At 42.9% G+C, this 72,089-nt stretch overlaps 1 protein-coding gene and 1 pseudogene across 1 annotated transcript; both read right to left on the reverse strand.

The window, feature by feature from the left end:
* Positions 1 to 637: 637 nt before the first annotated feature.
* LOC125359797 lies at positions 638 to 34,265 on the reverse strand (annotated as a pseudogene).
* A 16,595-nt stretch (positions 34,266 to 50,860) lies between these two features.
* LOC125359693 (zinc finger protein 883-like) lies at positions 50,861 to 67,433 on the reverse strand. Its single transcript, XM_048357541.1, has 5 exons — positions 67,367 to 67,433; positions 62,899 to 63,035; positions 56,480 to 56,606; positions 56,147 to 56,239; positions 50,861 to 52,467 (listed from the first exon to the last, which is right to left on the reverse strand). Exons 2-5 carry the CDS (start codon positions 62,911 to 62,913, stop codon positions 50,912 to 50,914), a joined length of 1,791 nt encoding a protein of 596 aa, XP_048213498.1. The 5' UTR covers positions 62,914 to 63,035; positions 67,367 to 67,433; the 3' UTR covers positions 50,861 to 50,911.
* Between the last annotated feature and the right edge of the window lie 4,656 nt (positions 67,434 to 72,089).

Here is a 72,089-nt window from a genome sequence, read left to right on the forward strand (position 1 = left end):
AACAACTTCCTACATCCAACCCCAGTCTGTAAAGTGGTATTGGGCTACAGCTCCAACTACAGCCAACATCTAACAGGTTTCCTCTCCTAAATAAAACCTGTGCTGACCAGTGAGGCCACCCTTCAACTCCTCTACCTCTCCATGCCTTTGTTGTTGGTGGTGGTGGTCATGGGACTTGGACTCAGTCCCTGAGCTTGTTCCATCAAGGATAGTGCTTTGCTACTTTGAGTCACAGCTCCACCTCTCCTGTTTTCTGGTGATTAATTGAAGATGAGAGTTTCACAGACTTTCCTGCCCCAGCTAGCTTTGAACCCTATCTTCAGCTAGAATTACAGGCGTAAGCCACAGGATCCCGACTCTAGCTAGGTGCCTTTTTCAGTCTACCATCTACAGAGTTAGATGTGAGTGAATCTTCCCGTCTGCCCTGTTAGCTTTGCCTGGGATGTCTGTAGCACAGATGGTGTCCCTCAGGTCTCAGGCCAGCTTGAGAGGGTGGGGCCTGGATTCTGCCCCCAATCAGAGGCTTAGCCGGGGGCTCGCCGAGGTCCCTGCGTTTAAACATCCCGGCCTGTCGGAGCGCATTCCTTTTCCACCCCATCTCAGTGCTGAGGCCCGCGTGGCTCTGTCACACTTTCTGTCACCCCATGACTTCCGAGTGCAGAAAGGCATGGGGACATCTCGAAAGTTGGAAACGGTGAGCATGCGCGGGGGCCGGGCTGGCAGGGGCCGGCCACTGGCGCCTCGGTGGGTTCCGAGGGGTGCGGCCCCGGTCCCGGCTGGCGCCGCTCTTCCTTGCCCCGCAGGGACCCCTCCGGCCGCGATCTGGAGCCCTGGCCGGCGCGGCCTCGCGTGGGGTCTGCTGTGCGTCCAGACGCCGAGCGCCTAGGCCGACAGCGGCCCCGGGATGTGGGCCCGGCCCGGTGGCCAGGAGCCATCTGGGCAGCTCCGCGTCCCCCAGGCTGCGGTGAGCCCCGGCGGCCGCCCGGAATCGGCCCTCGGGTGCGGGATTCACGGTCCCGGGATGGGTCCCATCACTGCTGCTCCCGCGGACCGCGTGTTTTAAAAAAGAATTCCGAGCTCGGTTTAGGTCTGGGGAATTCGGCAAAGGCGCGGGATGCACAGTGTTTACTGCGCTATTTACTTTTCAAGAGAAGGGAACCAGCTAGGAGGAGATGTGTGCCTTTAAAAATCCAGCCCCACTGAGGTCCAGCCAAGCAGACGCTGTGCACAGCTAAATAAGACTCCTAGGGGCTGGGAATATGGCCTAGTGGTAGAGTGCTTGCCATGTATACATGAAGCTCTGGGTTCGATTCCTCAGCACCACATATATAGCAAAAGCCTGAAGTGGTGCTGTGGCTCAAATGGTAGTGTGCTGAGCCTTGAGCAAAAAGAAGCCAGGGACAGTGTGCTCAAGCCCTGAGTTCAAGCCCCAGGACTGGCAAAAAAAAAAAAAAAAAATCCTGATTGAGTGCTGGTGACTATTGTCGTGGGTTCTAGGCCCCACCTGGGTGTCTGGTATACAACATGTGTATGTTGTTATGGGGTTCGAGAGAAGGGATTTGTGGTGGTGTGATTCCCTGACCTGTGGTTACCTCAGCCTCCAAAGACCTGCTGACATCCTTGGAATGCCAAGGGCTCTAGGAGGGAAATCTCCTCTAAGAGCACTTTTGTGTCTAATGGTGAGCCAGACCATCTGGTCATGATAAATTCCTGATAGAAGAAGTCCTGGGAAGATTGCTGCTCAAGTAGGGGATATTATTGTTAAGATAGTAGCACAGTACAGACAGCAATTATGTGATAAAAATGTAGCCATATTTTGATAAGTTTTATGTATATTTTTCTGTTTGAACTTTACTTTTGAAGTTGTGAACTGATGTTTAAGGACCCTATTTCTACAGCATATAAGTGTTGGCTTTCCTAAAATAAAACATGCATTGGTTCCTCTGCCTCTGCATCCCTCCTGTCCTAATTTTCGCTGCTTCAGTTACCGGGTCCAGGCCCCCTCTAGAGGTCCACAACAGGGGTTCCCCATCCATACAAGAGTCCACCACTCAGACACAGTCTCAAGCAAAAAGATGGATTTATTGGGGAAGTAAAAAGCGAGTTGCCCAGCCAGGGATGTGGCCCAGACTCGGGGGTTTCAAGCAATAAAAGGCAGGCTGGACTGGCCAGGGCTGCAGCCTAGACCTGGGGCTGGGACCAGGCCTCCCCCTTCCTGTCAGGTTATAAAGGCAAATACCACATGGTCAAGCTTGCCACATGCAGGTGGCCAGTGAGGTTACAACACTTACAGGGCATGCCAGGTCACATGCAGGTGGCCAATGGAGTTACAGTCTGCCCCATGGTAACTGTTTGAACCAACCTATGATTCTAGTTAGAATTAGCTCAGGGATTTGGCAGGTCCCCACATGATACAGGCAGATAGCCTACTTATGGGGGCAGGGGTAAGGCTGCTCCTTGATGGAAGGGCACAGGTTTAACCTTGAACATTCCACAACACAGGTGGTCAAGCAATTTACACAATCATCACAGCAAAGGATACGGAGCAGACAGGGCTTGGCCCTCAACTCTGAAGCTCAAGGACAGGGGAGCTCTTAGTGAAGATGGGATCAGCTTCTGCTCTCTTTAATCTGAGGTGGAGTCAATCTGACGCCCCTCAACTTAAGTAATGGAGCACATGAGTGCTAGGTGCCTTTAAGCTATCTTGCTATCCTGCATATTTTACTTTTTATAAATATGCAATACTTGTTGGGCACTACATTTGCCCTACTTGATTTTTTTAATTTTTATTTTTTATTGTTATTATAAAGGTGATATATGTAAGAGTTATTAAAGTAGACAACTGGTGGTGGAGAATACCATGCAGTATTCAGGCAGAAGAGAGAACTTTATTCTGCTGAATTGCTGGCCTGCTGCTAAATCCAAGGCCAGTGGGTGTGCAGGAGGGAGAGGGAGTCCCACCTGGGCCATGCCTTATCTAGGGCAAGGGCCAGGGAGGTGTGTCCAGCTGGATTAGGATATGTGCCAGTTACCTAGGTAAGGAAAGTACTGGGTGCAGACTTAAACAGGTGGGTGGTGTCTGTGTGGAGACATCCTGGGGGTGGACCTTACAAGAGTCTCACATCTCAGACTTTCTTGTGTGGGCTGGCTTTGAACCATGATCACCAGATCTCAGCTTCCTGAGTAGCTGGAATTACAAGCATAAACCACCAGCACCCGGCTTGAATTTGTGTCTTTATTGCTTAGCATTTTTTCGCTTCATAAAAAGTATTTGCTTATTTTTCCCAAAAGTGTCCTACAAACATGTGAAAATGTGTCAGGAGCCGAGCTAGCAGCTAAGCTCATCCTGACCTCTGGCTGTGCCGATGTTACCAGACTGTCGGGAGCCAAACTTGCAGCTAGATTCACTCTTACTGCTGGCTGTGCTGTTATCGCTAGGATATACCAGATGCAAGGACCTTTGCTCACGGCCTCTATCTGGAATTGCTTTGCCATCGTCTGCACCTTGCTATGTCCGCTGGAGTAGATTTCTATGTTAATCTACCTTTTCCTGTGTTTACTATAGTCAAATGTTTGCGAACTTCAAAGCCCCTGTGTGTTCTTAAATTTTAACAACCCTATGCTATTCCCTGGTTCCAAAACTGCATATAAGCTGGAAGTTAAGAAGAAACTTGGCTGCAGTCTTGAGTTTCAATCTCGAGGTGCAGACCTCCCATACCCCATCCTTGCCTCTTGTCTTTTTTCTCTTGTCTTGTATTTTTCCTTTTCCTTAATCCTCGCCGCCCTCAGTCAGGATTCCTGTTCACTGCCGGCTGGCTCGGCAGGAAAATGTTTTATCTTTCATAGTTAATTCTGTGATACTTTTGTTTTCCCCTTTATGAAATAGATTGAAATGAAGTGGAATTTTGTTTGTTTGAGGCAATGGCGTTTGAGCTTAGGGCCCTGCACTTACTTGGCTCTTCTGCTTGAGTTATACATCCATCCCTTTTTTGCTTTATTTTTCAAGGAGGGTCTCATTTTTGTTTAGGGCTGGCCTTAGAACATGATACTTCTACCTATGCCACCTACATAGCTGGAATTCAGGTGTGCTCCACTATGCTCAATTTATTTGTTGAGATAAGGTCTTGTTAAGTTTCTGCCCATTCTATTGAACTGTGATCCTCCCAAGTAGCTGGGAGAACATTCTGCATTGTTCTGATTAAATTCCAGTTTGCCTTGACCAGTTTTAATTGTCTGTGATTTGTTCCACTACTCTGTAACACTGGGTAACATATTAGTACTGACTGATGTCAGACTGCTGGAAGGCAAACTGGTGCCGAGAAAAAAACACTTCCCTATGGGAAAGCACATCTGCCTCAGCTATTCCTCAGAAGCACTAGCCTGAGACTCACTGAAATCACCCAAACTTGCAAAGCAAGCAGGATGCTGACTGTCCCTGCTAACTGAAACTCCCCACTAAATGTCCCATTTCTTACCTTGGCTATTTAAACCCTGTCTTGACCAGGCCCAGGCTTCTGATCCTGACCAAGGGCTCGACTGGGCATGTACCCAATTAACTCCCTCTTGATCACCCCCACCTCCTCTTGTGTGTTCTCTTCTCACCTAAAACCTTACAACTGCTACCTCATTAATCAAATTTCCATATTAATGTCAGCCCATTGAAGACTTTTAGTCTGTTTTCTCTCTGCTTAGGTTACTATAATTTGAAAATTGTCATATGTCTGTTACAGACATAACATTCAGAGAAGTCGATGTTAGGCCATTTCATCATTGTGTAGCCTGATAGAGTGTTACACAAGCCTAGATGCTGTAACGCATCACACGCCTCAGCTGTATAGTATAGTCCATTTTTCCTAGGCTATAAACTGAGAGCATGTTACCTTACCCAATAACAAAGGCAACAGTACACTTCACTTACACAGAATCAGTATAAACATGAGCAATCCCTTCCATGTCAGTCCACTTTTGTATACATGGTTCCTCTTTGACCAAAATATCCTTGACTGAAATGTCATGTGTTATGACTACAGATAAGCTTCAGTGTTTTGTTTAGAAAATTTTGACAACTTTTAGGTATTCATTATTGCCATTAGGTTTGGAAAAATAGGTTCTATAAAAGAGTTGATATTGAGTTGCTTCTAAGAGCACACTAACAAGTGGGAAATTTCAAATTATTCTGTTTAGTGATCATGAGTTTTGTTTATTATTTGGATAAATTTGAACTGGAGTGAATCTGTTGTGAAATTCCAAATTTCTGTTGATATAGTTACACTGGATGGCTTCTGTTCACAGACTCAAAATTATGACTATAGACGTGAAATATTGTCTGCCATAAAGCTCATTAGAATCTCTGAGGTCATGATGTTCTAGCCATTGCTAGAAAAAAATAAAGCACAATTATAGACTTTAAGAAGAAAGAAAACTCCCATGGTGGTGCATGTTTATAAACCTAGTATTTAGGAGCTTGAGATAGGAAGATTAAGAATTTGAGGCCAGTCTGGGCTACATAGTGAGACCATGACAAAGACAAAAACAAACAAAATTAACAAAGTTGAGTAAATACTATGTTTATAAACTTTTTCAGTGCCATGAGTCATTCTTAATACTTTGGGCAGTAATATCCTTTCCAAATCCTGAGTTCCAACAGCTAAACTTGGTCACCAAGCATTTCTGAAGGTAAGTAGTCTTAGGAGTGTATTTCTGCCCAGCAACTATTGGGATTTGTTAGGGACATATATTAGAAGTACAAAGAGAATATCAAGGGGCTGGGAATATGGCCTTGCCTCGTATACATGAGGTCCTGGGTTCGATTCCTCAGCACCACATATACAGAAAATGGCCAGAAGTGGTGCTGTGGCTCAAGTAGCAGAGTGCTAGCCTTGAGCAAAAAAGAAGCCAGGGACAGTGCTCAGGCCCTGAGTTCACGGCCTAGGACTGGCCAAAAAAAAAAAAAAAAAAGAGAGAATATCAAGGTGACTCAAGAGCACTCTTACCTGGGCTCACCCATGAGAAAGATAGTTTTGCTCTTCTGTTGCTTTGCTGAATTGCTCCCTCTACAGTTACCAGAGCAGTCATGCAATCCAAGACCAAATGTTTCATAAATGTTCAGAGAACAGAACTGTGCAAACATCTTATATACTAAGGGTAGATTTCTACTGCTGGCCAATCTCATCCTACCTCTACTTACTGCCCATATGTGTAGGGTTTTAGAACTCAGTGGCCTAGGAGGAAGTGGCTGTGAACTTCACAAAGGAGGAATGGACTTGGCTGAGTGCTTCCCAAAAGAATCTCTACACAGATGTGATGAAGGAAGTCTTCAGGCACCTGGTTTCTATAGGTAAGAAGGACAACATTTCTTAATCAACCAGCAAGCCAATGCTTTTTGTTATTGTTATTATATAGGTTACATACAGTATGGTTACAGTTACATAGTCAGGTAAAGAGTACGTCACCCCTTCCCTCACTCTTTCTCAGTTTTTCCCTACCATCCCTACCTACAAGTAGTATAGCTCATTTTTAACATAGTCAGAAAACCATTGTTTTGATCATGAATCAAAATGTTGAAAGTTTGGTGAATAAATGAGGCATGACTATAGTATTTGATGTAGTTAAGAATTTAGTCAGTGTTTTTTTTTTCAAAGCATTCAGTTTTGCTTTCAATTTTATGTACCTTAGTTCTTAGTTAGATTTACAGATGTGTACAGATAGTTCATATTTATGTATTGCACATAATCATGCTATTCAGCATTGATGCTATATTGTATTATATAAATAATAAAAGCCATGTACAGAGGGACAAAAAAAGAATTTAGTAATTTTTTTACTTAACAATACATAATGATTTTGCTGTCGTTGTTTTTGGAAATAAATGGGAAGAACAGAACATTGAAAACCAGAACAAAATTACTGAGACAAATTTAAGGTTTTTGTTTTTTCTTTTGTCAGTCATGGGGCTTGAACTCTGGGCCTGGGCGCTGTCCCTGAGCTCTTCAGCTCAAGGTTAGTGCTCTACCACTTGAACCACAGTGCCACTTCTGGTTTTCTGGTGGTTAGTTGGAGATAAATGTCTCTAGGGCTTTCCTGCCTTTTCCTGTCTGGGCTGGCTTTGAACCATGATCCTCAGATCTCAGCCTCCCAAGTAGTGAGGATTACAGACATGAGCCACTGGCACCTGGAAATTTAAGGTAATTTGTATTCGCAAGAGGGTATTGTAAATGGAGATGTGGCTTGAGTAATAGAGCACCAACCTTGGGCATAAAAGCTAAGGGAATGGTGGGTGCTAGTGGCTTATGTCTGTAATCCTAGCTCAGGAGGCTGAAATCTGAGGACTACAGTTCAGGGCCAGCCCAGGCAGGACTTTTATCTCCAATTAAAGACCAAAACAATGGAAATAGAGCTGTGGCTCAAAAGAGTCCTAACCTTGAACACAAAAGCTCAGTGATAGTTCAGGCCCTGAATTCAAGCCCTAGTGTGATACTAGCACAAAAAAGACAGGGAGAGAGAGTGTGTCCCTTGAGAGAATCTCTTAGATGTCATGGAATTTATAAAACAAGCAAACTGTTATGGGTCTGGGGAAGGTACCCCAAGTGGGACTCAAAACCATGTCCCTCCAGAGTACACTATGCAGACAGTCTCAAGCAAAGATGGATTCATTGCCCTAACAGTCCTCGAGCTGGGGTTTATAAGGTAAAAGTGTAGCACAGATAGAGGGGGTTGATGTAGCGGGTACAGCAAGCAACAAACGATTTAAGAAAGCCATTTACAGAAGCAAATTTTGTGCTCAGGTTGACCTAATATTCAACTTCATTTTAACAATTGCTACCATGTTTCCCTAATCAAGATGGAGTCAGCTCTATTCCCTACAATACAAACAAAACAAATAGAACTTTACATGTATACTTTACCTTTAAAAGAAAAAAACTGGGGAAAAAATTTAAAAAAAAAATCAAAAGGGCTGGGAATATGGCCTAGTGGCAAGAGTGCTTGCCTCGTATACATGAAGCCTTGGGTTCAATTCCTAAGTACCACATACATACAAAATGGCCAGAAGTGGCACTGTAGCTCAAGTGGCAGAGTGCTAGCCTTGAGCAAAAGGAAGCCAGGGACAGTGCTCAAGCCCTGAGTCCAAGGGCCAGGACTGGCAAAAAAAAAAAAAAACACGAAAAAAAAACTGGGGATCCAGTGGCTCAGACCTGTAATCCTAGCTACTCAGGTGGCTGAAATCTGAGGATCACAGTTCAAAGCCAGCCCGGGCAGGAAAGTCCATGAAACGCTTATCTCCAGTTAACCACCAGAAAACTGGAAGTGGTGCTGTGGCTCACGTGATAGAGCACTAGCCTTGTGCTGGAGAGCTCAGGGACAGTGTCAGGCCAAGAGTTCAAGGCCCCATGACCAACAAAAAAAAAAAAAAAGAAAAAAGAAAAAAAGTCAGAAAAACATACTTAAACCTGACATAGATGTTTAGTGTTTTCAAGTTAGCTTGTAAAGAATTCTAAGGAAGTACATATTACCATTTTGATAATAGCTGTGGATAGTTATGTCATCATGTATTTACTTTCAGATTATTGAGACATGTCAGAAAACATAACTTCCCTGATATTGGTAGTAATGTAAGATCTATTAGTTATTAATAACCCACCATTAGCATGTTTGCCACTTTGTGCAGAAAAAACATTTAATAGAGTCTATAAATATCAATACAAGCAGACGCTGGTGGCTCAAGCCTGTAATCCTAGCTACTCAGGAGGCTGAGAACTGAGTCTCTCTGGTTCAAAGCTAGCCTAGTCAAGAAAGTTTATGAGACTTGTATCTTCAATTAACCACCAAAGAGCCAGAAGTGGAGCTGTGGCTCAAGTGGTAGCACTTTAGGCCTGAACAAAAAAAGTGCGCAGTGCGCAGGCCCTGAGTTCAAGCTCCCACAACTGGCACCAAATTTAAAAAGTCAATACAATAGTGTAATGAAACCTTCAGCAAAATTCTAAATCTTCACTTGGCAAATAGAATTTCTAGCTATGTGAATATAAGACATGTGCAAAGTCTTATATCATTCATTTTGTATAAATAGGTGGATCATATCTCAGTCAGGACAAGAACCATGTGGCAGTGAGGAAAATGAAGATAAGTCATCTAAACTTAAACAGGACACAAAGCCTTCCATCTCTTAAGTATTCACAGAGAACCTATAACCCACTATATAAATTGGCATCATAAATGTATTACCTGTGGAAAAGCCTTCAGACACTCTACTTACCTTCAAAAACATCAACAAACACATTCAGAGCAAAAGACCTGGGAATGTAAACAATGTGGTAAAGCTTTCAATCCCCTATTTCCATTCAAAGACATAAATGCACTGGTAATAGAGAGAAGCTTCATGTTTGTATACAGTGTGGTAAAGCCTTTTTTTCTCTGCTACATCTTCAAAAGCACATGCTAAAACATGCTGAAATGTGCTTTAAAATGTGAGGTATGTGGGAAAACCTGTCGTTTTCACTCTGAGATGAAAAAACACAAAAGAACTCATACTGGAGAGAAGCCCTATGAATGTAAGTTATGTGGTAAAGCCTTTGGAGCTTCCAGTTCTTTTCTTAGACATCAGGGAAGTCATACTGGGGAAAGACCCTATCAGTGCAAACAATGTGATAAAAGCTTCAAATGTCCTACATCCCTTCAAGACCATGAAAGAATACATAGAGGAGAGAAGCATTATTAGTGCAAACAATGTAGAAAAGCCTACTCTTTTGCCATTTCCTTGAGAAGGCATAAACTAACCCATAGAGGGGAGAAGCCCTGTCCATGTCACCAGTGTGAAAAAGCCTTCTCTTTTGCCAGTGCCCTGCAAAGCCATAAAATACATCTCCATACTAGAGAGAAGTCCTATCAAAAAAGTCTTCAGCACTGGATATGTTTGAAAACATGAGAAAAACCATGCCAGAGAGAAGCAGTGCTGATTAAAGAAATAGGCAAAGCCTTCCATTACTACAGTGCCCTTTGGAAATATAAAACAATTTATTCCACAAAAAGAGAGAAAAAATCAGGGCTGGGAATATGGCCTAGTGGCAAGAGTGCTTGCCTCCTACACATGAAGCTCTCGGTTGGATTCCCCAGCACCACATATATGGAAAACGGCCAGAAGTGGCGCTGTGGCTCAAGTGGCAGAGTGCTAGCCTTGAGCAGGGAGAAGCCAGGGACAGTGCTCAGGCCCTGAGTCCAAGGCCCAGGACTGGCCCCCCCCCCCAAAAAAAAAAAGAGAGAGAGAAAATCAAACCTTGTTTGCAAAAAGAATAGGAAGTTACATAATTATTTTTGCTTATTTTGTTTTTTGCCAGTCCTGGGACTTGAACTCAGGGCTTGAGCACTGTCCCTGGCTTCTTTTTGCTCAAGGCTAGAACTCTACCACTTGAACCCCAGCGCTACTTCTGGCTTTTTCTATATATGTGGTGCTGAGGAGTTGAACCCAGGGCTTCATGTATATGAGGCAAGCACTCTACCACTAGGCCATATTCCCAGCCCTGAATACAGTGTATCTTGATGAATGTCACCCTTTCAACATTCTTACTGGTCTCTTCCCTACTCACCTTTCCCTCATTCTTCTTAATTTTTGTAGGATATATGTTGGATTCTTACCTGCATTTTCCTTCTTTTCTTCTCTTTATTTGTCTATCCCTTTCCCCTTGACTATCCTACCCACCTCCTGATGTTTTATTTTGCTGAGGTTTGATTTTGGCTTTCTAAGGAATGACACTATTTGAGATCTCACTTGAATCTATACCACCCAGCATATTTACTTAGGAGTTTGTAAGCTAAATCTAGCTTCCACATATAAGGGGAAACATGCATTCTTTTTGCACCTGATTTACTTCACGTAACATTTTTTTCTAACTTCTTCTTCTCCTTCTCCTTCTCCTTCTTCTTCTTCTTCCTTGTCCTGGGGCTTGAACTCAGGGTCTGAGCTCTGTCCCTGGCTTCTTTTTGCTCAAGGCTAGCATGCTACCACTTGAGCCAAAGTGTACTTCCAGCTTTTTCAGTTATGTGGTGCTGAGGAATAGAACCCAGGGCTTCATGCATACGAGGCAAGCATTATAGCACTAGGCCATATTCCCATCTTCCCATTTCTTTACAAATGGTACAGTATCATTTTAAGTAAAATTCCATTGTGTATATATACCACATTTTCTTTCTTTCTTTTTTTTTTTTTTTGCCAGTCCTGGGCTTGGACTCAGGGCCTGAGCACTGTCCCTGGCTTCTTTTTGCTCAAGGCTAGCACTCTGCCACTTGAGCCACAGCGCCACTTCTGGCCGTTTTCTATATATGTGGTGCTGGGGAATCGAACTCAGGGCTTCATGTATGCAAGGCAAGTACCCTTGCCACTAGGCCATATTCCCAGCCCCCACATTTTCTTAATCTGTTAGAAAATAAAGTTTTTGTTTGTTTGTGATGCTAGTGGCTAAACTTGGATCCTTTCATGAGCTAGGCAAACACTACCTTTCCCAAGCTACTGCCCAAGCCTGTGAAAATATTTCAAATGTGGTGTATCATTCAGTTTTTCCCAATTTCCTTCAGACACAAAAATGTGGGAAAATAGCCCCCTCTGAGCGTATGATGATTCCCATCAGCATTAAAGTACTCATAGTGGAGAACAAGCCCATGTTGTAAAAGAATATGAGGGGGCTGGGGATATGGCCTAGTGGCAAGAGTGCCTGCCTCATATACATGAGGCCCTGGGTTCGATTCCCCAGCAACACATATACAGAAAACGGCCAGAAGTGGCCCTGTGGCTCAAGTTGCAGAGTGCTAGCTTTGAGCAAAAAGAAGCCAGGGACAGTGCTCAGGCCCTGAGTTCAAGCCCAAGGACTGGCCAAAAAAAAAAAAAAAAAAAAGAATATGAGGAAGGAGTTTCCCAGGGGTTTTTGTGCTGTACTAGGGTTTGAACTTAGGGCCTTGTGCTCTTGATTAGCTATCCCATTTGAAGCTGAGTCAAGTGACACCGTTTTTTGCTGTTTAATTGGAAATAGGAATCTCATGGATTTTTTTGCCCAGACTGGCTTTAAACAATAATCTTCAGATCTTAGCCTCCTGAGATTACAGATGTGAGCTGTGAGCACCCAGCTTCAGGTTTTTGTTTGTTTTTGTGTTGGTCATGGGGCTTGAACTCTTAAGCTCAAGGCTAGTGTTCTACCACTTGAGCCACAGTGCCACTTCTGGTTTTCTGGTGGATAATTGGAGATAAGAGGCTCTAGGGCTTTCCTGCCCGGGCTGGCTTTGAACCATGATCCTCAGATCTCAGCCTCCTGAGTAGCCAGGAGTATAGTTGTGAGCCACCAACACCCGGTGTTCAAGTTCTTTTAGAGGACATAAAAACCTGTGTCGAAGGAATGTGTTAAAATATTTAAATATTCCAGTTATCTTCCACCACAGGAAATCCTTATTATATATATATATATATATATATATATATATATATATATATATTTTTTTTTTTTTTTTTTTGGCCAGTCCTGGGCCTTGGACTCAGGGCCTGAGCACTGTCCCTGGCTTCTTCCTGCTCAAGGCTAGCACTCTGCCACTTGAGCCACAGCGCCGCTTCTGGCCGTTTTTCTGTATATGTGGTGCTGGGGAATCGAACCTAGGGGCTCGTGTATCCGAGGCAGGCACTCTTGCCACTAGGCTATATCCCCAGCCCCAGGAAATCCTTATTTTAGAGGAAATTTTTAATTGTAAGGAATGTGAAGAAGGATTCGATGTTTCCATCTCCTCCAAAGACAAAAACAAAGAATGTGTTTTAGGAAAAAATCCCTCTCTGATTTTAAAAATTGTGAGGGCACCAGTGACTCCCTCCTGTTTGCAATCCTGGCTATTCAGGAGGCTGAGATCTGAGGATCTCAGCCTGAAGTAGTTTGGACAGATAAGTTAGCCAGACTTTTATCTTCAATTAACCAGCAAAGAGCTGGAGTTGGAAGTCAGGTGCCCATGGTTTCCACCTGCAATCCCTAGCTACTCATGAGGCTAAGATCTGCTGACAGAGGTTTGAAGCCAGCCTGGGCAGGACAGTCTGTGAGACTGTCACCAATATCACCAATAACCAGCAAAATAGGTGGGAAGTGGGGCTGTGGCTCAAGGGTAGAGTGCTAGCCTTGAGCAAAAAAGCTCAGGGACAGTGTTCAACCACAGAGATCTGCAAGTTGATGTTTGAAGACAGCCTAGGCAGCAAAGTTTATAAGACACTTATCTCCACTAAACTATCAAGAAGCAGAAGTGGATCCATGGCCCAAGTAGTAGATGTCTAGACTTGAACACTAAGAAACTCAGGGACAGCATCCATGCCCTGAGTTCAAGCCCTAGGACTAGCACCAAAAATAAACAAAACAAAACAACCAGAGAGAGCCAGGCACTGGTAGCTCACTCCTATTATCCTAGCTATTCAGGAGTCTGAAATCAGAGGATCATGGCTCAAAGCCAGCTCAGGCAGTAAAGTCCATGAAACTCTTATCTCCAACTAACTACTAGAAGACCAGAAGTAGTGCTGTGGCTCAAAGTCATAGAGTGCTAGCCTTGAGCAAAAAAGCTCAGTAACAGCACCCAGGCCCTAGGTTCAAGCCCCATGAATGACCAACAAAACAAAATTGAAAGTGCAAGGCCTTGAGTTATTAGCACACATTTACATGCAAAAATTATGGTAAATCTTTCCACTTGTCTTTTTTTGAAACACATATATGGGCTTATACTGGATAAAAGCCTGATCAATATTAGAAATGTGGTAAGACCTTCTACTTTGCCATTTCCATTGGAAGACATGAAAGGAACTCATTCTTTAACCTTCACCTACCCATCCTGTGACTTCTATTGTTGTGAAGTTTAATGTGTGATCTGATAGTAATTATTAGTAATTAAGTGTGGAATAAAAGAGCTCCTGTTGCTGGGGATCTGGCTCAGCGGAAGAGCGCCTGCCTGGCAAGCGCAAGGCTCCCAGTTCGGTCCCCAGCTCCCGGAAAAACAAACAAACAAACAAAAAAAAACCACAAGAAAACAAAAAGAGCTCCTGTTGCTAATAGCCTAGGCTATAAGATAGTCTCAGTAATACTAATGAAATTAATATAGCTTATGAGCTTGTTATTCAGCAAATGAATTTTGTCATTGTGGAAAGACACAAGTGTATGTTTCTGACTTAGCTTGCTCCTGACAAATGCATAGAAGGAATTACAGGAATTTGCTGGACTCTATCTATCATAGGGTTAAGGGTATAAACTTAGTTGACAGACTTACCTTTAAGAAGAGAGACCTAGTTGCCCACAAAATTGTTTTATGGTGTTCTGCACTCTAGGTACTTAGAGGCTGCTGCAGCCCTGGTCCAAGTAGCCTCACTGCTGCTGGAGCCACCAGCAGATCTTGGCATCATCCATTTGATGCTGGTGTTGCAGGCCTACAGGATGCAAGAGCTGTGGGGTCACAGACTTTCCATCTAGATTTCAATAGGTTTGGAAGTCCAGGCAGATTGTGGCAGGGTTGGGATTAAAAAGGGCAATGCATAAAACTTTAATCTTGAAACTAACCCAATGGTAAAATCCCCAGGAAACTAGAGATGCTAGAGCCTTGGAATGTCTGCTGAGGAAAACAGTAGGCAATGATCACAAACAGTCCAAAAGAGTGGCCTTGTGGCCTGTAGCTAGCAAGGTCATAAGAGGTTGGGACTGGCCACAGCCTCTGCAGCTCACATCATTGCTGACATAGAGGCTAAGCAGGCAGTTTGGAAACCTGACAGGTGAGACAATGGATTGGTTGTCCTGAACTGCTGGTGTTAATGGACTACTTGTGACATACAGCAAGACATTTCTGACCCAAAGCCCTTTGAACTGAACTTTCAGGAAAAGACAGCCCCTGTCTGACTCCACAGTCCCAAATTCCCCCTGCCTGACCTGTGGGAGGAGTTGATGACACATAGCCAGCCAAGTTATTGACTCATATCCCAGTTTGCGAGATTTACCCTTTTTGTCTCTGCAAATCCCAGTAAAAACTTGAGGTCTTGGGACCTCATCACAACTCTGCTACTTGAGCCTCCCCACTCTTCCATATGGAGGGTGCACTATTTTTTAAAATTTATTTATTTTGCTTGGACTCAGGGCCTAAGCACTGTCCCAGCTTCTTTTTGCTCAAGGGTAGCACTCTACCACTGGAGCCACAGCACCACTTCCGTTTTTTTGGTTTTTTTTTTCTTCTGTATATGTGTTTTTGAGGAATCAAACCCAGGGCTTCATGCATGGTACACAAGCATTCTACCACCAAGCCACATTCTCAGCCCTGGAGGATGCACTTTTGCTTTGCTTTTTTATTTTTTTATGCCAGTCCTAGGTCTTGAACTCTGCATGGATGTTGTCCCTGAGCTTTTGTGCTCAAGGCTTAGTACTCTAACATTTGAGCCACAGCTCCACCTCCAGCTTCTTTGCTGATTAATTAGAAATAAGAGTTTCAGTGACTTTCCTGCATAGGGTTGCCTTTGAGCTGTGATCCTTAAATCTCAGCCACCTGAGTAGGTTTACAGGCGCGAGGCACTAGTACCTCACTTGCTTTGCATTAATAAACCTGCTCCTGCTTGAGACTCCTCTGTATACATCTTTATTTTTCTGATTAAGGCCAGAAACAGCTGCCGGGAGCGCAGAGTCCAGACAGCGGGACCCCACAGACTCTAGGGAGAGTGCGGACCAAGACATATGGTGATGGCGGAAACGAGAAGTTCGGGTCCACACTGGGATCGGATGGACAGCGGCTGGGGAACCCAGCGCAGCAGAAGGGGGGAGCCGGGGACACCACCACGACACATCGCCACCCCCTGAAGGACCAACGGCTGCCCAGGACGAAAACACAATCCAGGATCAGTGAGTCCCCCACTACTCCCCCTCCCCCAGTGGGAGACCAGCTACCAGAGACCCAAACCCTACCAAGAAGCTAGATATCCCTCCCTCCCCCTCCCCACCCCGAGGGAACAAAGAACCCCCAAATCAGGCGGGAAGCTCCCATCAGGTGATGGGAAGTCAGTTTAGCAGGGGAAGGGTGGAGCAGCCCCAAGGCCGCACAGGATCCTGAACTGGCCGAATCGGCCCTGCCCCCTTCCCAACAAGGGCCGGGGGATGGCTGGCAGGGCAAGCCCCACCTGAGGTGCCTGGATCTTGCGGACTCTTACAACTAAAATCACAGGCGCTGGTGGGCAATACCAGCACAGCAGGGACATCTGGGCCTGATCACGCCCCCCACCCCCCCGCAGTGGAGGCGCAGTGTGAGGGCGCTAACCCGCACCCGGACAGTTGATCCCACTGGGCCCCACACATACCGCACCCCACAACGGACTCGCGGGAGGGCGCAAACACAACCCAACAACCCGGGGCTCGCGCTGAGAGGCATACCCCGCTAAGTGGACAGGATCACAGCACCAAGGCCTGTTTTAGCGGGCTTACAGCGCACAGGTGGGCGGGGCCACAGCGGCAACACCAGCTCTGGTAGACGCGCCTACACAGGAAGGAGGGCAGAGCTATAAACCAAACCTGAGAAGCTATCCACAGATCTCCAGATGCGCAAATCACAAAGAAACATAACACAGTTCATCAAAGAGCAAGCCAACTCACCACCTCCAAAAAGCAGCACGACTGAAGAATAGATGGAGAATAAAAAAGCAAATGAGGCCATGTTAACAGGAATGATGGAAAGTGTCAGAAGTGAAATCAGAAAACAATTCCAGGAGTTTAGAGCTGAAATCTTGAAGGACACTGAGGAAGCCAAGAAAGAAATGGAAGCAAAAATGGATACAATGCAAGTCTCCTTTAAAGAAGACCTTAACATCCTGAGAAGTGAAATGCATGAAAAAAATACATTTAAAATACAACTCTTTAAAGGAAGAAATTTCCACGATCAGAGCTGATATGACAACCATAAATAGCTCTCTGACATCCATAAACTCCGCAATTGAATCCACAGCACAAAGAATTGACCATATGGAATCCAGAATCTCTCGCCTAGACGAAGAAGCAGCTGACAACAACCAGAAAATGACCACACTCCAAGAAACGGTGAAGCTTCAGGGCAGACTAATCCAGGAACTAATGGACAAAGACAAGAGATATAATCTGCGCATAATTGGAATAGAAGAAGGAGCTGAATACCAGAGCAGAGGGCATAACCATGTTCTCAATAAAGTTATTGCAAAAAGAGAGAGAAAAAATAAATAAATAAAGTTATTGCAGAAAACTTCCCCAATCTCACGAGGGACCCCATCCAGTTAACCGAAGCCTATAGGACACCTGGCAGGCCAGACCCCAGAAAAGCCACGCCAAGGCACATAATATTCAAGACTTCAGATCTCAAGATCAAAGAGCAAATTCTGAATGCAGCCAAAGCAAAGAAAGAAATTTACTACAATGGAAAGAGGATTCGAATAACAGCAGACCTATCCACACAAACTTACCAAGCACAAAGTGAGTGGAAGAACACCATCCAAGTACTTCAGGCCAACAATTTGCAACCTCGGATCAAATATCCAGTGAAATTGGAGTTCACATTCAAAGGGAAAACCAGATCTTTCCACACCAAAGAAGAGCTAAAGGAGTATGTGAATAAAAAAACAGCCCTACAGCGAATCCTAAGAGGGGAGCCCCACCCAACAGAGATCGTACAAGACACACAGACAGAAACAGAAAGAAACTACAATAGCCGAAGCCCAACAAAAAGAAGACCTCACTAAAGACAAGAAAAAAAAACACAGGAAAAAACAGCCCAACAAGAAAATGGAAGGAGAAAAAACACCCTTATCCTTGATCTCTTTAAATATAAATGGTTTAAACTCTCCAATAAAGAGGAGCAGACTGGCAGGATGGATCCGCAAACAAAAAGTTGACATCTGCTGCCTCCAAGAGACCCACCTTACAGCAAGAGACAAAAACAGGCTTCGAATGAAAGGATGGAGCAAGATCTACCAAGCAAATGCACCCACCAAAATGGCAGGTGTAGCCATTCTGATCTCAGACAAGCTGGACTTCTCATTAAAGTCAACTCAAAAAGACAAAGAAGGACACTACATATTAATACAAGGAAAAATCCAGAATCAAGACATCACGGTGATAAATGTATACTCACTGAACAAAAGAGGCCCTACATATGTCAAGCAAATTCTCACAGAATTACAGAACAAGATAGACCCAAACACAATCACCACCAACCTACCCTGGCCCAAACAGGGCCAGGCTAGGAAAGGGGAACCCGGCGATCGGCAGACAGGCTGCTGGGAGTGCAGAATCCAGATAGCGGGAGACCCCACCGTCACTAGGGAGGGTGCGGACCAAGACACACAACAGCAGTGACGAGAAGTTTGGGTCCACACCGGGTTCAGACGGGAACCCAGCGCGGCAGAAGGAGGGAACCGGGGAAGCCACCACCACACTTCGCCACCCCCTGAGGGACCAACGGCTGCGTGGGACACACAATGCAGGATCAGTGAATTCCCCATTACCCCCTCACCCAACGGGAGACCAGCTATCAGAGACCCAAGCCCTACAAAGAAGCTACATCTGCCTCCCTTCCCCTCCCTACCCCGTGGGAACAAAGAACCCCCAAATCAGGCAGGAAGCTCCCTTCAGGCGCTGGGAAGTCAGTTTAGCAGGGGAAGGGTGGAACAGCCCCAAGGCCCCACAGGTTCCTGAACTGGCAGAACCGGCCCTGCCCCCTTCCCAACAGGGGCCAGGGGACAGCCGGCAGTGCAAGCCTCACCCAAGGCACCTGGACCTTGCGGACTCTTACAACTAAAAATCACAGGCGCTGGAGGGCAATACCAGCACAGCAGGGACACCTGGGCCTGACCACGTCCCCCCCTCACAGCGGAGGCGAGGTCTGAGGGTGCTAACCCACACCCGGACAGTCGATCCCACTGGGCCCCACACATACCAGCCCCCCCACCAACGGACTCGTGGGAGGGCGCAAACACAACCCAACAACCCGGGGCTCGCTCTGGGAGGCATACCCCGCTAAACTGCCTGTTGTAGTGGACGCACAGCGCACAGGAGGGCGGGGCCCCCGGTGACAGCGCCCGCTCTGGTAGGTGTACCCTGCACTGGTGAGCGGGGCCACAGCGGCAGCACCTGCTGCCGTAGACGCGCCTACACAGGAGGGAGGGAAGAGCTACAAACCAAACCTGAGAAGCTATCCACAGATCTCCAGATGCGCAAATCACAAAGAAACATAACACAGTTCATCAAAGGGCAAGCCAACTCGCCAGCTCCAAAAAGCAGCACGACTGAAGAGGAGATGGAGACTAAAAAAGCAAATGAGGCCATGTTAACAGGAATGATGGAAAGAGTCAGAAATGAAATCAGAAAACAATTCCAGGAGTTTAGAGCTGAAATCTTGAAGGACACTGAGGAAGCCAAGAAAGAAATGGAAGCAAAAATGGATACAATGCAAGCCTGCTTTAAAGAAATGGAAGCAAAAATGCATACAATGCAAGCCTCCTTTAAAGAAAATCTCCACATCCTGAGAATTGAAATGCATGAAAAAATAGATTTAAAATACAACTCTTTAAAGGAAGAAATTTCCATGATCAGAGCTGATATGACAACCATAAATAGCTCTCTGACATCCATAAACTCCGCAATTGAAACCATAACACAAAGAATTGACCATATAGAATTCAGAATCTCTCGCCTGGACGATGAAGCAGCTGACAACAACCAGAAAATGACCACACTCCAAGAAAAGGTGAAGCTTCAGGGCAGACTAATCCAGGAACTAATGGACAAAGACAAGAGATATAATCTGCGCATAATTGGAATAGAAGAAGGAGCTGAATACCAGAGCAGAGGGCTTAAACATGTTCTCAATAAAGTTATTGCAGAAAACTTCCCCAATCTCACGAGGGACCCCATCCAGTTAACCGAAGCCTATAGGACACCTGGCAGGCCAGACCCCAGGAAAGCCACGCCAATGCACATAATATTCAAGGCTACAGACCTCAAGATTAAAGAGCAAATTCTGAATTCAGCCAAAGCAAAGAAGGAAACGTTCTACAATGGGAAGAGGATTCGAATAACATCTCACTTATCCACACAAACTTACCAAGCTCGAAGTGAGTGGAAGAACACCATCCAAGTACTTCAGGCCAACAATTTGCAACCTCGGATCAAATATCCAGCGAAATTGGAGTTCACATTCGAAGGGAAAACCAGATCTTTCCACACCAAAGAAGAGCTAAAGGAGTATGTGAATAAAAAACCAGCCCTACAGCGAATTCTAAGAGGGGAGCCCCACCCAACAGAGATCGTAAAAGACACACAGACAGAATCAGAAAGAAACTTCAATAGCCAAAGTCCAACAGAAAGAACAGCTCACTAAAGACAAGAAAAAAAAAAGAGGAAAAAACAGCCCAACAAGAAAATGGAAGGGGCTGGGAATATGGCCTAGGGGCAAGAGTGCTTGCCTCGTATACTTGAGGCCCTGGGTTCGATTCCTCAGCACCACATATACAGAAAATGGCCAGAAGTGGCTCTGTGGCTCAAGTGGCAGAGTGCTAGTCTTGAGCAAAAAAGAAGCCAGGGACAGTGCTCAGGCCCTGAGTTCACGGCCTAGGACTGGCCAAAAAAAAAAAAAGAAAATGGAAGGAGAAAAAAACACCCTTATCCTTGATCTCTTTAAATATAAATGGTTTAAACTCTCCAATAAAGAGGAGCAGACTGGCAGGATGGATCCGCAAACAAAAAGTTGACATCTGCTGCCTCCAAGAGACCCACCTTACAGCAAGGGACAAAAACAGGCTTCGAATGAAAGGATGGAGCAAAATCTACCAAGGAAATGCACCCACCAAAACAGCAGGTGTAGTCATTCTGATCTCAGACAAGCTGGACTTCTCATTAAAGTCAACTCAAAAAGACAAAGAAGGACACTACATATTAATACAAGGAAAAATCCAGAATCAAGACATCACGGTGATAAATGTATACTCACCGAACAAAAGAGGCCCTACATATGTCAAGCAAATTCTCACAGAATTACAGAACAAGATAGATGCAAACACAATCATAGTGGGTGACTTTAATACCCCTCTCTCTCGGAGAGACAGATCCAACACCCAGAGGATTAGTAAGGGAGCTGAGGACCTAAATAAGACCATTTCCCAAATGGATCTGACAGACTTATATAGAACCTTCCACCCTACAGAGACCCAATACACCTTCTTTTCAGCAGCCCATGGATCATATTCCAAAATAGACCACGTCATAGCCCACACAAAGAACTCAGCAAACACAAAAGTATTGATGTCATCCCATGTATTATATCTGATCACAGTGGATTAAAGGTAACCCTCAACAACAAAGGATACCACAGAAGCTATACACATTCTTGGAGGCTAAACCCCACGCTGCTATCCAACACTTGGGCCACAGACCAAAGTAAAGATGAAATCAACGAATTCATAAGCCACAATGACAATGAAAACACATCACAAAGAAACCTATGGGACACAGCTAAGGCAGTACTGAGGGGCAAGATCATTGCCCTCAGAATTCACATTAAAAGAATGGAAGCAGAGCAGGTGAATAACCTCATGATGAAACTAAAACAACTGGAGAAACAAAAAATGATCGAACCTAAAATGACTAGGAGGAGATCACAAAGATTAAAGAAGAGATAAATCTGATTGAAAAATAGAAAGACCATTCAACAAATAAATAAGACTAAAAGCTGGTTCTTTGAGAAAATAAACAAAATTGACAGACCCCTTGCAAGACTTCCAAAAATAGAAGAGAAGAGACTCATATACGTAAAATCAAGGACTCCACCGGAAAAATTACAAGTACACACGATATTCAAACAATCATAAGGAGCCATTTCCAAAACCTCTACTCAGCAAAAAACAATAATTTTACAGAAATGGATCAATTCTTAGAGAAGTACAAACTGCCCAAACTGAACCAAGAAGAAATAAATCAACTAAATAAATCAATAACTTACAGTGAGATACAGGAGGTAATCAAGAACCCCCCTACTAAGAAAAGCCCAGGCCCAGATGGATTCACCGACGAATTCTACAAAACCTTTAGTGAGGAGCTAATACCAATACTCCTCAAACTCTTCCGTGAAATAGAAACAGAGGGAGAAATCCCAAACTCATTCTACGAAGCTAATATCATACTCATTCCCAAACCAGGCCAAGACCCAACAAAAAAAGAGAACTACAGACCAATATCACTAATGAACACAGACGCAAAGCTCCTCAATAAAATATTAGCTAACAGGATCCAGAAACTGATGGAGAAAATCATACATCATGACCAAGTAGGCTTCATCCCACAGTCACAAGGATGGTTCAACATCCGTAAATCAATCAATGTAATTCACCACATAAACGGATCTAAAATTAAGAAATACATTGTTATCTCAGTCGATGCCCAAAAAGCCTTTGACAAAATACAACATCCATACTTATTAAAAGCTCTGGAGAGAACAGGAATAGATGGAACATTCCTCAAAACAACAAAAGCCATATACAACAGACCAACTGCTTATATCATATTAAATGGAGAGAAACTTAAATCATTCCCCCTAAACTCAGGAACAAGACAAGGATGCCCACTCTCCCCACTTCTTTTCAACATAGTGCTGGAATCCCTAGCCATAGCAATAAGGCAAGAGGAGGACATCAAAGGGATCCACATCGGCAAGGAAGAAATCAAGTTATCCCTATTCGCAGACGATATGATCTTATATCTGAAGGACCCAAAAAACTCAACCCAAACTCCTAGACCTAATAAACCAATTTGGCAAAGTGGCAGGATACAAAATCAATCCACAAAAGTCAGCAGCTTTTCTGTACACCAGCAATAGACAAACAGAAAAGGAAATTATGGAAACAATTCCATTTACAGTAGCCAAAAAAAGAATAAAGTACCTAGGGATCAATTTAATCAAGGACATGACTGACCTATTCAATGAAAACTACAAAAATCTAATAAGGGAAATCAAAGAAGACACAAGGAGATGGAAAGACCTCCCATGCTCATGGGTAGGCAGAATCAATATAGTGAAAATGGCCATATTGCCCAAATTGTTATACAAATTCAATGCAATACCTATCAAAATCCCAGCCACATTCTTCACTGAAATAGAGAAACCAATCCATAAATTCATATGAAACAGCAAAAAACCTAGAATAGCCAAAGCAATTCTAGGCAAAAAAAGCAGTGCAGGAGGTATCACAATACCAGACTTCAAGCTCTACTATAGGGCTATCACAACAAAAACAGCCTGGTATTGGTATAAAAACAGACCGGAAGACCAATGGATCAGAATTGAAGATCCAGAAATAAAACTGCACTCTTACAGTCAGCTGGTATTCGACAAAGGAGCTAAAGACATACAATGGAATAGACATAGCCTCTTCGACTACTGGTGCTGGGAGAACTGGGCAGCCATATGCAGAAAACTCAAAGTAGACCCAAGCCTATCACCATGCACCAAGATCAACTCAAAATGGATCAAAGACCTCAATATCAAACTTGAATCCTTGAATCTACTGAAGGACAGAGAAGGAGAGCCGCTAGAACTTATAGGCACAGGTAGGAACTTCCTGAATATAGTCCCAGGGGCACAGCAGATAGGGGAGAGACTCGATAAATGGGACTACTACAAATTAAAAAGTTTCTGCACAGCTAAGGACATAGCCACCAAAATAGAAAGACAGCCAACGATATGGGAAAGGATATTTACCAGCACAGCAACAGACAAAGGCCTGATATCTGTCATCTATAGAGAACTCAAAAAAACTAAGCCCGTCCATGCCCAATAAACCTATTAGGAAATGGGCAAAAGAGCTAAAGAGAGACTTCACAAGAGAAGATATAAAAATGGCAAAGAAACACATGAGGAAATGCTCAACATCCCTGCTAGTAAAGGAAATGCAAATAAAAACAACCCTGAGATACCACCTCACCCCAGTTAGAATGGCCTATACTCTGAACTCAGGCAACAACAAATGCTGGAGGGGGGGTGCGGGGAAAGAGGAACCCTTCTCCATTGTTGGTGGGAGTGCAAATTAGTACAACCACTTGGAGAACAGTATGGAGGGTTCTCAAAAAGCTCAATATAGACCTACCCTATGACCCAGCCATACCACTCCTAGGCATCTATCCTAAACAGCAAAACCCAAGATATCAAAAAGACATTTGTACTTCCATGTTTATCGCGGCACAATTCACAATAGCCAAAATATCGCGGCACAATTCACAATAGCCAAAATATGGAAACAACCCAGATACCCCTCCACAGACGAATGGATCCAAAAAATATGGTACTTATTCACAATGGAATACCACATAGCGATTAGGAATGGTGAAATATTGTTATTCGCAGGGAAATGGTCAGAACTTGAACAAATAATGTTGAGCGAGACAAGCCTAGAACACAGAAAACAAAGGGGCATGATCTCCCTGATATATGACTGTTAACAAAGGGAGACGGAGAGACAGTAGAGACCAAATCTGTGAATACTATATATGTTCTTGATACATTGTATATTGTATATACATCTACTTGACCTAGAGAAGGGATAGAAAAACAGGACATAAGATATCACAAGAAATGTACACACTGCCCTACTATGTAACTGTACCCTTTTTGCACAACTTGTAAAAAAATTTTGTGTTCAATTAATGAACAAATAAAAAAATATGAATTACTATATGTCAGAGCTAACTTGAAATAATAGTACCATATTACCACCAGAAATTTGTAAAGTCTCCGATTTGAAAATGCTTTCAAAACAATGTTTCAAAAAATGTGGGTTTTTTTCTTTTTCAGATGACACATTTACTTTAAAACTTAAAAACTAAAGGTCAACAAGTTAGTTGAAATTGGGAAAGATAATTTGAACACTAGGAAAATACACTGAAGTTCCAGATTGCCAAAGTAGAAAGAGAAAAATAGATACATATGAGGAAAATGGAAATCTTATTCAGTAATGAATCCTCACTCTGAAAAAGCATTTGAGCAGACTGTTAGACTCATTTTACATAATTTACAGCAACTGCAACTTGAACAAGTTTTGTAGATATTATGTCTTAGTTATGAAGGTAGCTATTTCAAAAATGAAACAGGTGTTGTTGTGGTTGTGGGGAGTTGAAAATTCTGGTTTGATGCTGGGGGTGATAAGATGTGATATAGCTTTTATAGTTCTTTCTCCAAAAAATAGTTTACCATATGATCCAACATATCTACTACTATATATATTTGCATATGTATATATACATACATACACACACATATATCCAGAAGAATAGCATGTAAGGACTCAGATGTTTCTACACTCAAGCTTAGAACATCATTATTCACAATAGGTAAAAGAGGAAAGTGGTTCAGTATGTATTCATGCATGAATGGATTGACAGAATGCACAATGTCCATACAGATCTTTTTCTTTCTTTCTTTCTTTTTGCCAGTCCTGGGCCTTGGACTCAGGGCCTGAGCACTGTCCCTGGCTTCTTTTTGCTCAAGGCTAGCATTCTGCCACTTGAGCCACAGCGCCACTTCTGGCCTTTTCTATATAGGTGGTGCTGGGGAATTGAACCCAGGGCTTCATGTATATGAGGCAATCACTCTTGCTACTAGCCATATTCCCAGACCCCCATACAGAACTTTTTAAGATTTAAGGTGGAAGAAAATTCTGACATGCTGCAATAATGATGAGTTCTGAGGACATTATGCCAAGAGGAGTAGGCCCAGCACAAAAAGACAAATACTGTATTATTTGGTTACATGAAATACTTAGGGTAGTCAAATTCATGGAGATAGAAAGTGAAGCTGTGGTTGTTCAGGAAGTGAACTGTAGTTGTAAATGAGTCTATTGTATTTAATGTCTCAGTTTGGGATCTGGAATACATTTTAGAGTTGAAATGAATACATTTTTGATGATGAATATGTTTAGGTTGGTTATGGTTATTCAACAATGAATATACTGAATGCCCCTGAATTATATATGCATTAAATGATGAAGATAATTTTGTCATGTATTATGCCACAACAAAAATTTTAAAAGTGACTTTCACATATGAAATAAATGATAATTTTGCCATTTTTAAGAAAGCTTTACAAAAACAGCCAAAGCAAAATTTTATTTCTATCTATGAATAAAATAGACTTAACAATTGGGCACTGTTGGCTCACCCCTGTAATCTTAGCTACTCAGAAGGCTGAGATGTGAGGATTGTAGTATGAAGTCAATCAGTCCAGAAAAGTCCCTGAGATGCTTTCCTTCCAATTAACCAGCATAGTTGGAAGTGGGGGTGTGGCTCAAGTGGTAGAGCACTAGTCTCCAGCAAAAAACCTCAGCGAGTTGGGCACTGGTGGCTCAAACCTGTAATCCTAGCTGCTCAGGAGGCTGAGATCTGAGGATTGTGGTTCAAAGCCAGCCCAGGCAGGAAAACCTGTGAGATTTTGATCTCTAATTAATCTCAAGAAAACCAGAAGTGCTGTGGCTCACAAGTGTGGCTCACAAGGCTCTTCAGCCTTGAGCTGAAGAGCTCAGGGACAGTGCCCAGGCCCAGAGTTCAAGCCCTATAACTGAACAAAAAACAAAAACAAAAACTCAGGGACAGCCCTCAGGTCTGTCCAAGCCCCAGTACTGTCATGCACGCACACACAAAAAACCTTAAACCTATTTAAATAGGGTGATATAACATCTCAAAGTCAATTTTAACACAATTTGATTTGACACAGTGTGCAAAAAGTTCACAAAATAAGTTAGTGGTACATGAAGAGATAGAAAAAAAAAGGAAATTTTTATTGACATGCAAAAGTTGTGTTCGTTTTCAACTGCCAGGTAGTAAAATAAAACACAATCTGTGACATTGTTGTAGAGTAATAGGCACTGTTCACATTTTTGGTGGCAGAGAAAATAATATAATGTGGTAAGGAGCATATACAAAATGCCCAAGGATTACAGCAGCAATATACTAACATAAAAGACCTGAGTTCTCAGAAATCTTTGTGAAGATGACTATGTCATTTGTACCAACCTATAGTATGAAGCTCTTTTGTTTCCTTGCATATTATACCTGGCTGAAGACACAGTGTAATGTTTAGTCAACTGGAACTGAGAAAGGCTCACACTCTTGTCCCTAAAGTTGGGAGTAAAATATTAGCTGTTCATTACTTAGTATGTTGAAGAGCTGTGAGGTTTTGATGGGTGCCCTTTACTGAGCCCAGAAAGTTCCCTTTTGAGCCAGATGCTGGTGACTTGTGCCTAATCTTACCTACTCAGAAGGCTAAGATCTGAGGATCATAGTTTGAGGCAGGCCTGGGCAGGAAAAGTTTGTGACACTTATCTCCAATTAGCCACCAGATAACTGGAAGTGGTACTGTGGCTTAACATGGTAAGAGCACTAGCCTTGAGGAAAAAAAAAATCCTTATATTTTAGTTTGCTGGGGGTTAATCATCAAATGTGATTTTTGTTTTTTAATCTATGAGTGTAGTAAGTAATATTGAATGTATATATGTAAAACCAGGACTTGCTTGGTTTGCTTGCTTGGCTGGTGCTCTACCACTTGAGCCATACCTCCAGCCCTGTATTCCCTTGGTTATTTTGGAGATGGAATCTCATAGACTTCCTGTTCAGATTGAATTTGAACTGTGACCTGGATCTTAGCCTCATGGGAACCTAGGATTACATGTGTGGCTACTGGTACCTAGCAAAGGTTTTTATTTCTATATTCATAAGGCACCTATGAATATCCTATATTCATAAGTGTGTTTTGTTCCTATTTTTATATGGGTAAAACTGGCCTCAAAAATGGTCTGGCCAGGCACCAGTGGCTGATGCATGTAATCCTAGCTACTCCAGATGTTAAGATCTGAGGATTGTAGTTCAAAGCTAGCCCCAGCAGGAAAGTCCATGAGACTCATCTCCGATTAAAACCCAGAAAACTGGAGGTGATGAGTGGTAGAGCACTAGCCTTGAGCTGAAGAGCTCAGGGACAGTGCCCAGGCCCTGAGTTCAAGCCCCATGACCAACAAAAACAACCAAAATAGAATGGAATGGGTTTTTTTGTTGTTGTTGTTTTGCCAGTCCTGGGGCTTGAACTCAGGGCCTGGGCACTGTTCTTGAGCTCTTTTTGCTCAAGGCTGGAGCTCTACTCTTGTGGCCCTCTACTCTTGTGGCCCTCTAGAGGGGGCCTGGACCCGGGAACTGAAGCAACAAAAATCAGGACAAGGGGGGATGCAGAGGCAGATGAACTAATGCATGTTTTATTTTAGAAGGGCCAGAACTTATATACTGTTTTAGAAATAGGGTCATAAAACATCAGTTTGGGCCATAAGACATCAATTTACAACTTCAAGAGTAAAGTTCAAACAGAAAGATATACATATCAAAGCATGGCTGCATTTATCAATACATCAAAGGATTAGACTGGTCAAGTCAAGGCTACAATTATCCCCTAGCTACTGTTTATGCTATGCTAACTATCTTAACAATAAAACTCCCTACATACTGTAAACCCTTCTCCCCCACCCCCACCCCCAGCAGCTGCTAAACAAATCTCCCCAGGAACTCTTATCAGGGGAGGAATGTCTCATGACCAAATGGTTTCCTTTGGCCATCAAACACAGAAAAAATCTTAGGAGAAGTGTGCTTCTCATAGGGCTCTGGAAGAGGTGTTGGCAAGTCTGTGCCAAGGCTGAGGTCACCACAGGTCCGAGAATCATTCTACCACACTCTACCACTTGAGCCACAGAGCCACTTCTGGCTTTTTCTGTGTATGTGGTACTGAGGAAACCCAGGGCTTTGTCCATGGTAGGCAAGCTCTCTACCACTAGGCCAAACTCCCGGCCCAAAGGGATGTTTTTCAATGTATTTATATGTATGTGAGTATTTAATGACTGCAACAAATGCTTGAGATAAAGCAACATAAAAACAGCAAAGATTGGGCTGGGAATGTGGCTTCACAGTAGAGTGCCTGCCTAGCATGCATTAAGCCATGGGTTTGATTTCTCAGTACCACATAACAGAAAAAGGTGGAAGTACACTTTGGCTCAAGTGGTAGAATGCTAGCCTTGAGTGAAAGAAGCTCGGGGACAGTGCCCAGACTCTGAGTTCAAGTCCCAGGACCGGCAAAAACAAACAAACAAAAAAGGGCAAAGATTTATATTAGGGGGCTGGGGATATGGCCTAGTGGCAAGAGTGCTTGCCTCGTATACATGAGGCCCTGGGTTCAATTCCCCAGCACCACATATACAGAAAACGGCCAGAAGTGGTGCTGTGGCTCAAGTGGCAGAGTGCTAGCCTTGAGCAAAAAGAAGCCAGGGACAGTACTCAGGCCCTGAGTCCAAGCCCCAGGACTGGCAAAAAAAAAAAAAAAAAAAAAGATTTATATTAGCTTACAGGTTTTGAGGTTCTATCAATGACCAAGTGACTCCACTCTTTTGAAGTGCTATGTAGTAGCAGAGTACATTGTGATAGGAGGGTATGATGGGTGAGGCCCATTTACTTCAAGGCCAGGAATCCAAGACAAAGTGCAAGAGACAAACCATCATTGTATCATCCCACCATCCACTTCAAGGGCATGTTCCTGAAGACTGAAACCACCCATTAAGCCTACTTCTAAAAGTGTCTACCACATCCCAGTAGTGCCAAGACAGGAATGACAGCATTCAGTATATTTTTGCTTTTCTTTTTTTCTCTCTTTTTATTGAGGCAGAGTCTCACTATATAGCCCAGGTTGGCCTTGAACTAACTCTGTAGCCCAAGCTGGCCTGGAATCTACTTTAGTGTTCAAAATGCTTAGATGACAGATGTATGCCAACATCCCCAGCTTTATTGTGTGTATATGTGTGTAAATATAGTTCAATATATTATATGTAATTCAATATGTGTATATATACATTAATGTATAAAATCAAATTATATATATAATTGATACACATATGTAAGTTTTTTGTTTGCAACTGAGATTAATTCTTCATTAGATATTTGATAGTCTTTCCCTTCTGAGCATGAACTGTCCTTTCTATGAAGAATTTTATTTATCCATTTGTTTTTCATAGATTTATTATATATTTCATTTCTTCACATATAATTTATGTATTCAAATTCCTTTTAAGTGGACTTCAAGAATTCATTTAGGAAGTTAGTTCTAATTTAAATTATTTCAAGTTCAGACTATTCATGGTATTTGAGATAGAAGAACAAAGATGAGTAATGTGAGAGAATGTCCCAGGGCCCCAGTATGCTCTGTTGTAAGATGGAAGATATTTCTGCACCTGCTATACTTAGGCAAATCAGTAATGCATATGGTACTAAAATTAAGTTAGGGAATTGTACATTTGACTCTGGATTTTCTTTTCTTTTTTTTGGGGGGGGGGGCAGTCCTAGGCCGTGAACTCAGGGCCTGAGCACTGTCCCTGGCTTCTTTTTTGCTCAAGGCTGGGCTAGCACTCTGCCACTTGAGCCACAGCGCCACTTCTGGCCATTTTCTGTATATGTGGTGCTGAGGAATCGAACCCAGGGCCTCAAGTATACGAGGCAAGCACTCTTGCCCCTAGGCCATATTCCCAGCCCCAACTCTGGATTTTCTTTCAAATAGAAAATTACTACCACCTTTTCATTAATATTTAAAGTTGTTCACACTTAGAGACTAAACTGTAATATGGAACACAAAGCTTCGGGTAAATGAGAAATCAGTGTATTTATCAAATTGGTGTCATCATCTTAGAAGTTATACAACAAATAAATGATCCTAACATTAAATTACAGTTTGATCAAACAGATGCATATATGGACATTATTATTGACCATTAAATAATATGTTCACAGTATCCACACAGAACCCAAATTTTAGCCCTAAGGTATCAATATCAAGAGTACAAATTCTGTTATTTCTTCTAGTTATGGCAAAATGGCCACAAAAACTATCAAAGTGTAATTTCTAGCCATATGCAAATTTCATTGAAGATCATTTAAAAGTAACTACAAAAATAAGTATAAAGCTAGGCCAAGATTATATTTTGCACTGTCCTGGAAGTGCTGAGGAAGAAGCATGACAAGTAGAATCAGAACCACATTTGTAACTATTTCTACCAATCCTGTCTTCAGGTTACAGCGCACTAATGATCCATTGCATGTACAGCCACATTTCAGGAAAGGCAAATCACTTCAAATTTTGTGCAGTGTATAAGAACAATTTCAATTATTATTTGACTTTTGATTTTATTAAGTTAGAATGAAAAAGAAGATACTCTATAATGTGCTATATGAAAGGGATTTCAAATCAAGAAAACTGGGTTTCTCAAGAGACAACCTTCTGAGAAAATACTTTTGAAATATTTCACTTGTATATGCCCGTTTTAGATCAAATATTTATTTAGAAAACAAATATTCTGAAACATTTAACATAAGGAAAAGTCTTAAAAAGTTATAAGAATCCCCAAATATCCCAAAGAGCTGAGGAAAGAAGATTCAAGTCCAAAAGTAAGGAGGAGTATCAGAAAGCAAAATACCAGCTTTGAAGTCAGTTTTCTATATAGACTGATTGCCTGAGCTCAAGCCCCAGGAATGGCAGAAACGGTCCTGAATGGGCATTTTGCAATTTATATCCCTAAATGATAGAACCAAATTATCAGGGACTGGGAATATGGCCTAGTGGCAAGAGTGCTTGCCTTCATATACATGAAGCCCTGGGTTCAATTCCGCAGCACCACATATATAGAAAACGGCCGGAAGTGGCACTGTGGCTCAAGTGGCAAAGTGCTAGCCTTGAGCAAAAAGAAGCCAGAGTCAGTGCTCAGGCCCTGAGTCCAAGGCCCAGGACTGGCAAAAAAAATAAAAGAAAGAAAACCAAATTATCAGTTGTGAAGGACATTTGGAACCACATTATCAGTTGTGAAGGACATATGGAAAGGTCAGAGGAAGAAGATGAAAAAAGATGATGTTATATAGCACTTCAGATACTAGAGATGTGTTAAAGGTATTTAAGGAAAATAAAAACAAAATAATACTCATATTTAAAAAATTAATATGGACCAACATTGGGCAAAATGTCAAATAGAAATGAAACAAAAGTGATGGTAATATATAATGTGTTATATGTGATATTATGTTAAAATTAACTGATATGATTCGTTTATAGGAGCAGAAAAAAATTGAACTAAAATGAAATTCAGAGAGAAAACCATATAAACATATGATTTGGAATATTTGTTGACTAGAGGTAGAAGGAATAAGACACACTTAAATATTTCACTAGAATATTGGCAAAGAATAAATCACAACTATCAGAATAATAACTTTCCTCAAATTGAAAATCATAAGTGAATCAAGTTAACCAGACATAAATTATGTCAAAGGAAATGAAGAAAAATACATATAAAAATGTTATTGAGGGCTAGGTATGTGGCTTAGTGGTAGAGTGTTTGCCTAGCATGCATGAAGCCCTGAATTGGATTCCTCAGCACCACACAAACAGAAATGGCACTGAAGTGCTAGAGTGCTAGCCTTGAGCAAAAGAAGCTCAGGGACAGTGCCTGGGTCCTGAGTTTTAGCCCCAGGACTAGCAAAAAAGAAAAAAAAAAAGATTGCTATTTTATCTCTCTAGTATTATGCAGTTTCAGGGTTGTTGTTGTGTTTTCTTTTTTCTTTTTGTTGTTGTTGTTTTGGCCATTCCTGGGGCTTGCACTCAGGGCCTGGACACTGTCCCTTAGCTTCTTTTGCTCAAGGTTAGCACTCTATCACTTAAGTGCCACTTCTGGCTTTTTCTGTCTTTTGTGGTACTGAGGAATTGAACCCAGGGCTACATGCATGCTAGGCAAGCACTCTACCACTAAGCCACATTCCCAGCCCCATAGCAACATTTCTAGTACAAGAAAAAAATATGAAGCATCTTGGGAGAAATTATTATTCAAGCCCAAACCTCTTAATACAGGAATGTAGCTATTGAGGAAGCTGAGATCTGAGGATCATGGTTGAAAGCAAGCCCAGGTAAATCTAAGACACTATTGCCACTAATTAACCAGCAAAATGCTGAAATTGGGGTATGGCTCAAATGTTAGTGTGCTAACTGAGTGAAAATGGAAGGCCTTGGGTTCAAGCTTTGGTATAGAAGCAGAAGGAAAATTGCAATTAAGTAGAAAAGTTTTATGATATGAAACCTAACAAGAACTTGTATTAAGTGATAAGGATACTAATCTCAAGAAATCCACAGCTATTAGCATTTCTTTGAAAATTATTCAGGTAGAGTAAGTACAATACCACATATTTTAAGTCAAATCAGATAGCAAGTTCTTTGGTGATTAATGGATCACAAAATAATCTTTTTCAGAGAATTTTTTAAATTGGTTTATTAAAACTTGGTAGCACTTCCATTGAATAGTTCGCATCACATTTATTATCCTTTGATCTGATCTGATAAGCACCAATGGACTCACGTTGGCATACCCATTGCCTACAGTATTCTGGACACAGAGGCCAGCTGGGACATATGTCCATAACAGAGTTGATAAGAATGAGATGATCAAGTCTGCCCAGTACATGACTACAAAGAGAGTCACCAGCAACAGGATGGTCTGGGTGGCTCTTTGTTCTATGGAGACTCTCGAGGAGAGGCTGGTACTGTGAAGGTGTTGGGTTTGCTTCTGATGCCTGGACAAGAGAACTACCATGTATGCACTAGAAAGCAGCATAAGTCCTACAAAGAAAAAAATCCCTGGATAATGTCAGAGTAGAAAACAGTCCCTTGATAATGGAGTTCATGGGAGAAAGTAAACACTATTTACTGATATTCAAATTAAGCTGGGTCATATTGGATGAAGCCACAGTGTGGAAGATCAGGTTACTACTGAAGGACAAACTCAGGAACCATAAAGAGAGTAAATAGTATAAAGTGTAACTAATAGACTTATATTTAAATCTCACCAACCAGGAAGTGCTGTGGCTGATGGTGATGGCCTGGAGAACACTCAAGAAGCAGGTGATGCAGATGGAAAGGCTCCTTGTCACTCTGTGCAGGTAAAACAACACCTTGCATTTGAAGTCATTCTGAAAATGCAGTGACTCAAACAGGTAAGGAGACTCCAAAATCACTGTAGTGAAGAGCATCACTATGTGGGTGAGGGTAAAGTGGCAAATAACGACGTCAATGGGCTTAGGTCTGTGATTCACCAGGAAATGGAAGATGTAGAATATGAAGAGAAAGGTGTTAGCTGAGAGTCCAGTGCCAGTTTGGAGAAAGAATATGATTTTTAATGGTGACATTAAGTGGGAGGTAATCACCTTCAAGGAAAAGACAACCTATTTTGTATTTCTAGAAAAAGAAGAAATCACATTATTAGTGTTATTTATTCATAGCCCAAAGCATCCAATAATTATCCTGTTGATTTCCTAAATTGTTCTTTTTTTTTTTTTTTTTTTTTTTTTTTGCCAGTCCTGGGGCGTGGACTCAGGGCCTGAGCACTGTCCCTGGCTTCTTTTTTTTTTTTTTTTTTTTTTTTTTTTTTTTTTTTTTTTTTGCCAGTCCTGGGGCTTGGACTCAGGGCCTGAGCACTGTCCCTGGCTTCTTCCCGCTCAAGGCTAGCACTCTGCCACTTGAGCCACAGCGCCGCTTCTGGCCGTTTTCTGTATATGTGGTGCTGGGGAATTGAACCTAGGGCCTCGTGTATCCGAGGCAGGCACTCTTGCCACTAGGCTATATCCCCAGCCACCCTGGCTTCTTTTTGCTCAAGGCTAGCACTCTGCCACTTGAGCCACAGTGCCACTTCTGGCCGTTTTCTGTATATGTGGTGCTGGGGAATTGAACCCAGGGCTTCATGTATGCGAGGCAAGCACTCTTGCCACTAGGCCATATCCCCAACCCCTAAATTGTTCTTATTAGCCATGCTATCTGATATATATTCCCCAAAATATATAATTATTGTTTGATATACCAAATAACTAAGATATATCAAATACCAACTTATTCAATATTATTATTGTGTAGATTTTATAGTATTTATACATCTATGGCTCTTACAGGCAGATCAATCTTTAGAAAGCAATCCTTATTGTTTAGCATTCCTCCTTTAATATTAATCATGCCAAATAGTAATGTCATACAAATACTCAGAACCATTTGAACTTCAGGAGTAAATTTTAAGCTCGACAGGGAAAAGAAACAAAAAAAATAGTTAAGAAAATAGTAATGCTCAGTTAAGCATTTTTCAGATAGCATTAGTTTGTTTTTTGTTTTGTTTTTGTTGCCAGTCCTGAGGCCTGAGCACTGTCCCTGGCTTCTTTTTGCTCAAGGCTAGCATTCTACCTCTTAAGCCACAGCGCCACTTCCGGCTTTTTTTCTATATATGTGGTGCTGAGGAATCGAACCCAGGGCTTCATGTATACGAGGTGAGCACTTTACCTCTAGGCCATATTCTCAGCCCCAGATAGCATTAATATGGTGCTTAATTTTCTTAAACTGTTTGAACGAATGAGGGGAAAACACCAAGATAGTTACTCAGATTCCTCTTCTAATATGGAAATGTTCTATTATGTTTGAAAGGACACTTATCAGTGTATTGATTCATAAATATAAATATGAAAGGCAATGCACGGAACATGGCATTATTGTTCCTCTCATCATACTCAGAAGTTTGTAGCTGAGGTAGAAAAGTACTGTAAAACTATCTGTAATTTTTTAGCAGAATACACAGTATTTACCCAAAGCTTAATCTAATTAAGAGATACATTTAATTGTAAAAATCAAGTGATAATTGCCATCAACATGCATCTCTGTTGGGGTCTGAATGATCCCTTTCTCCCCGACCCCACGGGGAGAATGGTAACCACAAAATCTATGAAAGAGCACTTGGCCTTGCCTTCCGCCGGTGGAAGGCCAAAGTCGTACTCCATGGACTTGTGCTAAGTTGAGGAAAGGTTGCTGAAGCCTCCCTTCCCCCCAGTCCCCTCACATGTTACCAAGAGCGGGGGCGAAAAGGAAGGCATCAGGACACGCTGCGGTGGTGGGATGCGTCTCAAAGACTTTAATATGGAAAGGCACTTATATAGAAGTAATGGCGGGAAAGAAAGGGGGCTGGCCAAAGGGCCAGTCATAGGCTAAGGACCATGTCCATCAAGTGACATCACGAAACTTCCTTTGTGGGCGGGACAACCCCATCATGGTGGCACGCACGTGTTCACCTCCCAAGGGGCGGAGGCCAGAAGGTGGGAGGGACTTCCATTGTCCCAAGGCTGGTGGATGGGCAGCCTTCCCCCAAGGCCATAATAATCCCCAACACATCTCTACCCCAAGTGCAGTTGGAGTTGTCTTGTTAATATCTTTTTTCTTTCTTTCTTTCTTTTTTTTTGTCGATCGTGGCACCTGAACTCTGGGCCTGGACACTGTCCCTTAGCACTTCAGCTCAATACTAGTGCTCTACCACTTTGAGCCACAGTGCCACTTCTGGTTTTCTTGTGATTAATTAGAAATAAAAGTCTCATGGACTTTCTTGCCTGGGCTGGCTTTGAACCATGATCCTCAGATCTCAGTCACATGAGTAACCAGGATTACAGGCCTGAGCCACCGGCGCCAGGCAATGTCTGGTTAATAACAACAGGAAGTAAGGTACTGATGGCTCATGCCTATAATACTAGCTATTCAGGAAGCTGAAATCTGAAAATCATGGTTCCAGGCCAGCCCTGGCAAGAAAGTCCCTGAGACTCTTATCTGCAATTAACCACCCCAAATTTTCAGAAGTGGAGCTATGGTTCAAGTGGTAGAGTGCTAGCCTTGAGTTATAAAGGTTAGAGATAACACCCAGGCCCTGAGTTCAAGCACACATACACATACACCCCAAAACCATACACACAAGACATGCCCAAGTATATACTGGTCACCACATGTTTGGAGTCATGTCCCATGTCTTATAAAATAATTAAATGTGTGTGTGTGTGTGTGTGTGTGTGTGTGTGTGTGTGTGTGTCATTTTGAACTTAGGGCCTGGACACTGTCCCTCTTTGTTGGATAAAAGAGTCTCACCAACTTTCCTGCTTGGGCTGGCTTCAAACCATGATTGTCAAATCTCAGCCTCCTGTAGCTTGGATTATAGGCATGAACTACCAGTGCCTGGCAAAGTGATGTAATTATTTTTCTTGTCCTGGGGCTTGAACTCAGGGCCTGGGTGGTGTCCCTGAGCTTTTGTGCTCAAGGCTAGTGCTTTACCACTTTGAGCCACAGCTCCACTTCTTATATAATTTTTGAACAGCTATATACTCAATTCATATTATTAATGATACGGTGATGATGATGATGATGATGATGAGTGTGTGTGTGTGTGTGTATGTGTGTGTGTATGTATGAGTGTGCTGGTCCTGGGACTTGAACACTGTCCCGGAGCTTCTTTTGCTCAAGGCTAGTGATCTACTACTTCAGGCACAGCTCCACTGCCCAGCTTTTTGTCACTAATTGGAGATTAGTTTCACCGACATACCTGCCTGGGCTGAATTTGAACTGCAATCCTCAGAATTCAGCTAGCTGAGTAGCTAGCTAGTTGTTTTAGGAATTTTCCATTTTAAATCAGTTCTTTGCACTTTTTCTGGTGTGTGCCATGATCTAGTTCACAAAATAATGCATTGACTTTTATTTAAATAGTCATTTTTTTCTTATCAACTTTGTTACATTCCATGAAAAATTCATGGCTGGTCATCAACAGTATTAAGTCCTTTCAGTGATAAGGCCAGGATGAATTGGCTAATTCTGTGGCCATAATCGGAATCTGAATGGGGTTGGGGATATGGCCTAGTGGCAAGAGTGCTTGCCTCATATACATGAAGCCCAGGGTTTGGTTCCCCAGCACCACATATACAGAAACCAGCCAGAAATGGCGCTGTGGCTCAAGTGGCAGAGTGCTAGCCTTGAGCAAAAAGAAGCCAGGGACAGCGCTCAGGCCCTGAGTCCAAGGCCCATGACTGGCAACAAAAACAAAAACAAAAAAACCCTTGGCATAATTGGAATCTGAGTAACAGTGCTGATACCTGGAGGAAGAAAAAAAAAATACTTTTCCACTTAGGTCAGCTCCATGACAAGACCTTTGTGGAATAGTAGATGCTCCAACTAGTTTAAGATACTACTGAATAACTGAAATGCATCTGTCAATTTCTGACCATTGAATTTAGTGCCATAGCACACACTGTACTTGTGAATAATTGTATTGGTATTTCTAAATTACATTTATTTTTGTTTATTTGTTTTGTTTTTGTTGCCAGTCCTGGGCCATAGACCTCAGGGCCTGAGCACTGTCCCTGGCTTCTTTTTGCTCAAGGCGAGCGCTCTGCCACTTGAGCCACAGCGCCACTTCTGGCTGGTTTCTGTATATGTGGTACACACACACACACACACACACACACACACACACACACACACACACATTGGGATCCGGCCCTTAGACTTAGTGGGGACTTGACGCCCTTCCCCCCAAGATCTTAGGGGAATGCGGAAGCAGGCTACTCTCTCTGGGTCAGAAACCAGAGAAACTGGCTTTGCACCCAGCCCCCCAACTCTCTAGCCAGCCCAGGTGTCTCCCAGTCTAGCCAGCCCAGCGCCTACCTATACCGCCCTGGCTCGGCGCTTTCGAGTGACGTTAGCTCAAGGGGATCAGGTGACACCTTTCAGCCTATTGGCGTCCTGGCCGATTGATTGCCTTCTCTCGGAATCATCCCCCGGTACCTTTGTCCTAATAAAGCAGTTGGTTCTTGAAGCTGACTCCGAGACTTGCGCACGTCTGACTTTTTCTATTGGTAAGGAGGTGGGCATGCTTTCTTGAATCGGCCATGCGCGTTAGGACGGTACTGGCTCCCACGCTCCACTCTAGCTTTATCTGCCGGCCGGGTGACTAGGGGAGAGGGTGTGAAAGGGAGTATAAAGAAGAGTAGCTGACCCTTGTTCCCTACGAGGCTACCGAGCCCAACACACACACACACACACACACACACACACACACACACACACACATTTTTCTTTTCTTTTCTTTGGCCAGTCCTGGGCCTTGGACTCAGGGCCTGAGCACTGTCCCTGGCTTCCTTTTGCTCAAGGCTAGCACTCTGCCACTTGAGCCACAGCGCCACTTCTGGCCGTTTTCTGTATATGTGGTGCTGGGGAATCGAACCCAGGGCCTCATGTATATGAGGCAAGCTCTCTTGCCACTAGGCCATATCCCCAGCCCCTTTTTTTTTTTTTTTTTTTTTTTTTTTTTTTGTCAGTCATGGGACTTGAACTCTTGCCCTGGGCACTGTCCCTGAGAGCTCTTCAGCTCAAGGCTAGTGCTCTACCATTTTGAGCTACCGCACCACTTCTGGTTTTCTGGTGTTTAATTGGAGATAGAGTCTCACAGGGGCTGGGAATATGGCATAGTGGTAGAGTGCTTGCCTTGTGTACATGAAGCCCTGGGTTCGATTCATCAGCACCACATACATAGAGAAGGCCAGAAGTGGTGCTGTAGTTCAAGTGGTAGTGTGCTAGCTTTGAGCAAAAAGAAGCCAGGGACAGTGCTCAGGCCCTGGGTTCAAGCCCCAGGACTGGCAAAAAAGTCTCATCGAATTTCCTGACTAGGCTGGCTTTGAACCATGATCCTCACAACTCAGCCTCCTGAGTAGCTAGGATTATAAGTGTGAGCCATCTGCTCCCAGCCTACATTTTTCTAGGTCATAAGATCTTTTACCACTTCTGCATATTGCATTAAGAAGAAGATGAGAATCGCATCAACTGTGTGCAATTACTGAATTGGGGCAGAAATAAAGTAAGTATCTCTTGTGCTTTAGCTACTCCATTGAGGACTGGTTAACACTCTATCCTATATATGAAAAACAGTGCTTTTGTCATGAACAATTTTGAGACAAAATTTATCCTAAAATCAAGGGCACACTGATTTCTTTTTTTATTATTATTAAATTTTGTTGACAAGGTGTTGTGCAAAAGGGATACAGTTACATAATAGGGCAGTGAGTACATTTCTTGTGATATCTTACACCCTCATTTTTCTTTCCCTTCCCTAGATCAGGTAGGCATATATACAATACCAAGTGCACCAAAAACATATACAGTAGCCGTGTGGCATACGCCAAAGAAAATTCACCTAGAACTTTAAATATAATGTCAACAATAGAGTTTGCTTATCCTTCTCTTATATGATCATACATACATAGCTTTTGAGCTATTGTGATCCACTGAGAGGTCTATTTTAGACCTTTTTATGTTTAGTAGTTGTTTGGTTTTAGATACATAATGTAAGGTCGCTGACCCAAACCTGTGGGAATACCATTTGACAAGAAGTTTTTTGTTTAGCAGACCTGGTCTCTACTGTCCCCGTCCCCCGCCCCACCTTAATAGTTATATATCAAGATCATGCCCCTTTGTTTTCTGTGTTCCAGGCTTGTCTCGCTCAACATTATTTGTTCAAGTTCTGACCATTTCCCTGCGAATAACAATATTTGATCATTTCTAATCGCTATGTAGTATTCCATTGTGTATAGGTACCATTCATCTGTAGAGGGGTATCTGGGTTGTTTCCATATTTTGGCTATTGTGAATTGTGCAGTGATAAACATGGATGTTCAGATGTCTTTTTGATATCCTGAGACCTGTTTTTCAGGATAGATGCCTAGGAGTGGTATGGCTGGGTCATAGGGTAGGTCTATGTTGAGCTTTTTGAGGAACTTCCATACTATTCTCCAAAGTGGTTGTACTAATTTGCACTTCCACCAACAGTGGAGAAGTGTTCCTCTTTCCCCGCATCCCCTCCAGCATTTGTTGTTGCCTGAGTTCAGGGTATAGGCCATTCTAACTGGAGTGAGGTGGTATCTCAGGGTTGTTTTTATTTGCATTTCCTTTACTGCCAGGGATGTTGAACATTTCCTCATATGCTTCTTTGCCATTTTTATCTCTTCTCTTGTGAAGTCTCTCTTTATCTCCTTTGCCTGTTTAATAATTGGTTTACTGGGCTTGGAGGGGCTTAGTTTTTTGAGTTCTCTGTAGATGATGGATATTAGGCCTTTGTCTGTTGCTGTGCTGGTGAAGATCTTTTCCCATATGGTTGGCTGTCTTTCTAGTTTTGTGGCTATGTCTTTAGCTGTGCAGAAACTTTTTATTTTGTAGTAGTCCCATTTGTCAACACTCTCCCCTATCTTTTGTGCCCCTGGGACTATATTCAGAAAGTTCCTTCCTGTGCCTGTAAGTTCTAGCATCTCTCCTATTCTGTCCTTCAGTAGTTTCAAAGATTCAGGTCTGATGTTGAGGTCCTTGATCCATTTTGAGTTGATCTTGGTGCATGGTGATAGGCTAGGGTCTACTTTGAGTTTTCTACATATGGCTGCCCACATATTTCTAATGATTGAGTTTCAACAACTTTTTTTAATGAATCATTCTTTTTCCCTTATCTTTTATCCCAGTTCTGTCCATCTCATCCATTTTGTACACACCCGAAAATACAATGCCTACTGAATACAAATGTCACTTTGTGAATTTCAACAGACAAATTCAAGATGACTCAATTACTTTTGGTGAATGTTTGTTTTAATTAGCAAATTACCATTTAAAATGTTCAGAGTAAACTGTTAACAGTACTGTTTAGAAAAATTTTTATATAATAAGAGAATGCTATATTCTCCATATGGTACAAGTTGGCAGTATGTTCAGTGAGTAATCTGTCTGAAATTAGGAGATTTCTCCTAATTCTTCATTGAGAGTACCTGGTATTATCACCCTATCCACTGAGGTCTTGAGCCCAGCCTGAATACAGCTGGGAAGTAGGTGATCACTCAGCTGGGTGTGTGTGTCATGCATACGAGACAATGCCTCTAAGACCCAATTATAAGGAAGAGATGTCATCAGTTCATCTCCCTCTAGAATTACAATTTTCATGTCACTTGTTAATGTGTGACAGTGTAATGTGTGACTTTGGGATCCTTAGGAAAGGGAGCCACTAAAGGGAAAGTTGAACTTACTGAAGCAGAGGAGAAACATAAAGTTTCAAACTTTTCTTTTTTTTTTTTTTTGGCCAGTCCTGGGCCTTGAACTCAGGGCCTGAGCACTGTCCCTGGCTTCTTTTTGCTCAAGGCTAGCACTCTGCCACTTGAGCCACAGTGCCACTTCTGGCCATTTTCTGTATATGTGGTGCTGGGGAATCGAACCCAGGACCTCATGTATACAAGGCAAGCACTCTTGCCACTAGGCCATATCCACAGCCCAGTTTCAAACTTTTCTAAGTGTTGCCTCATTACCATCAGTAAAATAGCCCTGGGGGGGTTGATCATCTCAGTTATTATCAGTACATAAAAAGTAAATGGCAAAAAGAGAAAAGAAAAAGTCAGTGGGCTGGGAATGTGGCTTAGTGGTAGAGTGCTTACACATAAACAGAAAAAGCCAGAAGTGGCACTGTAGCTCAAGTGATAGAGTGCTAGCCTTGAGTAGAAGAAGCTCAGGGATAGTGACTAGGCTTTGAGTTCAAGCCCCAGGACTGGCAAAAAATAAATAAAATTTTAAAAGTCAAACAATAATTCTACCCTAATTTTTATTTTCATTTTAGATTGTAAAAATATCTTCCCTTATCCAAGAGGATAAGGCCAGCCCATGTGTCTCCAGTGATCTTGGGATTTCAGGGTTCCATATAGACTCTGTAATACTTTTGTAGGAAGGAGAAAAATGCCCATGATTCAGTAGTGAGTAATCTATCTGAAATTATGAGATTTTTTATTTTATTCCACAGGGCACAAACCTGAGTAGTGCACCTAGTTTGAGCAGAAGAATGTATTTTTTTCTTTGTTGGTCATGGATCTTGAACTCGGGGAATGGGCATTACCCCTGAGCTTTTCTGTTCAAGGCTACTACTCTACCATGTTTAGTCAAAGCTCTACTTCCAATTTTCTGGTGGTTAGTCAGAGATAAGAGTCTCATGGGCTTTCTTGCCTGGGCTGGCTTTCAACTGGGGTCCTCAGATCAGGCTCTTGAGTAGCTAGGATTACAGGGGTGAGCCACCACTGCCCCCAAAGAATATGGATTTAATTTCCTGTTCTAGTTACCCCTTTCTTGGGCAGGGATATTTATGAAGGGCAGAAAGTACACCTCCATTCACATAGCACTAAGGGGTGAAATTGTTGACTCTTTCTCACATTATTTTGAGCATATACCTTATTTTGAACCTATCTGTGGTACACATGGTGGTGTTGAGACAGATAAGAGGGACTCAGCTCTCCAACAAGGCTATTGAAGAGAGAATTAAGTACATTTAAGCACTGTAAAATTGTTCAGCACTGCTATGAATGTTCATTTTATAGAGAAACAAGCTCTGGTAGGGAAGGTATTCGTAGGAGGTAATAAGGAAAAATGTGGTTGAATCAGATTCTTTGGATGTATGAAAGTAGAACAATGAAATCTGGCATTGTTTTAGGAAAAAGTAGGGAAGAAGAGAGTGACCATGTGAGATTGACTGGAATACATTGTAAATGTGCATGGAAGTGTCACAGTGAAATCCCTTCCTAGTTAACAAATGTGTGCTAATAAAATGATATGGAATGTTAATTTTGTGTTTGTTGATATACTGTACATGCTCTTTTATATTTTCTTCTTCTTCAAATAGCAAACTATTATGAACAAACCCCTTAACTGCTAGTTTCTTTTTTTGTTTGTTTGGTTTTTTGCCGGTCCTGGGGCTTCAGGGCCTGGACCCTACCCCAGCCTCTCTGTGCTCAATGCTAGTGCTTCACCACTTGAGCCACAGCAACATTTCTGGCATTTTCTGTTTATGTGGTACTGAGGACTAGAACCCAGGGCTTCATGCATGCTATGCAAGCACTCTACCACTAAGCCACATTCCCAGCCCTTAACTACTATTTTCATTTTCGTGTGTATGTGTGTGTGTGTGTATTACATTGGCCAGGTGCCAGTGGCTCATACCTGTAATCCTATCTAATCAGGAAGCTGAGATTCCAGGACTGAGGTGTTAAGCCAGCCAGCCCAGAGAGGAAAATCCCTACGATTCTTAATTCCAATAAACTGCTCAGAAAAAGCTGGAAGTGGTGTTGCTTAAGTATTAGAGCACAAAGAGGCTCAGGGACAGCATCCAGGCCCAGTACCAGGGGAAAAATATTAAAAATAAAGTGTATTTTGATTATAGTCTCCTTCCATTCACTTCCTTCCTCTTTGTACTATTTTCTCCCACTAGTCACCTCTTTACTATAATATGTTGTTATTATTATCGCTTATGATTTGTATTTTTGGTCCTTGTTTACCAGAAGTGCCTAAATATGTACAAGTTTTGTATTTTTGAGCTTTCACTCTACATGATGATATCCAGTTCAACTCATTTTCCTGTAATTTTATTTTTCTTTATGTTTGAACAACATTGCATTATGTATGCATGCTAATTTTGTCTATTCATTGGTTGTTGGGCACCTATCACCCTTTAACTTGGCTACTGTGAATAGTACTGCAATAAAAATAGATGTGCAGGGCTGGGAATATGGCCTAGTGGCAAGAGCGCTTGTGTTGTATACATGAAGCCCTGGGTTCGATTCCCCAGCACCATATATATAAAAAATGGCCAGAAGTGGCACTGTGGCTCAAGTGTCAGAGTGCTAGCCTTGAGCAAAAAGAAGCCAGGGACAGTGCTCAGGCCCTGAGTCCAAGGTCCAGGACTGGCAAAAAAAAAATAAATAAATAAGGGCTGGGGATATGGCCTAGTGGCAAGAGAGCTTGCCTCATATACTTGAGGCCCTGGGTTCGATTCCCCAGCACCACATATACAGAAAACGGCCAGAAGTGGCGCTGTGGCTCAGGTGGTAGAGTGCTAGCCTTGAGCAAAAAGAAGCCAGGGACAGTGCTCAGACCCTGAGTCCAAGGCACAGGACTGGCCAAATAAATAAATAAATAAATAAATAAATAAAAATGAAAATAAAATAAAATAGATGTGCAGTTACTTCTGTTGTCTGTTCACTTACATTTCTTCAAATATATGATACCACTAAGAGTGGTATCACAGGTCATATGGAACTACAGAAGTTCCCTATGGCCCAGCCATACCACCCTTGGACATCTACCCAGAGCATTACAAGATAGGATACTGTAAGACACTTGCACAACCATGTTTATTGCTACACTACTCATAATAGCCAAGCTACAGAAACTGCCCAGATGCTCTACAATAGATGAGTGAATCAGAAAGAAGTCATACATATATATAATGGACATTTCACTGGCATTAGAGAGAATATTATGACATTTTCAGGGGAATGGATGGGCCTAAAACAAATGTGAAATGGAGTAAGCCAAGCTTGGAGAAAAAGAGTGCTTGTTTTCTCTTGTAGGTGGAGGCTATATTTAAAATACACCTGGAGAAGGAAGATGGTGCTGCCACAGTAGGGAGGCACCCTGACTCGCTCCAACTGAATAGCGACCTGGGAACTCCAGCACCCAACACCCCATCAAGAACCCTGCAAAACCAGCAGCCAGAGCAGTGGAGAAACGCAGGAAAACAAAAAGGAGCAAAAAAGAAGAGCCGAAAACCTACACGAAGCCAGAGAATCTCCGGGGTGCCCTCCCCCCACCAGCTGACCCTGGCTCTAACAGGGCCAGGCTGGGAAAGGGGACCCGGTGATTGGCAGACCGACTACAGAAAACTCACAATGGGAGCGCAGAGCCCAGATAGCAGGACTCCATGGACCAAAGGGAGAGCGCAGACCAAGGCACACGGTGACAGCTGCGATGGGACGTTTGGGTCCACATGGCCGGGAACGGACATGAGCAGCTGGGGACCGGAGCGGTGCAGAGGGGAGAGCCAGAGACGCCACCACAAGCTTTCGCCACAACACAGCACTCCACTCCCGAAGGACCAATGGCGGCAAGGGACACACACACACAATCCAGGACCAATGAGTCCCCCATTACCCCCTATACCAACGGAGACCAGCTATCAGAGACCCAAACCTTACAAAGAAGCTAGATCTCCCTCCCTCCCCCTCCCCACCCCGAGGGAACAAAGAACCCCCCCAAAAAGGCGGGAAGGTCCCATCAGGCTCTGGGAAGACACAGGAGTTAACAGGGGAAGGGAAGAGCAGCGCCAAGACCACCAAGGAGCCTGAACTGGCTGCCAAGGCCACCAAGGAGCCTGACCTGGCTGCACCGACCCTGCCCCATTCCCAACAGGGGCAGTGCAAGCCCCACCCAAGGTGCCTGGACCTCGCAGACTTTTACAAAGAAAAACAGGGCGCAAAGATATCACAAGAAATGTATACACTGCCCTACTATGTAACTGTACCCTTTTTGCACAACACCTTGTCAAAAAAATTTGTATTCAATTAATAAATAAATTAAATTAAAAAATACACCTGGAGCTGGGCTTAGGTGGCTCATGCCTGTAGTCCTATTTACTCAGGAGATTGTGATCTGAGGATTGCGTTCAAAGCCAACCTGGGCAAGAAAGTCTGTGAGATTCTTATCTCCAATTAACACCAGAAAACTGAAAGTGGTGCTGGGGCTCAAGTGGTAGAGTGCTAGCCTTGTGCTGAAGATCTCAGGGACAGCACCCAGGGCTACAGTTCAAGCCCCATGACTGACATAAACAAACACACCTGCCCATGATAACTTACACAAGTCTCTAGGCATTCTCACACAAACAGTGAGACCAAAGGAGGATATTTTTAGGGGAGGAACCCAAAGGCATACATAACTTCTCTGAACACTTAAAATATAATTTATCAAGGGTCTGGGAATATGGCTTAGTAGTAGAGTGCTTGCCTACAATGCACGAAGCCCTGGGTTCAATTCCTCAGAACCACATAAACAGAAAAATCCAGAAATGGTATTGTAGCTCAAGAAGTAGAGTGCTAGCCTTGAGCAAAATGAAGCTCAGGGACTGTGCTCAGGCCCTGAGTCCAAGCCCCCGGACTGGCAAATACACATATACATATATATTTGAAATGAAATGGAAACATGGGTTGTTTTTTGGTGGTGGTGGTGGTGTTATTTCTTTTTGCTATTGTGTTGGGGATTGATTCATCTTGGCCTTAAAGGGGGAAGGGCGATGAGAGCGCTCCCGAGATGCCGCCCTTCCCCCAGCCCTGGGGCAGTGTGGAAGTGAGCCACACCTATCTCCTTCTGGGTCCGGAACCAGAAGGGATAGCTTTGAGACCATCCCCCACCTTGTGCCAGCGAGCACATGTGCGGGCTTTGCCCAGAGGGTGGTACTATGGGAAGTGATGTTAGCCCATGAGGGAGGTCCTTGGGAGCTGCTCTTGGACAGACAAGCTCGCCAGCCTATCGCCAGCTCATGCTCAATCCTTGTCATCATCACTATATTACTGTGAGCCCCTCCCGAATAAACCAGATTGCTCTTGAAGCTTTCTCCAAGACTCCGTGTGTGCCTGGCTTCCTTCATGGATAAGGAGGGAGGAAAGGTGATCTCATTCGGCTACGTGCACCTGAGGCCTACCCTAACTCCCCCACTCCACCCTGGCTTGCCTACAGGTCGGGCAGCCAGGGGAGAGGGTGAGAAAGGGAGCAAAGATAAGAGAGTAAGCTTAGCATCCCCGCACCAGGGGAGATAAATCTAGCCCGGCACTATTGGAGTTGTTAGTTTTTTTTGTCTTTTGAAGAGGAACAAGGGAAATGCAGAAATGGAAGGAGAAAGGGTTAATAAATGCAGTCATGCTACTCACTAGTCACTATGTGGAAAATCCACTATGCAACTTGTGGGCAGGGACAGGAGGTAGAAAGTGGGGAAAGCAATAGAAGGGGTGACTTATGAAATAGTAACCTCTCTCTATAACAGCTTAATAATAACAATAAAATTATATTTAGAAAAATTTTCACCCTCTCTTTTTTTCCCTTTCTCCTCCTAAGTAGTTACTTAGACTTATGTTCTTTGTTTACACAGAATTATATACATTTATATCTATATATGTATGTACATATGCATATATAAGTATACCTGTACATATACATATGTATGTCTTTACATATATGCACATATATGCATGTGTGTATGTATATACACATATGTGTAGATCTAGCTTCTACATTTGAGTGAACTATATACTTTGTTTTTTATCATGGTTTGTCCTGCTCAGTATGATATTCTCCAATTGCATCTATATACCACATCTTTTCCATTCATGTTGGGCACCTAGGCTGGTTCCATCATTTAGCTATTATGAAGAGTATTTCAATAAACATAGTTAGTCAGGTGTCATGATATACTTCTAAAGAATGAATGACTTAAAGAAAGAAAATACAAAGATAAATGGAAAATGTTTTAAGATCAATGAATAAAGGAAGAACCATCTCAGCCAGATGGAAGCCGTAGCTGCATGGGACCTGTTACTTTTGTTGATTCCCTTCTTTCTTCTCTACCTCCTCCTCCTTCACCTCCTTCTTCTTCCCATATTTCCTTGTCGTCCTTTTTTTTTCCCCCTTCTGCCTTGTCACCCATGAGATAACTTCTCTAAACAAAGCAACTACAGAGCCCAGCAAACCTAACCAAGGGAAGAGGTGGAAACAAGAATAGAGCATTGTCTGTGTCCCTGTTCCAAAGGCAAGGCAGGCTTGGTGGAGAGCACCTGTGGGCACCATCACACTCAACAAAACAAAACAACAACACCAAAAAACAAACCAAAACACTTACACACCAAAAAGCCAAGCCAAACCAAACAAACAAACAAAAAAAAAAAACCGGAATAAAACATTGGCTCCTCAGTCAGCCCTTTGCCATTCTGAAAGGAGAGAAATGCCCCCCCCCCCAAATACAATGAGAGACAAAAACAGGAACAGACAAGAAGTATAACTGAAATCCAGAAGAGATGAAGCAACACTATTAAAACCCACACTCAAATACGTTGGAAAGGAAGTGGTGCTGTGGCTCATGTGGCAGAGTGCTAGCCTTGAGCAAAAAGAAGCCAGGGACAGTGCTCAGGCCCTGAGTCGAAGCCCCAGGACTGGCCAAAAAAACAAAACAAAACAAAAAAACCAAAACAAACGAAACTAAAGCTTAACAGCAAAAGATGCCAGAAAATATTCAAACACTGTTGAATGATGAATGGGTTATGGAAGAAATAGAGTAGACAAGTGTAGGTGGCTAACGCCTGTAATGCCAGCTACTCAAAAAGCTGAGATCTGAGAAGTGGAGTTTGAAGCCAGCCTAAGCCCAGACCCCCAAATCCATGATATTCTACACACACACACACACACACACACACACACACACCCCTGAGTGCAAATAGTATTAGGGTATAAATTAATGGAGACTAAAAAAGCTATGCAAATAATGAAATAAAAATGTTAGCTCTTTGAAAAAATAAGATAAACCCCTATCCAATTTCACCAAAAAGAGAAAGGACTTAAACTAATTAGAGATGAGAATGGAGATATCACAACAAATGTCAAAGAAATCCAAAGGATCAAGAGAGAAAACAGAAGAGGATTTCATTATTACATATGAATACTTGAAAATCTACATTCAAGCTGGGAAATCTAGAAGGAAAATTTCTAGATACAGGTGATTTGACAAAGATTGAAGCAAGAGAATATCACTTGGATTAATAATCTCCTAGCAGCATTATGCTCCCTGTAGCATACCTGGCCTCTACCCCTTGCTAGACACAAGTACCTACATACTTTAGTTATGACCAGAGAAATGCCATATACAAATGTCTATCATTACTCACATTTTACTGGTATTTAGTTTTAATCCTTTAATATTGAAAGTATTTGAAAATAGACAACCAGCTACATAATTTGCTTCTCCTTCTACTATGCACTTGTTGACAATTATCAGGGCCTTGCGCTTGCTAACCAGGCACTCTACCAGAGCTTCCCTTTTCCAAATTATTCTAGCAGTATCAGCGCTTCAACTCAAAGTCTAGCACTTGCTCAGCTTACTTATTCTACCACTGGAGACTACCCCTAGCCCTGGCTTTGTTGCTGGTTATTTTGGAGTAGTTTTGTGGAGTTTGCCAGGGCTGGTTTCAAATCTTGATCCTCTGGATCTCGGGATTTTAGGTAGCTAGTTTGAACTATTCAGTGTAACCTGACAGTGACTACTCTCCCCTCCACCACTGACCCCCTTTGCCTTGGCCAGTCCTGGGGCTTGAACTCAGGGCCTGGGTACTGTCCCTGAGCTTCTTTTGCTCAAGGTTTCAGTACCTGGGATTACAGGCATGAGCCACCAGCACTTGGCCCCTTTTTACAAGAAGCCGAAAGCTATAACACATTCTGTGTTAAGATACCCCTTCCTGAAAAGGTACTCTCAATTTGTGCCAATGTATTCCCTTGATTTTTCTCATAAACTGACTCAGATAAAATATGACATGGTAGGTTTCTCCTATGTTAATTTTCTAATAAACACTGGAAACTTCTTTTCCAACTTTCATATAGTCAATTAGCTGTAGTAAATTATGTTGTAATCCAAACAGATCACACAAACAATGGCTAAACAGAGTATTTATTTCTTGTGTAAAGTATAATTGCAGTTTGGGGGTTTAAGTAGGAAAATCTCTGATCTTATCAACTGCTTTTCTCTTCATCACAGTGGCCTTCTCTGACACAGCTCCCAAGGGTAAATCAGTAATTCAAAGGACATGAGAAATCAGGAGAATCTTTTTCATTACCTGGCCATCACTGGTTTCTATATTGTGCTACATAGCACAATTACAAGGTTCTGACTACAATAAAGGCCAAGAAACATAGGCTAAGTATATACATACACGAAGAAAGAATGGTTTTTGGAAAACATATCCAGTCTCTACTGTGTAGAACTTTTTTGTATGTGCCAGTCCTGGGTATTAAGCCTGGGGCCTGGACACTGACCTTGAGCAGTTTGCATATGGATAGCACTCTATCACTAGAGCTGTAGCTCTACTTCCAAGAACTGTGATTCTCAGATCTCAGACTCCTAAGTAGCTAGGATTACAGGCGTGAGCCACCAGCGCCTGGCTCTACCATGCAGAACTTTCCCTGTGTGAATTTTTTGATGCCTGCTGAGGTGTGACTTCTGGCAAAAGGCTCTTCCACACTTAAAACACTCATAGGGCTTTTCCCCTGTGTGAGTTCTGTGATGTTTAGTGAGGGCTGCCTTCAAGCAAAATGATTTTCCACAATCATTACACTCATAGGGTCTCTCACCTGTGTGAGTTCTTTGATGTATAGTGAGATCTGACTTATGGCAAAATGTTCTCTTACAGTATTTACATTCATGTGGCTTTTCACCAGTGTGAGTTCTCTGATGTGAGCTGAGGTTGGATTTCACACAGAAAGATTTTCCACATTGATTACATTCATAAGGTTTCTCCCCAGTGTGAATTCTCACATGTTTAGCTAGTTCTAACTTCTGGTAGAAAGCTTTCCCACATTCTGCACATGCATAAGGTTTCTCCCCTGTGTGAATGCTCTCGTGCCTCCTGAGGTTTGCCTTCTGGCAAAAGGTTTTTCCACATTGGTTACATACAAAGGGTTTTTCCCCTGTGTGGGTTCTGAGATGCATAGTGAGATTTGACTTCATGCAGAATGTTTTCCCACATTCACTACATTCATAGGGTTTTTCTTTGGTATGAATTCTCTGATGTGTAGTGAGGCCTGACTTCTGACAGAAGGCTTTCTTACACTGTTGACACTCATAGGGTTTCTCTCCTGTGTGAATCCTGTTATGAGTACTAAGGGCTGATTTTTGGTAAAAGCATTTTCCACATTCATAGCATTCATAGGGTCTATCCCCCGTGTGGATTTTTCGATGCATCATAAGGCTTGACTTTTGAGAGAAAGATTTTTCACATTCATTACATGCATAGGGCTTCTCCCCTGTATGTGTTCTCTGATGAACTGTAAGTACTGATTTCCTGAAGAAAGATTTCTTGCATTCATTACATTTATAGGGTTCTTTTCCTGTGTGCATTTTGTGATGTTTAGTAAGGTTAGATAATTTAAAGAAAGCTTTCCCACATAATTTACATTCAAAGGTTTTCTTCCGGACCTGAGTATTTCCTTGGGCAATGGCTGACTCACAGGTTTTCTCATAGCCACTGTACTCACAGGTCTCCATATTAACGCTCTTTTGTGACAATAACAATACCTCTGAGTTGAAGTTTTTCCCTTGTCCACTATATTCAAAATGCTGTTGTCCAGTGGTACTCTTGTGATTTTGCTCAAGAAGTGTACAGTATGTAAAAGATTTCCCAGTTGTACTACAATCTGCAGATTTCCTTCCAGAACAGGTCTCTTTGAGCACATTACAGAGAAGCATGTCTTCATATATGTTAAACTCCTGAGGGCTCCTTCCTGAAAAATTTCCATTATTTATAAGCACGTTCGAAATTTGTTTTAAGCTCAAGCTAAATGTTTTCCCTCGTTCAGCTCTTTCCTCAGTTGATTTGTTGGTGTTGCCAGGAACTTGCCACAAGTGTCTATTATGACCTTTTTGGTTTTTCTCAACTAGGTCTTCAAGTCTCTGAATCTCTAAAATGAAAGGAAAACAAAACAAAACATAACCATGAAGCATTTTTAGAATGTTCATGTAAAGGTAAAGAAGTTTCTTCTTGGGCTGGGGATATGGACTAGTGGCAAGAGTGCTTGTCTCGTGTACATGAGGCACTGGGTTCGATTCCCCAGCACCACATATACAGAAAAACGGCCAGAAGTGGCGCTGTGGCTCAAGTGGCAGAGTGCTAGCCTTGAGCAAAAAAGAAGCCAGGGACAGTGCTCAGGGCGAGTCCAAGCCCCAGGACTGGCAAAAACAAAAAAAAGTTTCTTCTTATCACTGTGACATAAGATATTTTGAAAATCAATGAGTATTGGAAATAAGAATATGGCTTTTTTTTTTTTTTTTTTGCCAGTTCCAGGGCTTGAATTTAGGGCCTGGGCCCTGTCCCTGTTAGCACTTTACCACTTTACCCACATTTCTGGCTTTATCTGTTTATGTGGTACTGGGGAATGGAACCCAGGGCTTTATGGATGCTAGGCAAGCACTCTACTGCTAAGCCACATTGCCAGCCGGATATGACTCTTCTTATTGACTTCATAAAACAAATCACATAATTATAGTTACATTAGAATATAATAAATTATGTGTATTTTTCAAGCTTGTTCAGTATTTTTTCAACTTTTCTATTCTGAAGAATATTTAGTAGTTGCATGTATTTATTGCCTAGTTGTGGTTCTCAGCTGAGGGTTATCAGATACTGTCCCAATTTCTCCTCTACTCTATTGTTAGACAAAGGAAGGTATCTCATTGCTGATAATTTCAATATGTGGTTTGAAGATTGGGCAGTTTTTATGGATTCCCTATTTGCACATCCAATAAAGCCATTTATTTGTCTGGAAGGATCATGGTTTATAGGCAAGTTTTATATTTAGTTTGCTGAGTTTTCATATTTCCCTGGGGAACAACTTAGGAGTTTAGGAGTGTGCAAATTAAAAGAAAAATTTTTTCTTCTCTATGTTGAAAAAAAAATGCTTCAGATTACTAATCTAACTCATACTCTGCTTGTCATAATCAGGTATAAGAAACCTGGGCAACCTCTAATCAACCAGCTGATCTAAAGGCTTTAATTTTGCACTCTAAGCTTGCCTACCACCTTTTTCTTAAAAAAAAAAAAAATATATATATATATATATATATATATATAGTTAAGGTGATGTACAGAGAGGTTAGTTACATACATAAGGTAGTGAGTACATTTCTTGTCCAACTTATCTCCTCCCTCATTTTCCTCCCATCTTCCTTCTTCTCCAGTTCCCCCTACCCCGAGTTGTAGTTTACAATATATTGTTGTGTAAGTATCGCTGTTGCATTAGTTCACCCTTTGTCCTTTATCTCACCATTCTGATGTTCTCTTTCTCTTCTCTAATTCAGATAAAAACATATAACAATACCCAGGGCACCAAAATCAAATACAGTGACAAGAGGGGCTAAACCACAGGAAAGAAAAACTCAAGTACATTAAAAATAACAACCATGAAGAACCACTTGTTTCCATATCTTGTAGTTCATTTTGCTTAGCATCATCTCATATTATTATATGTACATAGGCATTGAGCTATTGTGATCCTCTGCTAGGACTATCCTAGATATTGTTACCAATGAGGGAAAACATAGAGTCTGTGTTTCTTTGGGTCTGGCTCACTTCACTTAGCATGATTTTTTTAAAGTCCATTTCCTTACAAATGGAGCAATGTCATTTTACCAACTTTGAAAAATGTTTTCTGGGGGCTGGGAATATGGCCTAGTGGTTGCCTGGTATACATGAGGCCCTGGGTTCAATTTCTCAGCACCACATATATAGAAAATGGCCAGAAGTGGCACTGTAGCTCAAGTGGCAGAGTGCTAGCCTTGAGCAAAAAGAAGCCAGGGACAGTGCTCAGGCCCTGAGTTCAACCCCCAGGACTGGCAAAAAACCAAAACCAACCAAACAAATAAAAGCAGATCTCTGGTAAAAAAAAAAAAAAAAAGAAAGAAAAAGAAAAAAAGAAACGTACCACTTACGTATGAAACTGTAACTCCTCTGTACATCACTTTGACAATAAATAATAAAAAATAAAATGATTCCATTTAAAAAAAAAAAGAAAAATGCTTTCTGGCTCCTTTTGAACCAACAGCCCAATGTTTCACACTCTAGTCCCTGGTACATGCAAGTCTCCTTCATAATTCACTGTTTTGGAAAGCTTTTGTCTTATGTGTTCAATTTCCATGTATTTCATAAAAAATGGAATCTCTTGTTCTTTCCTCATTCTCTTTCTTGTTTCAGGATGGCTTTCACCAAAAGAATAGTTTCCACAAACAGAAAAAGGAAATGGTAAATTTGAACAGATATAAAACCTATGGTTCACTTCACTTGAGACACAGAATATTCTGGTTTTCTCTGAAGTATACCACTTCTTTTCATGTTCCTGTATTAGATCCGCCTCAATTTCATGATTTATGATGTTATGGTGCAAAAACTTCACTCCTGGACTTCTTTTCTCATCTCCTTATCAACTGTAGATGACTTCCTCTACAAATATGACTTTAAATAACAAATTTGTATTACTGACAGTGACCATTCACCTTGCTATTTCAGAGATGGAACCCAGGAGGTCCTATCTCCTGCACAGGCTACTTACCAGTGAACACTATTCCCAGCCTCATCTTTTCTTCAGTCTAGATTTTATACATACATATAGATTACATGTCAAAATTGGAAAAGAGATTAAATCCAACTAGGCCAAAGTAAATAATAATTCCCCCCTAAAACTGCTTTATCTGACCATCTGTCTCACTGATTACAAATACTCATTTTAGCTCTAATCTAACCACTTGTGATGGTCAATTTTGATTGTTAACTTGACTTGACAAAAAAACACCTAGAATAACACAGACCTCTGGGTGTGTCTAAGGGCACTTCCAGAAAGGAGCAGATTGTTCTGCATGTTGGTGTCACTATATCTAAGGCCTAGATGAAATGAAAGGATGAGGAAAAAAGGCATCTAGTGCAAGCTATCTTGCTCTTTCTGCTTCCTGGCTATCATAAGTTCAACTGCTTCTGTTCTGCCACTTCCTTTCTGCCATAATAGAATAAAACCCATGACTGGAATTTTTCCTTTCTTAAGTTGTTTTTCTTAGGTTATCTTGCCACAGGCAGGGGACAGGCATGGGAAATCTTCTAACATAATCAACATGTATGTTATTGTTTCTCGCTCAACAGAATGTAAACTCCATTAAAAAAAGGACATTATTTTGATCACTGCTGTTGTAAGTACAGCTATAAAATTATTAGTGCTTAAAACCTATGTGTTGGAGTACTGATATAATAACTTCAGGTCTATAAATGTCTAAAAAATTAGCAGATGAAAATGGAGAAAAACAGAGCAACTGAAAACGTATATAGCAAAGAAAACAATCTAACAGGGAAGGTGGGGATAAATACTACAAAATATTGGGATAGATCTAACAAACAATTTGAAATAAATTTAACAACTTAGGGTAAATATAACAAAATATTAAGCAAAATAAAAGGTGGAGATACATGAGTCAAGAGCCCTCAATGGGTACTATACAAAATGCAAATTTTAATACAAGCAGTCCAGAGAGATCAGTATTAACAACATCTGCTCAGCTTTCCTCATTCCTGGCCTCCTTGCCCAGTATATACAGACTGACCTGAGAATCTCTGGTTTGGGGGTTCTTTGACAATCCATGGCTCTGCTCCTTGCTCCAATTTGAAAATCACCTCAGGTTTAGTCATGAAATTCCCTGTTAATGAGATATAATATAGGATTTTGCCAAACTATTAACTCAGGTCTTGTGAAGAACACTAACAACTCACCTTAAGGAGCTAGTGCAGAAGCCAATTTGAACCTTTTGTGAAAGAGAACTGACACATTCATCATTGTCTGGAATTTTATATCAAAATAGCATTTAACATTACAATGATTCCTATGTTTACCAACAAAGAAAATGTGTCTTCTGGGAGTTACTGGAGGTTTTACTCACCCACTGACAGCAGGCTGCTGTAGGTTTCCAGCATCACATCCCTGTACAGGGTCCTTTGAGCACTGTTCAGGTCCTGCCACTCTTCCCAGGTGAAGTACACAGACACGTCCTCAAATGATATCAATTCCTGTAACAGAACATTTCCCCCTAACCCAAGTGATCACATTTGGTCACAAGAACAACAATCTGGGAGTGTACTCCTCTGTGTGTGTGTGTGTGTGTGTGTGTGTGTGTGTGTGTGTGTGTGTGAATGGCTTATATAGGATCAGGTTCTATACTCTAAATAATGGGACAAAGGAAAATCATAGAATAGTCTTGCCACTGTTAAATTACAAAGGTTGCCTCATAAATCTAAAATTAAGATAGGTATAGTTACAGAATTCACCTCAAGGTATTTAATCAAGAATATTCACTCTCATGGGGCTGGGGATATGGCCTAGTGGCAAGAGAGCTTGCCTCGTATACATGAGGCCCTGGGTTCGATTCCCCAGCACCACATATACAGAAAACGGCCAGAAGTGGCGCTGTGGGTCAAGTGGCAGAGTGCTAGCCTTGAGCAAAAGGAAGCCAGGGACAGTGCTCAGGCCCTGAGTCCAAGGCCCAGGACTGGCCAAAAAAAAAAAAAAAAAGAATATTCACTCTGGGGTTGGGAATATGGCCTAGTGGTAAAGTGCTCATCTCATATACATGAAGCCCTGGGTTCGATTCCTCAGCACCACATATATAGAAAAAAGCTGGAAGTGGTGCTATGGCTCAAGTGGCAGAGTGCTACCCTTGGGCAAAAGGAAGCCAGGGACAGTGATCAGGCCCTGAGTTCAAACCCCAGGATTGGCAAAAAAAAAAAAAAAAAAAAAACACCAAAAAAACCCCCAAGAATATTCACTCTAGGGCTAGGAATGTATGGTTGGTTGCCTAGCATGCATGAAGCCCTGGGTTCAGTTCCTCAGTACCACATAAACAGAAAAGGCTGGAAATGGTATGTGGCTCAAGTGATAAGAGTGCTAGCCTTGAGCAAAAAAGAAGCTCAGGGACAGTGTCCAGGCCCTGAGTTCAAGCCCTAGGACTGGCAAAAAAAGAATATTAACTCTGCTGGGAATGTGGCTTAGTGGTTGAGTGCTTGCCTAGTATGCATGAAGCCCTGGGTTCAATTCCTCAGTACCACATAAACAGAAAAGGCTGGAAGTGGTGTGTGGCTCAAGTGGTAGAGTGCTAGCCTTGAGCAAAAGAAGCTCAGAGACAGAGTCCAGGCCCTGAGTTCAAGTCCCCCAAGACTAGCATAAAAAAAAATCACTCTGAATGATGAAAGGTCAAGATTCATTGTATCCAGGCTGGGAATATGGCCTAGTGGCAAGAGTGCTTGCCTCGTATACCTGAAGCCCTGGGTTCATTCCTCAGTACCACATGTACAGAAAAGGCTAGAAGAGAGGTGCTTTGGCTCAAGTGGCAGAGTGCTCGCTAGCCTTGAGCAAAAAAAAGCCAGGGACAATACTCAGGCCCTGAGTCCAAGCACCAGGACTGGCAACAAAAAAAATTCATTGTATTCATATACTACTTTGTTGAATGGTACTTCCTTTGTACAACTACTTACTAAAATTAAAAAAAAAAAGAATACTCATTTCTTGGCCGGGGGCGGGGGGGGGGGGGTGCGGGACGGACTCATGCACACTAGTACAGGAGCTTGAACTCAGGGCTCTTAGCTTTTTGCTCAAGGCTGGTTTTCTACCTTTATTTTATTTATTTATTCATTTATTTTTTGCCAGTCCTGGGCCTTGGACTCAGGGCCTGAGCACTGTCCCTGGCTTCTTTTTGCTCAAGGCTAGCACTCTGCCACTTAAGCCACAGCGCCACTTCTGGCCGTTTTCTATATATGTGGTGCTGGGGAATCAAACCCTGGGCTTCTTGTATATAAGCACTCTTGCCACTAGGCCATATTTCCAGCCCCGGTTTTCTACCTTTAGAGCCTCTCTCCACTTCCAGCTTTTTACTGGTGAGTTGGAGATAAGTCACTTGGATTTCTCAGCCTGCTGAGTAGCTAGAATTACAGGTGTGAGCTACCAGCACCCAAAGTATTCTTAAAGCACTTTTAAACTTTTTAGACAATTGTTAATGTTATTTATAAGTCTTTATTTTAAACATCCTTTTTCAGGTTTGTTTTTGTTTTTGTTTTTTGTCAATTCTGGGGCTTGAACTCTGAGCCTGGGCACTGTCTCTGAGCTCTTTAGTTCAAGGCTACTGCTCTACCACTTTTAGCCACAGTGCCACTTCTGGTTTTCTCTGATGGTTAACTGGAGTCTCACAGACTTTCCTGCCAGGCTGGATTTGAACTGTGATCCTCAGATCTCAGATTCCTGAGTAGCTGAGATTACAGATGTGAGCAACTGGTGCCTGGCTAGACATCTCTTTTGGTATTTATTTTTCCTTTAATAAGCTAAGCTGTGGGAGGCAATTTGATTCTCTAATTTACTGTTGTTAATCCCTCCCCTAGTGCCAAAGACCAGACTTTTTGCCATCATTAAGTCTTGATAACCTGAACATGATCCTAGAGCCATTTTCACCCAGATTGGAGGGGGCAGCACTTCTACTCATGGCTCAGAGGAATTATAATTGGTGTAAACAAGTCCTTGATGTGTATGAAGGACTGCTGTGATTGGTGCAACACCCTTGCCATACCCTTCTGTCTATATAAAGCCAAAAGATACCCTTACCTTGGAAGCTACCCAGGAGACATCTGCTGTGATTTACCTGGTATTAGAACCTTAGGCTCAATAAAAGGCTTCTCTCCAGTGGTCTTGTTTTGTTTGTTTTACCAGTCCTGGGGCTTGAACTCAGTGCCTGGACACTGTCCCTGAGCTTCTCTTGCTCAAGCTCCTTTTGCTAGCACCTACCACTAGAGCCACAGTGCAACTTTTTTTTCTGTTTATATGGTACTGAGGAATTGAACCCAAGGCTTCATGCATGCTAGGCAAGCACTCTACCACTAAGCCACATTCCTAGCTCTCTCTAGTGGTCTTTATCTTCCTACTTTTATCAGCAGAGGAGGCTGAGTTGGTGAAACAAAGAGAGCAAAGAGCTGGTCTCTGGTGGCTCACACTTGTAATCCTGGCTACTCAGGACACTGAGATCTGAGGATCACTGTTCAAAGCCAGGCCAGGCAGGAAAGTCTGTGAGACTCTTATTTCCAATTAACCACCAGAAAACCAGACATGGAGCTGTGGTTCTAAGAGGTAGAGCACAAGAGCTCAAGGTATAGCAACTAGGCCCTGAGTTCAAGCCCATGACGAACTAAAGAAAAGAGAAGGACCATGAAAGTGGTAGTAGATAGTTAACTGCAATGAAGGTGACAATGATGACAAAAGTGGTGACAACAGTGACAGTGGCAATGAGAGCTGAAGAGTGCTAGCGAGGACCAGAAAAAGAGGGAAGAGAGGCGGTGACAGAAATTACAAGGGACAGCAGTAATAGGAAGCTGAGTAACAGCAGACAGCCAAGGTTAAAGGCAGAAGCCAGAAGAGCCATACGGCAAACTGCTGTCCTGACTGCAGTTCCAGAGAGTTTGTACGTCTTAAGACTTAATAGCTGGGCTGGGGATATGGCCTAGTGGCAAGAGTGCTTGCCTTGAATACATGAAGCCCTGGGTTCAATTCCCCAGCACCACATATACAGAAAATGGCCAGAAGTGGTGCTGTGGCTCAAGTGGCAGAGTGCTAGCCTTGAGCAAAAAAGAAGCCAGGGACAGTGCTCAGGCCCTGAGTCCAAGGCCCAGGACTGGCAAAAAAAAAAAAAAAAAAAAAGACTTAATAGCCTCACACATATAATGAAGCTCTGGTTTCAACTCCTCAGTACCACATAAGCACATAGCTCTATTTTGTACTGTAAAGTTGCACTGTACTGAAAAGCAAAGATGTTTTACTGTTCTTATATTTACCTATTATGGGGCAACAGAAGTTTAGTTATATATGAAGAAGCAAATACATCAGACTAATGAAACTACATGTAGAGTAATGTGTAGGTGAATGAATGAACTTACATCATATAAATATTGGGGAAAAAAATCTCCTCATGCTTACATTTGTGAGAAGCAGAAGCAAAATATTTTTAATTATGCCACAGCAGTCTCTTCTTAATAAGGCATGTCCTTAGAGAACTTACAAACCTAGAATCTGACCTTAAATAGTAGGAGTATTACTTTTTTTTTTTTTTGCCAGTCCTGGGGCTTGGACTCAGGGCCTGAGCACTGTCCTTGGCTTCTTTTTGCTTAAGGGTAGCACTCTGTGAGCCACAGCACCACATCTGGCTTTTTCTATATATGTGGTGCTGAGGATTGAATCCAGGGCTTCATGTATACAGGGCAAGCACACTACCACTAGGCCATATTCCCAGCCCCATGAAGTAGTATTATCACCTAAAATACCCAACTCCAGCTCACTGTTGCAGGGGAAAAGAAAAGTACTCAAATCTATCCCACTCTATCCATCATCACCCACCTAAAGGGAACAGAAAATAAACCGAGAAACACTTCCTACAGCTTAGTCCAAAGGCTCACAAAAAGAATGAGACCTGGTTACAAGAATATCTGTGTCCTGACAAAATTCTCAGGTTGAAACCTAATACCAATTTGTTAGAATAAGAAAACTATAAAGCTAACAAAAACATAATCTTTCTGGGACCAGGTGGCTCACAGCCCTATCAAACCCAGCCTAACCAGAAAATATTTTGAGGCTTTTTTTTTTTTGCCAGTCCAGAGGCTAGAACTTGGGGCTTAGGCACTGTACCTGAGCCCCTCTGTGCTCACGGTTAGAGCCCTACCACTTGATCCACAGTGCCACTTCTAGCCTTTTCTGTTTCTGTGGTACTGAGGAATCAAACCCAGGGCTTCAGAATGCTAGGCAAGTACTCTTAATACTAAGCCACATTCCCAGCACAATTCTGTGAGACACTTATCCTCAATAAACTACTCAGAAAAAGCTGGAAGTGGTGTTATAGCTCAAGTGGTACAGTGCTAGCTTTGAGCAAAAGAAGCTCAGGGACAGTGCCTAGGCCCTGAGTTCAAACCCCAGGACTGCCCCCCCCCAAAAAAAAAAATCAAGAGGGGCTAGGAATGTAGCCTAGTTGCAGAGTGTTTGTCTAGCATGCATGAAGCCCTGGTTTCAATTCCTTAGTACCACGTAAACAGAAAAAGCTGGAAATGGCTCCGTGGCCCAAATGGTAGAATACCAGCCTTGGGCCAAAAGAAGCTGGGTTCAAGCCCCAGGACTGGCCAAAAAAAAAGAGAGAGAGAGAGAAAGTAAAGTCAATAAAAAGAACCAGCTGGTGCCAGTGGCTCATGTCTATAATCCTAGCTACAGGAGGCGGAGATCTGAGGCTCATGGCTCAAAGCCAGCCCAGGCAAGAAAGTCAGTGATACTGTTATGTCCAATTAACCACCATAAAACCAGAAGTGGTGCAGTGGCTCAAGTGGTCGAGTGCTAGCCTTGAGCTGAAGAGCTCAGGTACAGTGTCCAGGCCCAGAGTTCAAACCCCCAGAACACCCCCACCTAAAAAAAAAAAAAAAAAGACTATAATTTAGGTGATTGAGAAATCTTAAAACAACTGAAATGAAACACAAGTGGTTACAGTCCAAAAAAGCTATACAAATGCTTGCCATAAAACACAATATTCTGTACAACCTGCGTGCAGTTAAATGGGGAGGTACACGCAGATGGCTGCTAAGGACCTGTGGTCAACTAAACCCTCCAAACATTCTAAGGTTTTCACTACATTTATGTGACCAGATGGTGTATCTTCTATGTATGATCTATTCTCAGGTACTATTCAACTCATGTAAAAAATGTGACATCAGAACAGCCAGAGACAAATTTCTCTGGGTTGTAAGGTAACAATCTGCATATATATTTGCCAGCTCTGGGGCTAGAACTCTGGGCCTGGATATTGTCCCTGAGTGTCTTTTGCTCAAGGCTAGCACTCTACCACTTGAGCCACAGCACCACTTCTGGCTTTTTCTACGTATGTAGTACTGAGGAACTAAACCCAGGGCTTCATATATGCCAGGCAAGCACTCCACCACTAAGCTACACTCCTGGCCCTGACAATCTGCATATATATATGTCAGCATTTATCAACATTTACCATTTACTTCTAAATGAACTTTGCTTCTTTTTTTCTTTTACTTTTCTTTCTCGTGTGGGTTGTCGGGATTGAATTAGGACCCGGGTGATCGCCCAGCACTACCTCCCATTTCCAGGTGGGTATTTGAAGATAGAGTCTCACATACTTTTGCTACTTGGGTTGGCTTTGAACTGTGAGCCTCTTCCAGCTTTGAGGTGCTAGGATTACAGGCATGAGTCACCATTTCCTAATTATTTCTACCTTTTCAGTGATAGCCCTCATAAAATGCTTAAAATGCATGAAAAACAACTCACCAGAGACATACTCATATTTTGGTGCTCTTGGAAACAGAGTTCTGTGCAAGCTGGGAGAACTGTGAGTGAAGTGAAGTCATGAGAACTGGGAGTAGCTTGTTGCTCACTTTTCCCACTCAAAGCTTTCTGCACATGAGCTAGAAAACACAAAAAGGAAAACTTGAAATTGAAAAAGCTTCTCTGTAGAATAGTCCTTCACATTTCAACAAGGGGCAATAAATAAAATACCTGACTGAAAACTTAGAATACTTGATAATAATACAACATACAATTTAATTATGGATTAATATTACTTACTGACTTAGCAACAATCATATTACCTGAAAATATAATTTAACTGGGAGAGTGCTAGGGAAGGGGTGATATCCAAAAGGAAACATACTCTTTACCTGACTTACATAACTATAACCCCTCAGTACATCACCTTTATAAAAAAAAAAGTATTTTGAAATAATAATTAAAAACTTATATATGTATACATCACAATCATTTAAAACTGTTAGGTTGGGCTGGGAATATGGCCTAGTGGTGTTAGGGCTGACCTGAAAACTGGAGTAACTAAATATAAGTTTCAGTGTTAAAATTATAACAGCTTCTAAATCCGGGTGATGACTCCATGAGAGGGCTGCACCCCCACCCATGAGACTAGTTTCTTAATAGTTTGACATTTTAAAATGTAGGCAGCACTTGTTCACCTCTATATCTGGGTAACAACCATTGTTAACAAACAGTAAAAAACGATCATAGTCATAGACTAAAGAAATAACCATAATAGTAGTAGAAATTCCATGGTAACTATTGGGTTGGTTTACTTATGAATGAGTATGGATTGTTTTAGCCTGCTCAAGCTTGCTTAGTGGTAATGGGAAAACATGGTTGCAATTGTTAAAATAAAGCTGGTACTAGGTCAGCCTGACTGCAATATTCTGCTTCTGTAAATGGCTTGCTTAACCCATTTGTGACTTGCTCTAACCCCTGCACTAACCCCCTGCATCAGTGCTTCGTGACCACCTGTTGTCAGTTTCTGATATAGAGGCTAGTTCCTGTTATCAAAGCCAAAATAGGTAACCTGAAAGGGTAGATAGCCAATAGAAATAGGACAAGACTTGCTTGCTAAATGCCATCCAATCAAGTATCTGCCAAGTTGGAAATACCCTGCCCCTGTTGCAATCACAATAAAAACCCTGCCTATCTGAGGGTCAGAACTCTCAATCCAGATCCGCTGCTTCGGTTACGGTTGGGAATCCAGGCTGAGCTTGCAATAAAGACTCACGTGCGTTTGCATCGGTATCAGCTCCCTGGTGGTCTTTGGGGACTGGATATCTAGGCATAACAGTGGCAAAGTGCTTGCCTCATATACATGAAGCACTGGGTTCGATTCCTCAGCACCACACATATAGAAAAAAGCAGGAAGAAATCGCGCTGTGGCTCAAGTGGTAGAGTGCTATCCTTGAGCAAAAAGAAGCCAGGGACAGTGCTCAAGCCCTGAGCTCAAGCCCCAGGACTGGCACAAAACAAAACAAAACTGTTAGGTTCATTAAAGTAGGTAGCTGCCACTCTGTATTCGGGCAGGAGAGAAAGTTTATTGTGCTGACCTGCTCACAAGTTCAAGATGCACGAGGTGGACAAGAGAGGGAGTCACCCCAGGGGATGTCTTATGTGTAGGGGGGGTGGGGTGGGGAATAGGAATGTACTACCAGGTGGATTAGGATGTGACCTCAGGGAAGGAGGAGGTAACTGCCTCTGGGTATGCGGGTTACCCAGGTAACTGGGTGGAGACTTACTCAGGTGGGGGAGCCCTCCCGGAGAGCCCTCCCGGAGAGGACCTTACAAAACAAAGGAACATTTTACTGTTAATAAAATTAGTATTATATCCAGGTGCCAGTGGCTCACGATGGTAATCCTAGCTACATGGGAGGCTGAGTTCTGAGGATTGTGTCTCAAAGCCATCCCAGGCAGAAAAGAGAAGAAAAGTTCATGAGACTCTTATCTTTAATAAAACACGTGGAAAAAGCTGAAAGTGGAGCTGTGGCTTAAGTGGTAGAGCCTTGAGCACAATTCATCAGCAAAATGATGCAAGTGGAGGTGTGGCTTAAGTCTAGAGTAATTGCCTAGCATGCATGAACTCCTGGGTTTGATTCCTCAGTACCACATAAACAGAAAAGGACACAAGTGGCCCTGTGACTCAAGTCATGGAGTGCTAGCCTTAAGCAAAAGAAACTCAGGGACAGTGCCCAGACCCTGAGTTCAAGCCCCAGGACTGACAAAAACAAAAAAAGGTAAGGAAGAGCCAGGCTCCAGTAGCTCACATCTGTAATCTTAGTGCTCTTATGAGGGTGAGATCTGAAGACTGCTGTGGAAGGCAGCCTAGGCAGGAAAGTCCGTGAGGCTCTTATCTCCAATAAATTACCAAAAAAAGGAATTGGGGGGAGAGGGGGAGGAAGGGAGGAAGGAAAGAAGGAAGGATAGAAAATGGCAGCTATGGCTCAAGTGGTAGAGTGCTAGCAAAAGAAGCTCCACCAGCAAAAGAAAAAAAAAAGCTAAGAGCAAGAATTAAAACCCTAGTACTTCTGGGCGCTGGTGGCTCATGCCTGTAACCCTAGCTACTCAGGAGGATTGTGGTTCAAAGCCAGCCTAGGCAGGAAAGTCAATGAGACACTTATCTCCAATTATCCACCAGAAAACCAGAAGTGGTGGCGCTGTGGCTTACGTGGTCGAGTGCTAGCCTGGAGATCAATAGCTCAGGGACAGCAAGCACCCAGGCCCAGAGTTCAAGCTCCAGGACTGGCCCCCCCCAAAAAATGGTTTTAATTATTTTATGTCCTACAAAAGTCTGTTCATAAAATATGTTGTAAGCTGGGCTCCTATGGCTCATACCTGTAATCCTACTCAGGAGGCTGAGATGGGAGGATCAGGGTTCAAAGCCAACCAGGGCAAAAAAAATCCCATTCCTGTGAGACTCATCTCCAATGAACCACTCAAAAAATGCAAGTGGTGCTGTGGCTCAAAGTGGCAGAGTACTAGCTTTGAGCAAGAGCTCACAGCACCCAGGTCCTGAGTTCAAGTCCAAGGGCTGTTAAAAAAAAAAAAGTTCGGCTCCTGAGGGCAGGGAGACCCAGAGTTTTTATACAAACTGGTTCCATACAAAAATAGGCATTAATCAGCTATACTAACTTCAACTTCTGACCAGGTGGGCAATTCCTTTCTAGTTGTGCAGAAATTGGCATCATGTTACCACCCCTTTCTGGTATTTTTTAAATGCCCACTGGGAATGTGGCTTAGTGGTAGAATGCTCACTTAGCATGCAGGAAGCCCTGGGTGGGGGGAGTGAGGGGTCCATTCCTCAGCTCCACAAATATAGGAAAAGCAGGCAGTGGCACTGTGGCTCCAGAGGTAGAGTGCTAGCCTTGAGCAAAATAAGCCTGGGGCAGTGCTCAGGCCTAGAGTCCAAGACCCAGGACTAGGGAAAAAAAAGCCTGTGGGCTTGGCTACAGATTCAGATAGCACTACATAATCAGCTCCCAACCCACATTCCAGCAACAGCCCCCACCAGGCCACTTTCAGGCAACAGAATAGTGGAAAAGTGCCTTCTTAGGGAGGGTGCTTATCTACCACAGTCCCACCTAATCTGCTCCCAACCCACATTCCAGCAACAGCCCCACTAGGCCACTTTCAGGCAACCAAATGCTGGAAAAGTGCCTTAGCAGGGAGGTTATTTTATTTACTTCAGTCCTCCGAGCACTATCTTTGTATACTAGGTCTGGTATAAAATCATAAATCAAACTGGGAGTAGTAGGCAGGCAGGCTACAATGAGGAAAAAGAAACATTGGAAATACAGCTGGGGGGGGGAGGGGAGATGAGGGAGGAGCTAACAAGTTATACAAGAAATGTACCCAGTGCCTTATATATGAAACTGTAACCCCTCTGTACATCACTTTGACAATAAATATTTTTTTAAAAAAATACAGCTGTCACTACAGTAAGACTCTACACATACTTCACAATTACTTTCTGGGACATTCAAGTCGGGTGCTGGGGGCATTTGCTACTATTAATATGCTCACCTTATAGATGGGTAAAATTGGTATCACACAGGTTAGTAACAGAAAACTTATGTCAGAGCTGGTATTGAACTCACACCGCACATCTCACAGGCTCTGCAGCCTGGTCCCTCAACCCTCAGAGAAAGCAGCTCCATTTGCGGGGATCGTGGAACCAGCTTTTGTACATGTGTAGTCACACACCGGGCTTCGCAGCGGTACATTATCTTTTTGAGCAAGCAATCATGGAAGCGGACCGCGTGGCCCCTTCCCCATTCCTGGACCTGAGGATGCTACCCCGGTCAGCAACCTCTGTCAGCTGCAGATCAGGTCTCCGAGGCCGAGAGCCACTGAGGCTTCTGCTTCTGCCCCCACCCAGGTCCCAGAGAGGTCCTCAGGACCGTTCCTTCTTGCAACTTTCACTAACCTTTTGGAACACAGAATGCGACACCACCGCCCGGGACAGATTCAGCTTCTACGGAATTCGTAGGCAAGATGGCACGGAGTCGGAACCGAAAACACGCGCACGCGCACAAGAAACGCGGAAAAGCCAATCCCTCGGCTCCTTGTTATGACGTGTCTGGTGGGGAAACTACATTTCCCACAAGACTTTGAGTTCCCGCTTAAACCAAGACAGTCCAGCTACCTTAGACCCAAGACTTGGATTAGCGCTAATCTCTACCCATGTGACCAGAGCTGTTGGTTAGTGCTTCTTTATTAAATTCCTAGCTCCCCAGGCGGCTGAGTTCTGCGGATCTGGGTTGGAAGCCAGCCTGAGCAGAAAAGTCAGTTGTAATCTGGAGGTCAGATCTGGCCAGCACCATCATTGGCCACATGGCAAATTGTAGTATCTAGCATCATGTTTTGATGGGTGTGCCTGGATTTCTACAGGATGGGAATATTCCTGGGTGTGTTCCTGAATCCCAAGAGACAGGAGTGGGCACATGGCCTATAGGTTACTGAACCTGTCAGTCAAGTGCTTGGGACCCAGAGTTTCCTGTGACCCAGCCCCCTGTCCTGACCCTGGCGCTATTAGGCCATGCCACCTGTCTCCATGTCTGCCGTCCTGTGTTCTGTCTCCTGGCTTAGCTCTCATCCCCAGGGCGTCCCAAGTCAGCTCTCCATTGGAGCTGAATTGGTTTGTTGGTATCATTTTTGTTCTTTCTTCCCTCTCTGACCTGTTTCCTGATAGTGTTAAGGGCATGTGTGGGCTGCAAGAATTACTTAGAAATCTTCCGGAAGTAAGTCTCTGTCTCTGCCCTGTTTTGTATTATATGTTTTTCTGAAACCTGGGACGGGTCCATCTGGAACTTCCCCAATAAATTCACCTTTTTACTTGAGACTGTCTCTGAGCGGTGGAGTCTTGGAGAAAAGGGGCATCCCCTCCTTCAAACCCCATAACACAGTGACACTCTTTTCCCCAATTAACAACTAGAAAGCCAGAAGTGGGGGGCTGGGGATATGGCCTAGTGGCAAGAGAGCTTGCCTCGTATACATGAGGCCCTGGGTTCGATTCCCCAGCACCACATATACAGAAAATGGCAAAACCGCCAGAAGTGGCGCTGTGACTCAAGTGGCAGAGTGCTAGCCTTGAGCAAAAGGAAGCCAGGGACAGTGCTCAGGCCCTGAGTCCAAGGCCCAGGACTGGCCAAAAAAAAAAAAAAAAAAAAAAAGCCAGAAGTGGTGCAGTGTCTTAAAGTAGTAGAGCACTAACAAAAGCTCAGGGACAGTGCCAAAGCCTTGTTCAATCCTCACAACTGACAAAAACATAATTATAATTTAAAAAAAAATTTAATCGAGTTTACATTCTGGGGCACTGAAATAATAATGGAGAAATTTGATGGGAATTGATATCAATAATTGTGAAAACCGGGACTGGGGATATGGCCTAGTGGCAAGAGTGCTTGCCTTGTATACATGAGGCCCTGGGTTCAATTCCCCAGCACCACATATACAGAAAATGGCCAGAAGTGGTGCTGTGGCTCAAGTAGCAGAGTGCTAGCCTTGAGCAAAAAGAAGCCAGGGACAGTGCTCAGGCCCTGAGTCCAAGCCCCAGGACTGGCCCAAAAATAAATAAATAATTGTGAAAACCAAGTGAAATGTATGGGGAACCCCCTTTTTTGAGTCCCTAGAAACAGCAGGCTTAGATAAGATAGTAGGCCTAGGGAAGGGCAAACCTAAGCTGAATAACTGGAGTCAAAAGCAACTTGACCTAGAGTTGCTTGACCTTTGCAAACGAAAGGAATGAAGAAGACCACTCAGCTTGCATGTTTTAATTTAGGGGAAGTTCCAGAAAGAAAATGATTTAAGATTAAGTTAAGAGACTGGGAATATGGCCTAGTGGTAAGAGTGCTTGCCTTGTATAGATGAAGCCCTGGGTTTGATTCCTCAGCACCACATGTATAGAAAACAGCCAGAAGTGGTGCTGTGGCTCAACTGGTAGAGTGCTAGCTAGCCTGAGCAAAAAACAAGCCAGGGACAGTGCTCAGGCCCTGAGTCCAAGGCCCAGAAAAAAAAAAAAAAAGATTAAGTTAAATAGGTAAATATCAGTCACACCCAGAACCTAGAATTGAACGAAGAGAGAGTACTTTGCTTGCCTAAATGACTTATTGCTTTGATTGCTTTTTTTAAAAAACACAGTTTAAGGAATAGTCTTTGCTGTTTGTAATCACTGACCACCAATTCTGCTTCTGTATATTAGCTTGCTTGCTTTCCCTAACTTGCCAGACCACCTGCATGTTGTATGTTGCCACCTGCGTGTGGTGCTTGTGATTTTTGCCTTTAAAAATCCAGCCCTACTGAAGCCTAGTACTGTTCTTCACCATCCCAATGATGGTGAACAGATGCTGTGCACAGGTAAATAAAGACTCCTAGCCCAATTGACTGAGTGCTGGTGACTTTATTGTCATGGGTTCGAGCCCCACCAGGGTGGCCAGTATACTACAATAATTAGGTTTATTTTATTGAGTTCTGTTATGTATACTGAGTTTACAGAGGCATGCTTTTGTTTTTCCAGTGTACAGTCTAAACCACAAAAAAGAGAATCTTGTCTGTATTTGATTTCTCTGTTGTTGGAGTTATTGTTTTGGTGCACACCCCCATCCCTTTCAGTCCTGGAGCTTGAGCTCAGGGCCTGGGGGCTTTCCCTAAGCCTCCTTATGCTCAAGGCTAGTGGTCTACTGTTATGCTCAATTTCCAGACCCCCACAAAGACCACCAGAGACCTACACCAATGCAAAAGCAAAAGGAGTCTTTATTGCAAGCTCGAGCTTGGTCCTCCGGGCACTCGGGAACCGGTGACGCTAAGAGGCCCTGAGGCTAAGGCTTCCAGCTGTTTTATACACTCTTTGGGGAAGGCAGGGACTTAGCATACATTATAGTATCTTTTAACAAATCAATGCACACCTCAGGAAAATTATAAAACAATTCTAAAGCATGTTTGGTGCATTTGGTGGTGGGAAGGAATCTGGAAAGGGTCATTGGTCAGATCAAGGGACCGACGCATTTAAAATTGATTGGTTAAGCCATACTGGTGTAGCTAGGGGGATAGTGCACAGCTGCAGGGTTTTAGATACTGGAAACCACACCTGGGTGGGGGAGTTCTGGTGTAATAGGGAGGTCAGATCTGGCCAGTGTCATCATTAGCTGTGGAGGAACTTCAGGTTGACTCCAGCTCAGATTAGAGCAGAAGTCAACTCCATCTTCACTAAGATCTCCCCTACCCTATCCATGGACGTTCCCCTTTACTGTGATAAGATTGTGTAAACTGCTTGACCACCTGAAGTATGGAATGTTCAAGGTTAAACCTGTGCCCTCCTATGAGTAGGCATATCCACCTGCATCATGTGAGCCCCGCCAAATCCATGTGCCAATTCTAACTAGAATGATAGGTTTGTTCAAAGAGATACTATGAGACAGACTGTAACTCTATTGGCTACCTGCGTGCGGCCTAGCATGCTCTGTAAGTGTTGTATCCTCATTGGTCACCTGCGTGTGGCACGTATGGCTGTGTTGTTTGCCTTATAATAACCAGTCTGGAGGGCCACACGGACACGCGGTTCCAGCTCCCGAGTCTGGGCTGCACACATGCGGGAGGTCCCAGCTCCTGAGTCTGAGCTGCACACGTGCGGGCAGCTCTAGCTCCCGAGTCTAGGCCCTGATCCTGCACATGTGGTCAGCAGTTTCAGCTCCCGAGTCTGGGCTGCGACCAAGGCAGGTCGGTTCACTTTTTGTTCACTTTTTACTTCCCCAATAAAACTGTCTTTTTGTCATCTTGTAGCTGGAGACTGTGTGGTGGACTCTTGGGGGAACCTGGAATCCCCTCCCTTGGAGGGGACCCCGTTTCATTGTAGTGAACCCCCACTCTACTTCATATTGGTGCATGGGCCGGGAAGAGTCCTTAACCACAATATTTTGTTGGGGAAGACACCCAGGTGAAGAAAAGGAACCTCCGGAGGTATGAGGTATGTCTAGGGCCGCTGAAGTGGGCCCATTCGTAAAGGGGCTGCCGAGTGGGCCCATCTGCAAGAGTGCACTGGCCGTAAAGGCCGTCTGCATGAGTGTACTAGCCGTAAAGGCCGTCTGTGGGGCTGCTGAGTGGGCCCGTCTGTAAGAGTGCACTGGCCGTAAAGGCCGTCTGCAAGAGTGCACTGGCTGCAAAGGCCGTCTGTGGGGCTGCCGAGTGGGCCCGTCTGAATCTGAAGGTGCACCGTCTGTAGGCCTAAGACAGAGAAAAGCTGGACGCAGCAGAGCTCTCTAAGGCCGGGGTGGTCAAGGGACGCCTTGACTCCCTTCTGGAGGTCCTCATTGGAAAGGACATGTATAAATTTTGTAAAAAGATCAGCAATTCTGACCTGGTTCTGCACGTGGTCTTGTCTGTGTCTGTTCACACTTCTACTCCTGCTTGCTAGTGCTGTGATTGACTTTTCTCTACAGGGAAGCATGGGATGAGCAAAACCCACCGAGGAACTGCTCCTCGACCTGTGTCTGTTCTTGCTTTTGCTTTTGCTTATTGTTATCAGATGTGTTTTACAGGAAAATATGGGACCCCCTGAAGAGGGTCAGGTTCACCCTTATGAGGTTCATGTCCCCTTCACTTCTAATGATCTATTAAATTGGAAACAGCAGAACCCTCCCTTCTCAAAAAAGCCT

The sequence above is a fragment of the Perognathus longimembris genome, chromosome 11, assembly GCF_023159225.1.
Source record: "Perognathus longimembris pacificus isolate PPM17 chromosome 11, ASM2315922v1, whole genome shotgun sequence".
Taxonomy (NCBI): domain Eukaryota; kingdom Metazoa; phylum Chordata; class Mammalia; order Rodentia; family Heteromyidae; genus Perognathus; species Perognathus longimembris.

What these genes read in the sequence shown, in the direction of transcription:
- LOC125359693 (XM_048357541.1), bottom strand. An exon ending in CAGCAGCCTGCTGTCAGTGG is followed by an intron (nt 56,240 to 56,479) that starts GTGAGTAAAACC and finishes TCTCATTAACAG; the next exon opens with GGAATTTCATGACTAAACCT. An exon ending in CCCAAACCAGAGATTCTCAG is followed by an intron (nt 52,468 to 56,146) that starts GTCAGTCTGTAT and finishes CTTTCATTTTAG; the next exon opens with AGATTCAGAGACTTGAAGAC.